A 72,089-nucleotide genomic window follows, 5' to 3' on the forward strand; every position below is an offset into this window, starting at 1 on the left:
GCTGTCTATATTATCATTTCCTCTCCTTCTACTTAACAGCTAGCTTTTTTTGGTTTTGTTTTTAATGAACACCGTGGGTAGAGACAGGTCAGACAAAATCCTGCAGTAGAAAAAGTGGCAGATATTTTTACCACGAAAGCACAAAACACAGTTCTATATATTTTATTAATCTTGTCTCACTAAATGAGGAACTATCAAAAGCCTTCAGGCATACACAATTCTGAACAAGAAAGCTTTCCATAAGGAAAGTCCTTCCTGTGTGTTTCATCACACAAGTTATCAAAACAGGATGTAGTACAGAGAGCACACGTGCATCCTTACTTCAATTGTTATAGCATTGGCCCTTCCTAGTTGAATTATTCTTTGGTGTGAAGTTATATTTGGTTTTTTTTTTTTTTTAAAGCAAGTATACTCTGCTCATAACTCTACGAAGCATGCAAAGGTAACTGGGCACAAAAGTGAATAACTGAGGAAACAGTGCAGAGTCAGATATTAAAGAACATGGTAAACTGCTAAGCCTTTTACATAAAGATTATTGTCTACTTGAAAAGGCAAGGTGGCCAGACCAGCCCCACGATACAAATTAACACAGTCTTCTATGCACCTGATGGCTGGATTATGCCAAAAATCTGGAGAACAAGGTTGAAGACACCTTATCTCCTATCTCATTTGATACTACACTTCATGAATGGATAAGAGCAATTCTGGAGTTCTGAGATTCAGAAACAAATAAGGAGGTCCTCCTCTTCCCTCTGCTCCACCCTGCACAAAGACAGACATAGAAAGCAAACACTCATTTTAAATCAGTGTTTATTTACATGAGAGAAGGTTTACACAAGGTGAAAAGTTGTTTCAACAGAAACCCAACAATCAGTACTTTTGCCTGTCTTCAAAAAAGGGCAGACTTCAGGATTTGATGATGCAGCTTCAGAACACTTTGACAATCACTTGGGAAAAAAGTGCCAGGAATCAACTAAAACAAACAAAAAAATACCCATCAAGAATGACATTAGTTCTATACAAGTAGCCAGACACAAACACTTGAAAAAGCAACATTCTGCTCTTTCAGCTATCTCCCCTCCCATAAGAATACTTCTGGGTGAGCTCTATCTCCAGCCTATGTAAAGCACAGCCTCAAAATAATATCTGTTCACTCTAACAGTTTGCTGAAACGTTCCTGCAACAAGTTACAACATTGATGTGACCATCCCTGGAAAACTTTAAAGATCAGGTAGATTATGTTCAGTTGTCTGTCAGAGGTCTGAGATGTAATGCTTCAGTAAATAAATGCTATTTATTGGCATGCCATATAAGGGCAAATGGAATGCAACTTGCTTTCCCATGACATGGACTACACAGATGTTACTTTGCAAACAATCTGGAACTCGACTCATGACTAACTTTCTCTTAGTGTTTCTGTAACTCCCTCTGTCTCAAAAAGCACGTACATCTTCTCTATAGAGATTTTTCTACTGGCATGAACTTTTTTTTTTTTAAAGTAGTTAAAAATGAAAACATAGGATGCATTCTTATTTCTTGATGAAAAACACATGTTCTGTTAACACGAAAAACAGTCATAACAGTGAAAAAGAGAATTTTGTCTTTAGAACTTACACTTGAAAATTAAGCATGGTTATGTCACTTTTAGGCAAGAGGGCTGTTTATTTCATTAGTTAGCTACTGTGAGGAATGACAAAAACTAAGGCAAAGCAACCTTTCTCCTTTAAAAAGGATAATTGTCATACATTTGCCTTCCACGACCAGTAACAGCAAAATTCAGTCTTCTCATCTTTTTACATGGACTACATTTTTACTTACGCTCCAAAGTAATCTTCTCCCACAAACCATCCAAGAATTTCTGCCCGTGTTCTATTTAACAGGGGACAGGCATTACAGTCTGACAGAATATAACTATTATTGTTCTCATGTACACAGACCCACCTTTTTTTCAATACAAGAGTTTTTATGTCAATTTTTAAAGCAAACGATTAAAGAAATTGCATGGCATTTGGGGAAAAACGTACCTTCTGGGGAAGTAGAATCTCCATTCACAGGCACTGGTGCCTAAAAAGAAAATGCAAAAACAAAAAAACAAAACAAAAAAACAAACAAACAAACAAAACCCATCATATCAGTGTTTAGTTAAAGTTTCACAGGTAGCACCCAAAAAAGCTATTTTACTGCTGAAGTCAAGAGATATTAATAAAACCAGAACTCTCTGTTGCGCTGTGCCTTACAGACTTTACCTTCCCCCCTCTGCAACTACTGCACAAATTTCTTGGTTGCTCATAAATGACAAAACAAACACACTAATAATGAGTGATAGATTAACATCTTACCTAATGTAAAGGGGATTTTCCTACTGTATTGTCTTTGAGGATAACAAGGTTTGCTGTTTACATAATAAAGAATAAAAATGCCTTTCCAATTACATTACTGTACATTTCAGTATAAAGGTTTGCATGTGAATATATACACACACAATTCAGATTACATATATGCAAACATTTTTAAAAAATGTGTAATTAAAATCTCTTACACCACATTTTGACAAAGTAGGATTCATTTCTGTGGAAGTGACAAATCATTTTAAAACACAGGTCTAAGTCCAGGTCCATTTCAAAGCTGGTTACACCACTATTCAGTCACAGTATTACACAGCATGTCTTCTCCTATTACTTCAATGACAAAATTAAAGCCAGTTTTAACACCAGCTGGAAGCAACCTCCCTCACTATGAGGATGCTAGTTACTTGCATAGCAACAATCCTCCACTGCCCTTCTGTCTGCTCCTCACAAACAGACAAGTTTTCCAACTGACATAACTGCTGGGAAAGCAGCAGAGAGCAATCTCAGCACAAGGAATCCTGCCACGCTCACTCACACACACAAATCTAATGCAAAAAACATGGATGTTGGCCTCTGCCATGACACAAGCCCACCCCAACTACGCTTACCCAAGAAGATAACCCCAGGAGTAATCACTTAGGTGAACCATGCAAAAAAGAAACAACCTCAAAGGCAGCTGTTTGAAGCTTCAGGAGAACAAAGCTGCACAGTGACCACTCATGTCTGCCACACCAAGAGGTGGGACTTCCTGCCACGACTTAACGGCACATGAAGACATTAATGAAAACTTTGCAGTACCCTGCAGGCAGGCAAACTGACCCACAAGCTGCACAGCTTGGCTTGGCACAGTGCAGCACTCTGACTGAGCTGCAATGATGTGAAATTCCCCGTGAGTCTGCCTGCCTCCGAGCAGGCACAGGGCTCAATCCACTGAAGAGCAGGTGAAGAGCCTGTGAGTAGGGAAGGGAAAATCCACTTTACCCAGGAAAATTACCTGCACGGGGGTAATGACTGGTGCATGACTGGTCTGAAAGGATGTGCCAGTATGACAAATGTAATCCAGGACTTCAAGTCACAAAATAGTTTGGGTTGGAAGGGACCTTTAACAGTCATCTAGGCCAACCCCCCTGCAATTAGCAGGGACATCTTCAACTAGATCAGGTTGCTCAAAGCCCCAACAAACCTGACCTTGAATGTTTCCAGGCACGGGGCATCTACCACCTCTTTGGGCAACCTGTTCCAGTGTTTCACCACCCTCACTGTAAAAAATGCCTTCCTTCTATTAGTCTAAATCTATTCTGTTTAGTTTCAAACCATTACCCCTCGTCCTATCCCAACAGGCCCTATTAAAAGGTCCATTCCTAGCTTTCTTATAAGCTCCTTTTAAGTACCGAAAGGCTGCAATAAGGTCTTCCGGAGCCTTCTCTTCTCCAGGCTGAACCGCCTCAACTTTCTCAGCCTGTCTTCACAGAAGAGGTGTTCCATCCCCCTTGATCATTTTTGTGGCCCTCCTCTGGACCCACTCCAACAGGTCCATGTCTTTCCTGTGCTGAGGACCCCAGAGCTGGACACTGTACTCCAGGTGGAGTCTCACAAGAGTGGAGTAGAGGGGCAGAATCACCTGCCTCAGACCTGCTGGCCATGCTTCCTTTGATGCAGCCCAGGATGCTGGCTGCAAGCACACATTGCTGGGTCACGTCCAGCTTTTTATCCACCAATACCCCCAAGTCTCCTTCTTCTCAGGGCTGCTCTCAATTCCCTTCATTCCCCAGCCTGTATTGATACTGGAGGTTGCCTCGACCCAGCTGTAGGACCTTGCATTTGGCCTTGCTGAACCTTATGAGGGTCATATGGGCCCACTTCTCAAGCTTGTCCAGGTCCCTCTGGATGGCATCCTGCTCCTCGGGCGTGTCAACCACACCACTCAGCTTGCTGTCATCTCCAAACTTGCTGAGGGTGCACTCAATCCCACTATGTCATTGATGAAGATATTAAACAGTACCGGTCCCGGCACGGACCCCTGAGAGAGACCACTCGTCACTGACCTCCATCTGGACACTGAGCTGTTGACCATCCAGCCAATTCCTCATCCAAACAGTTTATCCAATCCATATCTCTCCAATTTAGAGACCCTATCAAAGGCCTTACAGCAGTCCAGACATTCATAGCTCTTTCCTTGTCCACTGATGTAGTCACTCCATCATAGAAGGCGACTAGGTTGGTGAGGCAAGACTTGCTCTTGGTGAAGCCATGCCGGCTGTCTCGAATTACCTTGCTGTCCTCCATGTGACTTAGCATAGCTTCTAGGAGGATCTGTTCCATGATCTTCCCAGGCACAGAGGTGAGGCTCACAGGTCAGTAGTTCCCAGGGTCCTCCTTTCAAGCCTTTTTAAAAATGGGTGTAATGTTTCCCTTTTTCTAGTCACTAGGGAATTCACCTGACTGCCATGACTTTTCAAATATCATGGACATCGGCTTGGCAACTACATCAGCCAATTCCCTCAGGACTCTGGGATGCATCTCAACAGGTCCCATAGACTTTTATGCATGTTCAGATTCCTCAGGTGGTCATGAACTTGATCTTCTCCTACAGTGGGAGGGACTTTGCTCCCCCAGGCCCTGCCTTGAGGTCCATCCACTTGGGAGTTATGGGAAGAGAGGCTGCCAGTGAAGACTGAGTTAAAGTTGTTGAGTACCTCAGTCCTCTCCTCAGCCGTTGTTACCAGTTTGCAAGTCATGTTCATTGGGGGCTTCTTTGACCTTCCTTTTCTGGCTGACATGTGTATAGAAGCTCTTATTATTCTTCGTGTCCCTTGCCAAGTTCAGCTCCAGCCATGCCTTAGCCTTCCTGACCCCACCCCTATACAACTGGGCAACGTCCTCATATTCTTCTGAGGATACCTGTCCCTGCTTCCAGTTTCTGTGCATTTCCTTTTTGCCCTTTATTGGTCTTGACTCATCCATGCTGGTCCCTTGCCATCCATTCCTTATTTCTTACACATGGGGATCGAGAGTTCTTGCGCTCCATGGAAAGCATCTTCCAAGCCTTAACACCAGACAATCCCCTCTCTTTCCAGTAAAACCAAAGCTTTATCTCCTAAGGCAGGGAGAACCAGTGGTCACCATGTATAAACAGGTGCCTGCCACTTCTGGGATAATCGCTCAGAAAGTTTGAGAGACCAGGAACAGATCGAAACCTCATCCCACTAAACCAGAAATCTCTTCACTACACTACTCTTTCATTTGGAACACTGTTTAAAAAAATCCAAATAAATCAATAAGAAAACAAACGAACGAATGAAAAAACCCCAACAACAACCTTTCTCCCTCCCCCCCAAAAACCCACAAACAACCCACACCCCCTCAAAAAAAACCCAACCCACAAACCAAACAAAAAACCCCACCATCCCTGGAAGTGTTTAAGACCAGGTTGGATGAGGCTTTGGGCAACGTGGTCTACTGGAGGGTGTCCCTGCCTGCAGCAGGGGGGTTGGAACTAGATGATCTTTAAGGTCCCTTCCAACCCAAACCATTCTATGAATCTTTTGTTTCTCAACTGGCCACTGAACAGAAAATTCTGCTTCTACTATGTCCCAAATGGAAATGTCCTCACAGAAAACATGTAGGGAGAAAGGCAGTTAACAGACTTTCCTGCTTCGATCTGAATTATTTGAAACACATTAGTACTTGTCCAGATTCAAATTTTGTTGGAGATTTTTTAAAATTATCAGGAAAAGCCAGATGTTTTCTCCTAAAAGACATTGTTCTGCATTTTATCAAAAGAGACCTCATCTAGCAAAGCTTTCCTAGTTCGCTTTCCACTATTATAAGGGAAGAATTATGTGATAAGTCTGAGAAACACTGCTCTACTAACTATATATAGATTATCTTGGAGATTTTCCAACTTGCAAAGTCCTCAGCAGCTTCTTCACAGAGCAAGTGAGCAAGCAGTTCTTGGGATTAATGTTAAACAAAGATTTGGCTGTCCTGGTCAGTTTTACAGATGGCAACACTTAAATGCCTGAAATAAACAGTACATCTTAGCATTAACACATTCAACTACAAAACTCTATTCCTCCTGGGTTTAGTTTTCAACATATACTAACACTGGAGCTGAAAAAGATGAAATAATCTTCAGAGGCTAGAGAACACCAGAAATTTTCACCACCTAGTGTTAAAAATCAACTAGGTTTGTAGTTGCAGGGGGCAGGTGTAATTTTGGCTGATTCAAATGTTCAGTTTGTGTTCCCATATGCACAGATTATCTTCTATCTCTTTGGGATTGACTGGACATGGCAACTGCCACCAACACTGATGACAGCACACATGCCTACCGTCTAGAAACTAAGTGGAGTGGAAATTCCCCAACACAGAGAAGCCATTCTAGTCCCACATCTGTAAAAGAACGAAGGGTCAAATAATAGTGCAATAAATCCTACTGAAATCAACAGGACTGTCTGGGAACTACCCAGTCAAAATCTGTATGAAATTCTGTTTAGTGCACAATTTGTTAAGCATTTGGTAAGGATTTGCTTGTTTTCCTTTTGGTTCTTAGTTATAGTTCTTTCGCTCACCATACAAATTGGTTCATAACAATACTGAGTGTTGCCTTTTGGGTCTTTTGTTCGATTGGTTGGGGTTTTGTGGGCTTTTGGGTTTTTTTTGGTTTGGGTTGGTTTTTTTTTTTTTTTTTTGAGAAATCAGCATACCTGATTTAAGGCAATTATCACTCACTCAAAAAATTCTGTAATTGGAGTCTGACCCAGGAAACAGAATTGCAGGGAACCAGCTCTCACTGCACAAGTAGCTCTGAAATTTTGCAGTAGCTGAAATATGTTTCTCACTGTACTTGCATACGAAATCTCTACCTCAGCTTTCATTCTTTAGTTTTTATCCAGAAGTTAATAGATGGACATAAATTGGAAGAAAATGTATCTGCTTTTAGTTTAAAAAAACAAACAAAAAAACCCAACAAAAACCCCAGACAGACACAGGCAGCTTTCATTTAAAATTACCACAGCCATTAAAATTCTGCAGCCACCACTCACGTACTTTCACTTCAGTTTGAAAGAGATGAATGCCAGACAACCAAAGTGGGCAGTGTAGTGTACTAGACAAAAAGATACCTGCTTAAAATGTACAAGTCAACCTCCCTGCTTACATTTAGAGCTTAACTGTCCACCATTCATATTTCACGAACTTTTTTTTTTAGTTATCATAGATTGGAAATTACATGCAGTATGAACAGTATTTAAAAGAGTATTGCATCTTGTCCCTGTCTGAAAAGTACCAAGAGACAGTAGCCTAGAAATACACAATTAAAATATTTAGACTGAACTGAAACAGAATGACAACTTCACAAAACCAGTATCACCTAAAAAAAAAAAAATAATTTGAGGCACAAAACAGCCAAGGTGATAATATTTGATAAGAAGGCAAGCGCTCATAATAAAAAAAAACCAAAAAAACAAAAAAACCTGAAGTTTTATACAAGGTACCTATTTTATGAACCGGTTTTACTAACACCCCCCCAAAAAACAGGAAAAATTTTGAGTTGTTATTAAGAGACAAAATAACGGTTACTGCTGTTTTAAACAGATAATTATTTACTCTACATGCTTTAAAGTACAAACAGCATAGAATGTAAAAGGAAATATTCCTTTGCAGGTTTGTCACCATCCAAGTAAGTTTGAACTTGAAATTTCAGTTGCATTTAAACATTCACTAAAAGTTATTGTAAATTTGAAAGTAGAGAGGAGGTAAATATTTGCTTATAGCTGTGACTGACATGTCTAAAAACATTTGAATTCCAAAATGATTTTTTCTTTCATTTAAAGCTTACGGTCCCATTAATCAACATTCACAGGTGCAACCATAAAGGTACTTTTAAAGGAGTGCTGAAAGCAAGAGTCCTGAATAGGAAAAACACTTAGGTTTGACACTTCTTTATGACTTAAACCGACTTTTCTTTGCAACTGACAGTCTTATTTACTTGTGACAAAACACCACCAAGGACAACATGTGCTTACTAGAAATGCTGTTGGAATGTTAACTGCACAGTGGATGGTTTCTCCTTGGACACCTGAACTTGCATCATTACTATATCTGTTGGGGCAAAACACTGGCTGCCCAGGCAGCCATGCACATGTGTAAAATACCTGCCATGCTCACATGGTCATGAACATAGGCTCAATCACTGCATATGTTAAAAAAAAAAAGTAATACTTGGGGGTACTTTTCTCCATGTAATTTCTGGTAACTTTGCTTAATTTCTAGCATCCAAACTAGCATATTTTAAAATGGAAGAAATTCTCCTCTACTACCATTTGCACATGAAAGCATCAGACCTGCAGGACATTTTTCTCGCCTGAACAGGAAACCTGCATGTTTTAATTTTATGTTAATTTTCAGAATATGACAAGCATTCTTTAAGAAACATTCAAAAAAGCATCCCCCTCTCTTACAGCAATGCATTTAATTATGCAAGTAGACAAACAAAGGATCCCTTTAGTGATTAGGGACTACAGTCAGCTAGTCAATGAGTTCTAACACTGGGTGGTAACTCATGGCAACAGGGGAGACAGAGAAGACAGCAGGCTAGATACAAATAGCAGTCCATCTTGCTATTCAGGATCAGAAGAAACAGCACTGCAGAGGGAGAAGAAAAAAAACCAACAACAAAACAAAAAAACCCCACCAGAACAGTAATGAACCTGCCAGAAAGCACAATTGGACCACTGCAATGAAAGGTTTATATTATAATGCTTGCATTTCCCCCACAACCTTTGTGCTCTTTCTTTTACTTTATGCCTTAAATTTTTGTTTAAGGACCATTTCAGTTTAGCTACTTTATTTCAGTTTTGGCACTCTGAATCTTCTTTTCCTATTAATCACTTTAAAAACAAAGGTGGAAAAAAAAAAGTATTAACCTTACCGACTGCACAATCCATCGGGCATCCTCCTCACTGCAACAGAAGGGGCTGCCACTCACCAGAACATTTGTGCTGAAAAATAAAATTAAAAATATGTTTTATCAATCAGTGGAAAAGGACACACACAATTAAGCACATATGGAAAAAAAATCTTCACAGAAGATGTATCTGTAAGAAACGAGGAAGTAAAAAACACAAAGTAACCAATATGCTGGAAGGGAATGAGGGTGTGGAGGAGTTTCTTTGTTTCTTTGGGTTTGAGGGGGTTTTTAGGCTACACGTTCTATACTAATGAAAGCAGTGCTCACAGTGCTTCTGGCAGCTAACCTTGGTACAGTTCAGAGGATCACAGTTAAGAAACTAAATCCCCGCCAAAAGTCAGCAGAGATCAACTGGCACTTCCTGAGGGAGTTGAAGAACACCTAGATGGCGAGCACAGATGGTGTGAATATCCCCCACTCCATCTCTGGTGCCTTGAAGGATGGCTAGATTCTGTGGCAGGCCCCACTTGGTTTGCAGTAACCTGCCTAACGAGGAGGAAAAAACAGGTCAAAATTCTGCTCCTACATAAGGCAGCAGATACCTGTACTGCTTCTAGACAGCAGATAAACTCTGGGATCAGATACTTTGCAGAAACATTTCCCCATGAACACATACCCTTTCACTCCAAAAGTGAGTTTGGCCATGAGTTTCAAGGTGCTACACGGTAAACAGCAAGAAGTTCAATTCCTCAAAGTAAGACTACAATTTAAATTATTTTTTAATTCCTCAACATGAAGCTCAAAGTGCGTCTGAAATGATTAAGGCCAAAATTTGAATATTATCCTACAGTACTCCTGCCATGCTAAAGTAGAACTACCAGCCTGTCCAACTGCTGAGGTGTTCAATCAGCTCTGAGAAAGTCACGTTTTCCCAATAAAGTAGAAGATAGTGACTATCTGAGCACAGCTTCCCTCACAGCCTTTGCCGCCTGGTTTAGCTAATGGCAATCCACAGCCCTTGGAAAGCACCAGACGAAGATACCTGCCTGCTCTTCCGGGACAGAAGTGCCAATGCAAACCAGACCAGACAGTTTAAGAAAGTCCATTTTAATTTAGATGAGGCCAAAGGCTGGTAAAGAACAATAATTTGGTTCTCTCATTCCAGAGAACAACTAAAAAATACGGCATGCTAAGCTGCAAAAAATTCTTGCAACACAGCAATGCAGCACTGAAGGACAGGGTAAACAATGACAAGAAGATTTGCACAGGATACCAAGATTCTCCCAAAATGACTCCAAACAAACACTCTGGGGCCATTTCTTGAAAGTTGAAGTAATTTATGTCACTTTTATATAATCAATATATTTTTGGAACCACTTACCGGTAGCTCATCACTATACAAGGTGCAATTAGTCAATCACAGTCTATTATCAATTAATTATCAATCAAAACCATGAGTATACCTGTCATCTCAAAGTAAAAAAAAAAAAAAAAAAAATCTAAGCAGCTCATGCACAGCTGCCACATGTTGAACACCAGCAGTACAAGCGCAATACAAAGAGGAAAAGATGTGACTGGATACTTACCACTTAATAGTACCTCCATCAGCTTTTTTATGAAGCAAAGCTTTCCAGTATTCATGGGTGGATTTAATAATTTCAACAGCAAAATCCTAGTTCACATCAAGGAAAAGTTTTATGATTTAAAATGTTATTAAACAGAAAAAAATCCACAGAACTAGTTTACTAAAACATACTGTTTCAATGTGTTATTTTAAGGGGCCTCCTTCAAGGCCTCATTAAATTTCTGTAAAATATAACACCCTTTTTATGAAAAGAAACAAACTTCACTCTCTGTCATATACGCTGGCAACACATTCAGGACTTTCCCCTCAGTCCACAGCCAGAAAACATGAAGGCTGCACAAAAATAATTAAATCAGCACTAGATGCTAAGCAGACACCTACAGCTGTAGATAACTGTACCAGGTCCTAAATGGGACAAAGTGTGTGAGCTAGGACTCCTCTGTTACACGTGCACATCAGGGTCAGAGTTAAGGTTTCCCCTTTAGTAGAAAAATCTGCATTTACTTCATTAATTGCTCGATCATATACTTAAGTATTTGCAACAATGTAACATGTCAGCTGCTTAACGGTTTTTGTTTGTTTAAAACAAAAGTAATATTGGCAGTGGGGATGAAAACACTTAAAAAAAAAAAAAAAAGGGTAAAACAAGCCCTCAAGTGTCCAGATGATGATATCTAGACTGGCTTGCAAAAAGCTGCCAGCAGAACATTCACATTTCCTAACAAAGAGTGACTTGGCAAAATGCCACTGGAACATTGTGAACTTCACCAGAGCTGCTGGAGCACAGCCATGAACGCCTTGCCACATCCTGGGTCTCTAGAAATGCTTGAGAATTATTCAACTGCTCCAAACCAGCTATCTCAGGGCATTTAGTGCCTCAAGCCTGAACTCCAATGGCCTGACAGGGATATATTGTCGCTACAGAGCGACACTCTGCTTTACAGAGCAGGAAAATCTCTTAAGGGCAGCTCCTGAGAGAACAGGGGAGAGCTCAGGTTATCAAACCTTACAACTCGACATCTGAGTGACTTAAAAGACAGTTTTAGTGCAGAGGGGAGAGTCAGGGCATCTCTTTAACCAGAGAAAACATGTATAGTTGCCTGTGCTGGTTAGAAGGAGTTTTAAAACTTTGATAGCATACTGCAAGGCTGAACTAGCTGACACACGGACATCATTCATTAGGAACCTGTGATTCTTTGCCAAAAATAGACTACAGAGAGTGTGCGATACATGATTTGCAAAGTACTTTTACTCAAATCACATCCAATTTCCTCTGGAAAAATCCAGGTATTTTCTACAGTGAGGTCTATTCCCAGATCCACTCTCCTTTCAAACACTAGTCGTTTTTACTGTACTGGTGTTTTAAAGCATCATTAATTTTTTCTAAAAAAGGGAAAAATATTTTTTCAGCCTTCAAGCCAAAACCAGCTCAAATGTTTTTATGCAGAATTACCAGGGAAAAGTATACCTTGAGCAAATACCAAATATGAAAAACTCTGCAACCCATTGCCTGTCTTAAACTGCGTAGCCTTTAAAAACTGTCAGGAAAATTTAACAATCAGGACTGAAAAAAAAACCTGAAAAGACAATCTGTTCATTGCTCTGACAAGGAGAATGAAAATGCTGGGGAAAAACCTACAGACACACAAATGCATATGTAAATCTCGTCAGGATTAGAACTGAATATTTTTTGCAGTCTTCCTTTAATAATCTATGCATTTTCCCTGAATAAAATGGAAGGCAGCAAACATTATTTATTCCTAGCCTAATAAACTGTATTCAAAGATCCCTTGTATAAAAATTCTTTCTGTTAAACCTCCTACTTTATAATTCCAAAAACTCTAGGATGTATTAAAGAGGCCACATGACACAATGATGTATCTTTAATAGTAGATTATCTTCACCTTGTCTTTAAATTCTCCATTAAAAGCGAACTGATTTTCCGGTTTACCATCGGGGACTTTATATAATCGGAACCAGTCAACTGTAGCCTCAAGGTAACCTGGTTTGTGCTTCTTGACATCATCAATATCTGTAGGTTTACAAAAAAAAACCCAAAAAACCTGGTCATTTTTACTCACAGTTTTTGTAACATTCATTTTTTTAAAGTCTCATAAAGGCTCTGCAAGCAATTTGATCTCACTGAGCACTTTCGAAGTCATTGGGGAACTTCACTTTATTACGTTAGCTGCCCATCGTTGATATCTTATGATTTCACAACCACACTAAACAGGTAAACCAGTTGCCTCCTGCCCTTCATTAATTAAGGCCCAAAGGAACAATGCACAAAAGGACCATACTTGTCACAGGAGAGGAAGAAAATTCCTTATTTATAGGCTTTCATCTCAGAAGCTACCTCTTGCAATACTTAGATTATTCAGTGAGGTAATTTTTTCCCCAGCAACTGCAGAGACTACAGGCATTTTTTGATAATGAAAGAATAGCTAGTAAAAACAATTTCAACACATGGATTTTTAAACCAGCACCTCAAAACAAAATGCAGGCCTGACTTCTCAAAGTTATATTAAAGGCATCCCTTTGCTCATATTACTTCCAAATTCAGCCCATTAGCTACAAGACAGATACGTGCCAGGAGCACTAAACACTACTGCTAACTCTGTGATATCTGCATACTCACAGCGATAAGCCAATTCTACCTTTACCTCTATAATCCTACCATGCAAGGATGGAACAGGACACAAAGAGGAATGCATGCCATTTGCAGGACACCCTTGGGAGGCAGAGATGAACATTGCCCCAGTGAGTATGGAGGGATTAAACAGTCACACAGTAATTCTGCTTGAGGGCTATACCACTGTAGCAAAGACACAGTTCATGATCTTAAACGTTTACTTCTGCTGCACATATCAAATTTTACCAGGTTGTCCTGTGAGACTACCATCGCTCCTGTCCCTTACACTGAGGTGTTCCTAACAGCCCCTTGGCAAATTAACTCTCTGGCAATGTGTGTACATGGAAAAGCCTCAATACAATTTTAACTGATTTTGATACAATAAAAGGATTTTGTCCTTTCCGGAAGCCAAGTACTCTTTGTAGCTGGTGTAATCCTTTCTCCTTCCATCTAGTTCCCTCCTACAGTCACTTCTGATGGAAATGGGAGCTGACTTTTTATTGCTGTGCTTTGTATGGAGTCTCCCAGCAATTTCATAACCTCACTCTGCCCAGGTCACCTTCCATGGCGTTACTCTCCTTTTCCAGTGTTTTGCAAGTCACTTGCCCATTTCTCCCTTCCTCATTGCCTCTTGCTCTCTCCATACTGCTTGGCTACTTCATTCTCTTCTCCCATAGATATGCCTCACTCACTGACATAGCTTGGTTGGCAGTGATTCCTGACGGATACTCTTCTGTCTATCCAGTCCTATACGACAGATTTTCAGAGTTGCTTAGTCCACAGAATTGACAACTAGTCATGTGCTTTCCATCTTCAAGTGCCTAAATGTCTTTGTTCAGGTTCACAGACTATATTTTAAAAAGACATTCAAGTATTTCTTAAGAGAACAGTAAGAGAAGGGAAAAAGTCTTGTGCTACAGACCATTCGATTCTCTGTAGACCACCAAGAGACACGACATGTGGACTGAACTGTGAGACCAAACCTATGTGAGAATATATGGTGAGTATTCATAGGCATCTAATAGACGCCGCTCCCAAATTCCACTGGATCACACGCTACTTGAAGAATAAAACATAAAACTTTGAAGAACCCCATGTAAATTTTTGCTTCTGCACGCACTTAATAGGGCTACGTGTTTATGGACTCGGAGTAAGACACATTTTGAACTTGGCTGCTGGCCACCTGCCTGTAGAAGATTAGGGAGTTTCATTGGCAGAATCCCAGAAAAAAGCAAGGGCACATAAGGCTGCGCTAGAGGCAGGTCTTCTAGCTGGAATACATGTTTAAGAGTACAAGAAGCCTTTCACTGGGGTGGGTGAGTGAGACCAACCAAGAAGGAATAGTTTAGAAACGGGTGAGGTCTTGGGTGGAGGCAGGATGCTTCATTTGGGCAGTAGTAAAACTGCAGCTCCAATTCAAATCAGGGCTCCAGTGTATTATCCTGTTCTCACCAAGCAAGGGAACATCTCTCCTCCCATCTTGAGCCCTTGTCATCTCCTCCTCTTGTGAGGTTTGAACTCACAATTGCTAGTACTTGTTGGAAAGACTGTATCTACTCAAGTCTGTGAAGAAAACCAGGCTGTTACAGCAATTTCCTTGGCTCCCAGCCGCAGATGAACTCCAGGTCTCCATCTCCAGACATTACTTAAACTCAAGCATACTTTCTCAGATGGATGCTCCTTTTTTTCTGGTTCCTCTTCCAGCAAACTTCTCTCCTAACTCTGCTTCTCCATTCTTCCTACTTGGTTATTTGCCTCCTATTGCCATAAAAACTGACACTTGGGCCCTTCCCCATCTGTTGTTCCTTACTTACAGGCTTTGTTTATTTTTCTTTAAAAGACTCAAATATTAGAATAGGATTTGGGGCAGGCTTTCATTACCTCCTTAAGATAGGGATGACCATCTTCACTGATAGAATCATCTCTCTGAATTTCACACTCTCTCTACTGGAAAATACCCTGCCTAGGTAAAATGACTACACAGAATCAGGCTACAGCATTATATGGCTCCTGAAGTACTGGCTGCTGTATACTCTGGTTTTGAGGACTTAACAAGGGGGACAGTGTTCGCTCTTATTTCCTTGGTTCCTTGCAAGTTATTCTCCTTCATCCCCATGCTTCACTTCACTATTATTTATTATGAAGGACAGCTACTGGGCACCAAATGAAGCTTAAATGGTTGAAGAAAAAAAAAACCACCACCAAAACATCTGTATTATAGTGGGAGCTGGTGGCAAGCAGCAGGAAAAGTGCAACAGTGCAACCAAAAAATAAATCGATCCTGTTGCTGTGGAGTCAGCACACAGGACAAAATATAAGGAAAACAGCAGCTCTCGCATCACTCAACAGCCACCTCTTCAGCTCTTTAGAAGGTGCCATAGAAAAGCCTGAAAGACAGCTTGTCCTCCACTTTGACATTCAAACAGCATCGCTGGGATATCGGGGAGAAGGAAAAAAATAGAAAACAGAAGAGTAACAAAGAAGCAAAGAAAGGTAAAAGATCAAGATAAGCAGTACAGTGACTTACTGCACTAATATCTACAGAAGCTAACTGCATATTATGATTAAAAAAAAATTACTTAGATGTCTTTTCCATAGCAGACACTGTTCGACACTTTTTTCTGACCCTGACTGCTTACCTTCCCTTAGAGCTATGTACTCACACTGATGTCAAAAGGGGCTGAGCAAGTATGGGAGTAGCAAGCACGTACCTGTCCTAACATGGTTTCACCTCTGTAAGCAAGCCCTGCTCAGACTGACAGAGCAGAAAGGTCAGGCTCCTGCCAGTACATTATCAACACATACCCACTGGGCTCTACGTGGTAATTTATACTGCCTACATACAACCACAGGGCCTGTTTTTCTAGGCACCAAAGTTAATAGGCACCAAGGGTTAAAAAGAGATGGCTAATCACATTAGGGGTTGCTGTTTAGTCTCAATAAGGAAAACCTCTAGAGGCTGGCACAAACAACTGCTGCTAGCTCTGTCAAGGGAGTGAGCCAATGCAAGCGCAGATCCCAATTCTATCTGGCTTTACAAAAGAGAGCAACAAAAGCATTTCTACAAAACTACCATTTTTAGTACAACAGATGCTGCTTCTTGCGAGCAAACCTAAAACAACATGCTTGCAGCAAGCTTTCTAAACAAGGTCTGTGGGAAGAGAGGACATATGTTTTTAATAACATCTTATAAACATTTACAGGAAGCAGCAGCTACATTCCATATAAAGGCATTTGGTGTGTTTTGTGCAGCATGGTGTGAGGGGGTAGGAGAGGAGCCTCAGTACAGATAATTAATTTCTTTATATTGAATGCTTACACAAATCCACAACAAAGGTTTTCAGGGCCTCTGCTGCTGCTCTGCATACAAATACACTCACATGCAAGGGTCTATAACAATATATGGTACAAAGTATGCAATATGCTTTGTTTTTGCCATTTAGGGTTTGATCACTTCACTCAAAAAGCAAATCTTGAGTTGCACACTGGAAAAGCATGGCAACATAGCACAGTTAACTATACCAGTGCCAGCAAATGGTAGCACAACAAAGCCAGTAGAAATCACCAACTGCTGTTGAATATATCCAGGTGTCTTTCCAGTGAGCAACAGCAAAAAACCAGCTGTGAAGAATCCAGGCCAGTAAATCACCTCCAAAATGTCATGCAGCATACATGATTTGTCCAATTTGCTCAGGGAAGGTAAGACGACCTTTTGAGAGTCAGACTTCTCATAAGCTGCTTCAAACACACTTCCTGCTTCAACTGCCAGTGATTTTCAAAACCTCTTGTCCAATATGAAGGTGCCATATACATTTAGACCACAGCTCGAAAATATCACTCATCCTTTCTGAGCCCAACCTTGTCAAAGCATATAAGATATGTGTGTGAGTTCCAATATATTAAATTAAATCCAAATTTGAGATAAGCAGACAAGCAGCCTTTCTGCTCCAAGAACGTGCTTCTCCTGGCCAGTATTTTACAAAAACAAACAAACAAAAAGCAACAAAGCAGCCAGGCCTATTACACCACCAAGATGTAGTGTTTCAGTGTACAGAGAGCTTTCAGGCCCTCTCCCAGACTTGCTTGGTCTGAAGTTGCTTTGCTGGTCCACTAATGGCCATCTGCCTAGCAACTGCCTCAGCAAAAAGACAACACTGGTTTTCAGGTAGCCAAAAAGACAGATCTTATTGAAATAGATAAGTCTGAAGATGTCCAGTTTTAGTCTGAAAGAAACTTTCTCATACTGATACCTGCATCTGACATACTGCTTGTATTTGGAGTGAGATTGTCCCCATGCCCACCAGTATTAAGTGCTATAATTTCAAACAGATTACCTTCCAAAGTCAGTCCAAAAAGAGACTAAGCCCCTGCTATTCCCACTGATGACAGAGTTCCCACTTGAATAGGTGCTAAGCATTGCTTATCATCCCTGGGTATTGTCGCTATAAACTAGAGTTTCTCATTGCTCTGTGTGAATGAGTTCTAGGCAGGGTTTCCAATTTAAACCAGTATTTATCAATAAATGCCTGCAGGACACAGTACAGTGGAGTGCTATGAATAAACAATGAGAACTGCTCAGAAGTTGGGACTGCTCAGTTTTAAGTTCTGTGAAGTCTCAGAAAAATCAATTGCACTTATGAGAACGATCACAATCCCACAAGGAGAATATACAGAGTACCTGGGGTGTGCTTAAAGCAGCAAGAGGAGTTAACGCACTGCGCGGGCTCAGGATGGGGTTTGCAAGTAATCACCACTCTGGTGTCTCGGAATTATCTTTTTCCAAATGTTCACTGGGGGCTGTGCACATACTGAGCTGAAAGCAAATGTGATGATTCTCAGTCCAATTCGAAATGTTTAGCAAATGATACAAAAATGACTGGACAGACTTAGAAGGCAACACTTAGCCTCATCTTTCCCTAGGAGGCCACCACCATAACACAGCAGCACGTCACTTATTGAGGCAGATACCAGTTTTATCTGTAGCAGCTATCCCTTTATGCTGAAATAATTAACATCTTTGGGAAAGGGGAAAAACAAGTATAGAAGGACATATTGTGCTGCCTACACCAACAGATTTGTTTGTTTTCAGACTGAAGAAGGATTGCTGTTAAACACTGCAAGCTAGTCATGTTTTGTGAAAGCAGATGGGTGTGGGTGTTTTTTTTTTTTACTTTTTTTTTTTACTTTTTCTTTCCTTTTGTAAATCCTGGACTGCAACTCCAATCCCAAAGGGAAATCATATTAAACTGGATAAATATTTCTGCACTTCTCTGAACCTCAGAAGGACAATTCTCTTTTTGAAGTTTTGCAACTATTCTCTGATAAGAAAGGATGCACACAGGAGTCAACTACAGGCAAGGGTTTGCATTTTTTTTTCTTTTTTTTTTTTTAAGACTAAAACTTTTATTCCGCTCCCAAACTAAAGCTGTAACAGCTGACACAAATCAGTCATTACCTGAAAAAAACAAAAGCAAAACAGAGGGCTTTCAAATAGAGTTACTTAACTCAGTGGCATAAACTCTCCCAGTTTTACCCCTACTTAGTGGACTCCTTTTAAATTCTCTCACCCACTTTTCTGATTAAACTCTCTCAGAAATTGTTAAGGAAAAAAAGGTAATAGTTAAACAGAACTGTGTATAGAAATAAAGTGCTAATTACTTGTTTTTTAATGACTGACACTTATATCACATTTCACTGCACATTACAGAGGTTTAAATTGATACTGACATTAACAGTAAACTATTACTATTTCCTTAAGCTGAACTTCTTAATCTCTAACTGTCAAAGTAGTTAGAGTCTCATAAGCACTACGTAGTAAATTCATCTGCCCAATGATTTTAATCAGCATCAACCCAAGAGTTTCCTTTTCCTCATTTCCTCTTCTCCCCATCTTTCCCCACAAGCCAAATATTCTCCATGTGAAAGCAACCTGCAAGAAAACTGAGAATGAAGGACTAGTCCAGTGATATACTTACTTTACACTCAGAAACCAGGAAAAAGCCTCAATGGCCAAGAAACATAATGCCTTAAAAAGCTACTGGATAGCCCTATTCCTACAGAAAGGCCACTCTGTGCCTTGGCACTCCCTACCAACAAAGAGCAGGCTCTGATCGTACATGCCTGATGGTATTTATGGTTTTTGATCTCACAACAATCCCCAACTTTTAGGCAAACCTCCTCACTTAATTCTCATGTTTCCCAGTAACATTGCATTTGAGGAAGTGAACCTCCATTTTATAGCACTTTACCTGTGCTGCAAAAACCCAACTCCCTGCAGGTTTAACAGATGTGTGTCATCATCTTAACAAAGAGTCTGCAAGCAGAATTATACCTCACGTGCTATTCACATAGACACATTTTAGTACTTGAATTCCATTTGGATGCCAGAACCATGGTCACAAGGAAGACAAGTCTGGACAGGGTATTTCCTCCTGTACAGCTAGTCATCATCAAGGCTGGTATTAGGATGAGCTGTTTACTTTGCAAATTTTCAAGCTAAAAGGTGAAATCTAATCGTTCATACTAGGCAATAAACCCTGGAAATAACTCAGTTACAAGTGACAAAACATTGGAAATGTACAGCCCTTTTCAGAATGCAACACAATGCCTGCAAATATAAAAGGAACAAACACTTTCAACAAGGAAAATAACAGTGGGCTACATAATCTGAGTGGGTAAATACGCACTATTACACAGGAGATAAGCCTGTAATTTTAAGAGGTCACTTTCTAAGGCAGTTGCGTTTCAGAAGCCCAAAGACTTTCTGCATGACAGATCCTCTTGAAAATCCAAGTGAACCTTTTCAAAAGCTTATTGTGAAAGCATGTATGCCCTCTTTGAAGGAAGCACCTGATTTAAACAAACCAACAGACAAAAGTCTTCCCTTTCCGCTGTCTCCCTCTTCTTGTCCTGAGTGGCCTAAACTCAGGTACCATTCTACCGTGTGAGCTGCTGACATAACTTGCATTACGAAAGATTAAAATACTTGCCATGGATTTTCTGAGCTTCTGGGTCATCCACACTGATAGCAATTATCTTCCAATCTGTCTCTCCTTCATCAACAAGAGCTAAAACACCCAAGACCTTCACCTGAACAATCTCACCAGAGGAACGAATCTGAAACAGAACACAATCTCACAAAGATTTGGAAAACACTATGCAGAATTTCTCTTTTACCTTACAGACAACATAGTTTTACTACATTTTTGACCAGCATCTAACAGAATTGCAAGACGGATCTGTAAACCCAGTACGCATCTACTTAACATTACTAGCCTTTCCCCCACCATTGCTATTCTTCAACCCTCAATTCTCCAGTCAGCATTTAAGTAGACAACGTTAGCTAGAAAATGTCTCCTTCTCTTCTACCCTACTTCCCCCACACCTTCTTGATCTTCACCCCAAACTGCAAGTCAACAATATCTCATATTCATTTTTTAACTCCTTCCTGCCTCTTGAATCTCTATTTTCTCAACTCTTGGTCTTTATCTCTTGCTGTTCCTTTCTCTAGACTCCAATATACACATACAAACACACACCCCTTCCCCAGAAATAACAGCACAAGTCTTTTTTGCATTTTCTTGGAAACCTTCTCCCTACCAGATAATATTCCCTTTATAACTCTTTCTGGATCCCTTGAAGTTCAGCTTCAGGTTCCTTTCCTCAAATAAAGCCATCTGTGCTGAGGTCACCAAATAAATTTCTCTTTACGTAAAACATCCAAAGAGATCCCTCTTCCAAACTCATTTGTTTCATAACCCCATCTTTGATACCATGGTGGACCGCTCCATTCTTTGCTGCCTCCAGATACGTAGAATTTTCTTTCAGTGAGCCTAACCTTTCCCCTATACCTACTAATAGTGTTTGCTGTACCTCTTTTCCACCCACCCACTCCATTTCTCATAACGCTGCAGGTTCCTGTCTTCTCCTCTAGAGAAGAGGGATCTACTTCTGTTTGCACCCATGAGAAAACTCAAACCCACCTCCTTTGTGGGTCTGATCTTGTAATTTTATGGGCATGATGCTGCTACACTTCCTCATCTTTCTGAAACCTATTCCTAACTCCAGTACTACTAACAGGAGAAAAAGAAAGAAAACTTTTCCTTCCCCAGAAATCTTAACGCCCTCCTCCTTCACCCAAAACTCACTGGCCAGCCACTGAAGTTCAGGGTGGTGGTCTCTTATTTTCCCTTTTATCCAGTACACAGACTTTACCAAATCTTTTTTGTCTTCTTTTTAAAAATCCACCATTTCCTTACCTAGTCCCTCTATTCATACTTTTGTCATCCCCTGAGACTATCACTATCTTTACTTGTTTTCCATCTGCCCTTCTCTTCCAAAAGTTGTTACCAAATTAAATTAACCTTGATAAATTAAATTAATCCTGATAAAGACAAACCTTTGAACCTATTTCACAAACATCAATAGGATCATTATCCCCACAGCATCCTGTAATGCTATCTGTATGGTTTGGATCTTCCCAGGTCTGTCAAAGGAAAAAGAATTACCAGTTACCAACTGATCTGCTATTAAAATTCATCTAACCACTAAATTATTAAGATTAGTAAACATACCAATAAAAACATCGGCTTTCTGAGAACAGTCTTGCTCAATGGGAAAAGAAAAAACAAACAAAAAAAACACCCAATGGACTGACATTGAGTAACTCATATTCAGGACAAGTAACGTGAGGATTACTGAGGACATAGAAACAAAAGTATTAACTACATCTGTGACTCAACAGACACAATCAAATTGCAGTGATGAAGGCAGAGGACCCTAAATATGTATTTTGCTGGTTACCAGTGGTTGTGGGATTAAGCTATAACATCCTACAATCACATTCTTCTTATACTTTTTAAATACCATGTCACTAACATAAGTTGCTTTCAAAAACATCCAGGCTTTGAGCTAACCAAGCTCCTAGGTATGGATTTGTCAGCACCCAATTAGCTTTTTAAAGTTTCAGATTTAGGTATGCAACATTTCTGAGTATTTTGAGATGTGTACACTCCCAAGAACTGCCAGTAGCTTAAGACCAAAGAAACTTCTCCAGGAGGGAAGTTCAAATCCCTGCTCTGAGCTCTGTACAAGCAAGGAATCATAGCCAAGTTATACTTACTTAATTACGAAACCAGTACTTGTTTTGTCTCTTACTGGCTAGTAACGAGTAACTCATTTTAAAGTTGAGAACTTTTCCTGGTAAGAATTTGGAGTGTTATGAAGTTTTGTTGAAAAGGCATTAGAAAACTTTTTTCCAAGGAGCTATATTGTTAACTCCTGCTGTCCACAGTCAAACCTCCACCTCAAACTTGTTCTTGAGAACTTGACTGACACTAAAAAGCAAAACTGTGAAGGCAAACGCTCAGGTGTCCAGGTAACAGAAACATTACAAAAAAACCTGCTGAACTGGAGTCAAGAGAGAATTTCAACTTAAAACTTATTTTTCCAATACTCTTTCAAAGTGCTTTTTGTTAAAGGCTGCGTTACACCGGTACTATTCTCCTGCCCAGCTGCACCCCTCCACCTGTAGGTTAGAAGGAAAGCCCGCTAGGAATGGTATTGTTCTCAGGACAGTACAGCAACTCCTGCAATAATTATCGATAGTCTTATTGTCATTTTTTTCTTCTCTGTTCCACAGCATAAACCAGCAGCCACAAATATATATCTTTAAGCCATATACTAGGGCTGAACTGGTAACTGCTGATCCTGATGAAAAGTCCTCTTGTGATAATAGAGACACTGAATCAGATTTTGTTTGTTACACCTGCTAGTAGCAATCTGGAGTATCATCTAGACATCAACAATTGGAAGTATAATGATCCAACTGGTATTTCAAAGTTATTACAGGAAATAAAAATGACAATTATCTTCAGCCCTCTCTGACTCACAAGGTAACAAGGGGAGCTGAATATTTGTCCTGGGGAAAGTGTCATCAGTCCAAGATAATGCACTTTGTGCAGGAAAATAGTCAAATGTTTAATTTTGGTTTTGTACTAAGGCACACACAAATTTCAAAACATTAAATGGAATTGCTGGTTCCAAGCTATACCTACTTGGAAACTTTGTCTACTGAGACTGCTGACTGGATAACAACTTCATTGCTATACTCCAGCACCTGCCTGGTATCTCCTCTTCAGGGATCAAATACGTAAGATTTTTCATAGTAAACTTTCATTGCTTACGCAGCTAAGTGTAAAGAAAATAAATTACTCTTTCTTTCTAGCTCCATCATTAGTACTGTTCTTCAGTATTAATTTAACTCCAATGTGTTATTCACAGAAATGAAAAAAAAGTTTAAAGCCCTTCATTGTGGTCAAAATTTCAGCCATTAGTTGGGCTTTTTCAAGGCTTAAAGTCTTGAATGTGTCATGATCGCTGAAGTCTCACAGTTCAGGGAAAGTTAACTAAGGCAGTTGAGGTTTAATCTAAAAAAGAACAGCCCTTGTGTTGCTCTTTGTTAAAGAGATTAAGAAATCCCAATTAAAATTTATGCTGCAATACATGAAAATCCTAAATTAGTTTTTTAAAAAATGTCATTTAAGCAGAAAAAGGCTACTTGACAAAGTATTCTTGAATGGCAGACCATGACAGTTCAATTCTGTCACTACAGTACAGAGACGCAGATTAAGGATTCGAGATTTCTTGATGATTTAACTTCTTCCTGAAACACAGCGCATATTTACACCCACACTCAAATTCTGATCAAAATTTATGGACACAATAAAGCTCAACATAAAAAAATCATAATTTACAAATGTATCAAAGAGAAACATCCCTCTTGCAACTGATTTGCATTCAGGCAGTACCCAAGATTTACAAGGCAATTTACACAGAAGACAGAAAACTTTCACCATTATAACAAAAATGTTACCTGTGGGAGGGCACCATAATTCCATATATAACCCTTGTGAGGAAAGATATTTGCCACATATCGAAGCTTGCCTTTCTTTATATCTTGTTTAATGGGATTCAACGGCTCCTCAGTGGCAATCTAAGCAGATCGTGAAAAAGAGAGAGAAAGAGAGAATGGTAAAATGGAAAGCAATTCATTCTGCACCCAACCAGTTAGAGAGCTCCATCTGGGAGCATGTGTTTGTGGTTTGAGAAGTATTAAAAGTACGATGGCCTCACTCTAAATCTCAAGGGTCATGTTCAAAAAGCAGCTTATTAAGGTTTTAAATAACGTTCTGAAGTATGCAAGAAAAAAAAAATGAATGTAGAAGAGAAAGTCATAAATTTATAAGGAGACTGTCATGTTCAAACACAAATACTGAAAAGAACTTAAGTTAGAAGCTCTTGCACTTTATAGTACAAGTTCAACAGACATACCAATGGTGGCACAAGTTCTTTGGACAACAGGGGCTTTGACAGCAAGAGGGGAAATGTTTCATCATCTTCTCACCCCCTGTTCATTGCTCTCCCATTACATACATCCCTTCCCTCCATCACTTCTCAGCATACAAACGCTTTTTAGTAAAGACAAGTTCTGCACAGTCACCAAATGCCAACTTCACGCAGATTTGGAACAAGTTAAAAGCTAGCATTAGAAGGAGGCATACTTATTCCCAAAGAAGCACTCACAGAAAGACTGAAGTAATTAAAGCTGAACAGTTTATTATTGTCATCATCCTCACCAAAACCTCAAATACAAACCCACTGCCATATAAGTTACCTACTGCACATCAGCTAAGCCACTGTAACCATTCTTTTGACACTCCACACCACAACCCAATCCCTGTTAGCTTGGCTCTTGCTGACAAACACTCATCTGAATGGCGTCACATTTGTTACAGGCTACGAGCACACACTGGTTTAGGTTGTACATAGCTTACATGCTTAAGCACACAGCCCTTAGTCCATTATTATCTTACAACATCCTTGTCATTTACCTAAAGCACCACCACCAAAGCCATCCCAAAGGAATTCCACCTTGAACCACAGCAAACTGTCAATAGCATGCACTTACTCCACAAGTAAACCCTCCTCAAGAGCTGACACCAAGGTTCACACATTTCTGGTTTTACACTTGATTCTACCTGCATCTGGTCATAACTTAACAGTGAAGACCTCGAATATGATGCCTTGGAACTCTGACAGAAGTGGAGCTCAGCAATGCTTTTTCTTGATGTAAATTGGGACAAAGAGGAGTAACTGACAAGAGCAGACAGAAGTCTCATGAAAAGCACCTTCAGTAAAATCAAGGGAAGAACAACAGAAATACAACCAACTGATGAGCAGGAGATCCAGTGCTGGGGATGTAACAGTGGGAAACATTCATCCTAAGGCAAGGTTTAATTTCCTGCAGTCTCCATTCCATGTGAGGGAATCTCAGCACGGAGGTGCAGAGAAGACCTGGTATTAGCACCTTACCACAGTCTGGACTGAAGGACTGCCAGGACACAATGGCAAGGCAAGACAACTGCCTTAACAATTAATGCAGGAAATGTCAAGTATATTAAAAGCTATAGATTAGAGAGCTACATCTGGTCTCTATCAAACCAGAAAAGTCTAAACCCACTGATTTCTGAACCTACAGAGGACAGCAGCCTTTTCTGCCCTTGACATAACATGCCAAGAGAAGGGGAGGGAGAGCAACCTGAGCTTTACACAAAGACTTCAAACAGCATTGTCAAAAGGAAACTCTGCAAAAGAGAACTCAGCTTCCACAATAAATCATCTTAAAATACGAGGTAAATATCCAAGGTAACCCTGCTTGCAGAACAACAACTGTTGTGGTAAACACAGTTCAAATGATTTTCCAGCATCAGGAAAAGGAGAAAACAAAATTCTGAAGTAACAGGCTGGGGAGGTTCTTTGGTGCTATTTTTAATAATCAAAATAGTTAACACCTCAACCACAAACTTCCTTAACAGCTGGGAAACATCCCTAAAATTAATACAAATGTTCAGGAAGATAGGACATATCCTGGTGAGATCCCTGTTGTTTCACAAACAATACAGACAAAGCATTACTCAGTTTCTATATTGTAACTGCAGAGGAACGACCCACTAAGCTCTACTTTTAAAATACTTCCCTGCAATAGATACTTTCAATCAGTGAGGTCCCCAAGTATTTTTTTGTCACAAGGAAATCTTTTTCATTTGCAACCCCATTTGTCAGGATCTGGTCTAGCACACTATAGAACAGAAATGAGAGGAACTAAATCCTCTGAGCTTAATGCTCTGTGAGCAAGCAAGAGTAAGACTAAATGCTGGACAATGTCCTGCAACCCAGTACTCTAGGACTCTGTTGCAGGTATGCCACACTCTGCAGGTCAAAGGGCTGTCAAGAAGCATTGCTCAGCTGTGGAAGGGAAACAAAATTAGAACCTCAATACTTTTTATAATCATAAGGAAAGTGTCTGTATGCACAACTTCAAATTATTTTTTTTTTAACAAAGAAGATTTTATGTGTAAAGAGCAACCCACATGTTGATTAAACTGACTATTGGAAGCCACTGTGTTGTCATAACTTTCATGAATACCTATATATCAAGGTATTTTTCGTAATTACCTCCATTTTTGCATTTGTCCAACGAGGCACTTCTACAACCATATTAAACAGGACCTAAAACAAAAAACAATGGCAGAACTGAAAATAAAATCCACTTGACAATTTAGTATTTTACAGTAAAACAAATTCTCTCCTCTGTATTCAGCAGCAACATACATGATATCTCTCTGTTCCAGCTGCTTTTATGTTACGTACAATTCATTTAGTTCTGCACAATGATATTCAACCTCCTTGGTTCATCCTTTCCCCACCCCTTTGAGAATACGAACAACTACAAGTAGTGGAAATCCACATGATGTTTTTTACTCCCATATCAATATTGCTCTTCACAAAATGTTCAGAAAGTCCATGGAATGGTTTGCCACAAGGCAGCGGTTCAGTCTACCTGTCAGAGGATTGGATGTTTCTATGGGCCAGCAAGCACTGGAAAAGAGCAATGTTTTGGTTTTTTCCCCTGAGGATTTATTTCCTCCTCTTTTGCCTTGTTGCAAATGCAACAACCACTGACATTTCTGATTCTCAGTCAAATCTGGTTGAAGTGAGCACAAGTGATCCAGGAAGTTCCTGGAATGTATGATAACTTTCTCCTCCAAGTGATAGAGGAGCCCACGAGGAGAGGTGCCATGCTGGACCTTATTCTCGCCAATAAGGAGGGCCTGGTAGGGGATGTCAAGCTCAAGGGCAGCCTTGGCTGCAGTGACCACGAAATGGTGGAATTCAGGATCCTCAGGGCAGTGAGAAGGGCACACAGCAAGCTCACTACCCTGGGCTTCACGAGAGCAGACTTTGGCCTCTTCAGGGATCTGCTTGGTAGAATACCATGGGACAAAGCCCTGCAAGGAAGAGGGGCCCAAGACAGCTGGCTAATATTCAAGGGTCACCTTCTCCCAGCCCAGGAGCGATGCATCCCAACAAAGAGGAAGTCAAGCAAAACCACCAAGAGGCCCCCATGGATGAACAAGGAGCTCCTGGGCAAAGTCAAACAAAAAAAGGAAACCTACAGAGGGTGGAAGCAAGGGCAGGTAGCCTGGGAGGAATACAGAGAAACTGTCCGAGCAGCCAGGGATCAGGTTAGGAAAGCCAAAGCCCTGATAGAAATTAGCCTGGCCAGGGATGTCAAGGACAACAAGAAAAGCTTCTATAGGTATGTTAGTGATAAAAGGAGGACAAGGGAAAATGTGGGTCCCCTCCAGAATGAAATGGGTGACCTGGTTACCCAGGATATGGAGAAGGCTGAGGTGCTCAATGATGTCTTTGCCTCAGTCTTCACTGGCAAATGCTTGAGCCACACTGCCCAGCTCACAGAAGGCAGGGACTGGGAGAATGCAGAACCGCCCGCTGCAGGAGAAGCTCAGGTTCGAGAATATCTAAGGAACCTGAAGGTGCACAAGTCCATGGGACCTGATGAGATGCATCCGCGGGTCTTGAGGGAAGTGGTGGATGAAGTGGCCAGGCCACTCTCCATCATATTTGAGAAGTCCTGGCAGTCCGGCGAAGATCCCGCCGACTGGAAAATGGGAAATATAACCCCCATTTTTAAGAAGGGGAAAAAGGAAGACCCAGGGAACTACAGGCTGGTCAGTCTCACCTCAGTGCCTGGCAAGATTATGGAGCAGGCCCTCCTGGAGACTATGCTCAGGCACATGGAAGATAAGGAGGTGATTGGTGACAGACAACACAGCTTCACTAAGGGCAAATCGTGCCTGACAAATTTGGTGGCCTTCTATGATGGGGTTACAGCACTGGTGGACAAGGGAAGGGCAACCGATGTCATCTACGTGGACTTGTGCAAGGCATTTGACACGGTCCCGCACGACATCCTTGTCTCTAAATTGGAGAGACATGGATTCGATGGATGGACCACTCGCTGGATAAGGAATTGGCTGGATGGTCGCACTCAAAGGGTTGTGGTCAATGGCTCAATGTCCAAGTGGAGAATGGTCATGAGTGGCGTCCCTCAGGGGTCGGCACTGGCACTGTTCAACATCTTTGTCAGTGACATGGACAGTGGGATTGAGTGCACCCTCAGCAACTTTGCCGATGACACCAAGCTGTGTGGTGTGGTCGACACGCCGAAGGGAAGGGATGCCATCCAGAGGGACCTTGACAGGCTTGAAAGGTGGGCCTGTGCAAACCGCATGAAGTTCAACAAGGCCAAGTGCAAGGTCCTGCACGTGGGTCAGCACGCAACTACAGGCTGGGTGGAGGATGGATTGAGAGCAACCCTGAGGAGAAGGACTTGGGGGTATTGACTGATGAGAAGCTCAACATGAGACGGCAGTGTGCACTTGCAGCCCAGAAAGCCAACCATGTCCTGGGCTGCATCAAAGGAGGTGTGACCAGCAGGTCGAGGGAGGCGATCCTGCCCCTCTACTCCGCTCTTGTGAGACCCCACCTGGAGTACTGCGTCCAGCTCTGGGGGCCCCAGTACAGGAGAGACATGGAGCTGTTGGAGAGAGTCCAGAGGAGGGACACGAAGCTGATCAGAGGGCTGGAGCACCTCTCCTATGAGGACAGGCTGAGAGAGTTGGGGTTGTTCAGCCTGGAGAAGAGAAGGCTCCGGGGAGATCTAATTGCAGCTTACCAGTACCTGAAGGGGCCTACAGGAAAGATGGTGAGGGACTGTTTATCAGGGAGTGGAGTGACAGGACAAGGGGTAATGGGTTTAAGCTGAAGGAGGGTCGATTTAGATTAGATGTTAGAAAGAAATTCTTTACTGTGAGGGTGGTGAGGCACTGGAACAGGTTGCCCAGAGAGGTTGTGGAGGCCCCATCCCTGGAAGTGTTCAAGGCCAGGTTGGATGAGGCTTTGGGCAACGTGGTCTAGTGGAGGGTGTCCCTGCCCGCAGCAGAGGGGTTGGAACTAGATGATCTTTAAGGTCCCTTCCAACCCAAACCATTCTATGATTCTATGAATCCCAAAGTGATGGCAGAGGAAGGACATGGACACAGACACCTCATGTTTGTGTTAGCCTAATAGAAGCAAAATGAAAGTTGTTTTAGGAAGGGGTTGTGGAGGGAATAAACCTAAAACATGTAAACTTTCATGCTTTTAGAAGAAAAATAAGTAATCTACACTGTTCTTACTGAGGAGGTTTGAAGTGATATTTTCCAAAGAGAAAAACTCTAAGTGCCATAATGTTTATTCTTCTGAAGCTGTCAAAGTTAAGCACTACTAAGGAGTAGAGTATTAATTGAAATGGGTAACTAGACCAAACCACCCAGCAATGTCTACAACCTATTTTCTCCTAGATTACTAAAATAAGCACAAAATATCACATTGCCTGGGACATCTCTTCATAGCCAAAGAAAACGTGCATCGGTATGAAAAATCATAACAGTTCAGGAAGGACAAAATATGTTTTGCAGAAATTTGTAGGGAAAAAAATATAAAGTTAAACCAACCAAAGACTTGCATTGACTCTTTAACTACACTGCAATTAAGGCTCCAGCAAACTGTTATATATTTGTATTTTTGCTCATTGTATCTTGCAGCTGTAACAAACAAATACCATTACCAGGGTCAGTGTCACAGTCTGATTAAAGTAATTCCAATGGTTCTATTATCTTCTCCTCCCAAACAAACCTGGAATGTGGAAAGCAAGAAAGCAAAGGGAAATCCCAACTGTCATTCAGCATTCCTCCCATGAGGTCACAAGCTATACACAATCCTGACAGCAAATTCCCAGTAAATTTAAATTAAATTTGCCATCCATAAGTACTGTGCCCATACTGCAATCAGTGGCATGTCATGTGGAATCACTTTTTCCAATCAGGTCATAGCCAAATAAAACAAAACCAACAACAACAAAAGGGAGACAGGTGCTTCAGATCAGTTTCATTAAGTAAACCTTATGTACATAAGAATGGTTGAAACAGAGAAGTAATCAGAAAGAGAGCTCAAAGATGTCAACACTAAGGAAGCAGACAGAAGAAAGCAACATACATGCAGAAGCAGGTAAGGGAAGGGTTGGAAGGGAGCCACATCAAGTCTGCACATCCATCTAGGAAATGCTTAGAAAAAAGACACGCACAGCATGAAAGCCAGCGCTGACAAGTAACTCTTAGGGAACTGCCAAGCAGGTCAAAGAATTGTTTTGACTGGTAGCTATGGGCAGGAAACTTACAAACTACTCCTGGAATTATACACAATGTCTTCCCCTCCACCACAATCCTTTATTTTTGTTGTTTAGGTGCCACTGTATGTTTTCCTGACCACGTCTAACACAATGGCTTCAGCAGCCTGTAAATCTTGGTTTTAAGCTTTAATTTAATTTGAGTTACTCCAGGTCTTAAACAAAACAACTCTCAGGGCTGGACAACAACTGGACTGAAACGAATACAATGCTGCTCTCAAAAACAAACAAACAAAAAAATCACTTGGATTTAACTCAGCTCTAAGACCAGGCCTTCATAATTTGTGGTATCAGTCCAATGTGAACTGTCACGAGTCTTAAATGTGACAGCCTGACAGATTAATTTGTATGCAAAAAAATCCTCAAAAGTACTCTCTCTAATCCTAAACTGCCACAAGCACTTACAAGAGATTAATAACTTCATGCAGTGCTTACATTTAAAAATAAAAAGTTTTATTTATAGGGCAATCACATTTTCACCGTGATGAGACAGGATTCACTGGTGTGGAAAGGAGAGCACATACTAGATAGTTTGACAGATAGAAAGAGATAAGAAGTATACTCCTCTGGGTTTTTTCCTCCTCTTTCCTATCTTGTTTCCCTCCTTGCCTAAATATCACCCAGGAATTTTTCCATCACTCTTATTTTCCCACCTATTCCTTCTGACCACTTGAATGTTCCTCCCCAACCCTTGCTGCAAAATCATCCTTGCCTCAGCTGCAAACAGAAATGCAAGTGTCAGACACCACCTTTATTCACAGATTACCATCTGCATATGCCATTCAGTGGTTAGTTTTGGATGGTGAATGCATCTGGTAATTGATATTTTTATCTTTATTTTCAATCAGTAAATAAAAAAATTCCACCTCAGCAAACCCCCAAATGAGCACTTCTACCTCCTCAAGCAATAGTGAGACTATTTCAACGGCCTATTTGATACACTTTCCAGTGACAGAAAAAGAAAAAAGATACCTCATGAAAGAAGAACTATTGCTTTGGAAAGTTTACAATTTAACTGCCTTAATAGGACAGCAGTCAACTGGTCTGCCTATGAGATCGCTGCTTGCTGCAGTCCAGATTTAATCCAACTCTGCAAGCACCTAAAGTAGAAGGGACTCCACAACAGCAGACAGTACAACAGGCCAGATGGAGTAGTTTGTACAGACTAGCCTCACGCCAACTCTGCTAGCTGACAGTTTCTTCAGAAAGAGAGCCTCCTTAAGCATGCAAGAAAAGAGGTAGAAACGGTTTCCTAGATTCAGAAAAAGGGACAGAACCCATCTGCTAGGAGAAGTGACCTGACAGAGCCCAGAGGGACTTTCAACCCAGGATATTACATAGCTTCTTTGACTTTGGGTTAATGTGAACATAAGATAGACATTTGTACTTATGCTCCATTATACCTTGGAGAGGTGATGGCAAAAATAAAAAAAAATTCATTTGCTAAACACAGAAGAGTCAAAAGTGCATTTCCTAATTCCTAAAACTGATTATGAAAATCAGCAGAAAATGACATCAGAAGGAACAAATAGTATGTCGAAATGATAGCCTTTATTTCCTAAGAACATTACATGGGAACTCACGTAGGATGTAAAGTGTTTGCTTTATCAGGGTGTTTTCTTTAACACTGCTTGGCAACTTACTGCACTCCATGTCAGTTGAACATCATTTTTAATGTGTCATGATATCATTTTTGCTGAGACAAGCTAAAATGTCTCTCTCACACAGATAACAGTTCTTGGTTTAGTGAAATAAGAAAACCACAGAAAGATAAAAAGATATACAAATATACTTCAACATATTCATACAGCAAGTGTTGAGAAAAAGCAAGGAAAATACAGACTGTTGTACCTGGGTAAACTGTGAGTCAGCATTCTCTCCACTGAGACCAATGACCAAAAATAACCCCTAGCTCTGGCTGTACAGATTCATATAGAAGATAATAAACTCTGATCAAAATGAGTTATTACAAACCTGAACATCACAGGAAGAAAAAAAAAATAAGCACATTTCTGACACTATTTCTACAACTTGCCTTTCTGGACTCCCATACACTCTTCTCAGAAAGATTTTTTCCTTACCTAACTTTCCCTTTCTTGTTCAACTATTTCCTTTCCCCCGCTTCCCAAGTTCCTTAGCTGGTGCATTTGAGTGGAGGGTTTTGAACAGGTATGATTTTGCCCAAAGGTTGCAACAGTTAATGCTCAACTCTGAAGGGTCAGCTAATTTGAAGCAGAAGTGGAGCAACCTATGCAGAACGAGGAAAGTGGTAAAACAAGAGACATAAAGAGAGGAACAGAAACTCAGTATAATTTCATAAAATGACAAACATCACCAGTTTGTAAGGTCTGATTGCCATTCATCATCACCCTTGCATGACAGAGAGAAAGATATGCTAAAGCTTACAATTACTTTAGTCGTTTCTGTAGTACAGTGCTCAAAAAAAAACCCCATCTGAAAGCATCAGAGGCAGCATTTGGGGACCACTAACCCTTCCTCACTGAGGAGCTCTGAGCTCACAAGACAGAAAGAAGAAAAAGGAGCTACCATTTCCATTTCTTTTCTGTCTGCTCATTTGCAATCTTGCAGGGATTCTCATCAGCCATCAACTGAACATGGCAGCATGCACCTGAGGACTAATGAGAATGAAAAAGATGAGCTGCAGTCCAGCAGCAGTGTGAACAAAGGATTACGTTTAAAAGGAAAAAAGAAAAAAAAAGGGGGGGAAGGAAAATAAGGACCGTCATGAAATACAACCAGAAATAAATGGAGAGGGGCTTGCTTATGAAATGGGTACCCATGTTATAAGCATTCCCAGTATAAGACTTGCTACAAGGTATTTGCAAATTAAAACAACAAACCAGATGCCAGCAACATCTGGAGACCAAATATACTGTATCTAAATGAGAAGTCAATGGAACTTTTCCAATATAAATTAACATGCCATATAGCAAAAAAGGAATGCAGCGCCCAGCATAAATGCAAAGTGCCTGCAGCCTCTTCATAGTGTACTTCCCTCAGGTTATAGTGAAAAGGGAATCGCGAACACTGTGCAAGTTTTTCTCACTGGTATCCCAAAAGTGGTGTCAGACATATTCTCTGATAAACTAGTTACTAGACATATTCACCTGCAAAACTACTCAGTGTACAACCATCACATGAATTAACATGAAACGCTGACTTTCTTAAGTTTAAGGAACCATTTATTTGAAGTTAAGCTTGACCAAGTCACTGATGCAACTTTCTTAGTAAACTAATTCTACTCCAGTAGATTTTAACTGGACCACTGAGTGAAGATCACTTCTATTGTCAGTATTTATTGATCTACAAGAACACAAAGCAAGGCTTACAGCTATCTGACACATCCATAGAAAAAGGCTGGGCAAGTTCAAGCATCAGGATGAGAGCTTCACTGATAATCTAAAATTTGGAACACACAAATCCCTGAACACGCTACATACACTACAGCCTAGATTACACATACCAAAAAAAATGTGTAACGTGACCAAAGGTTTCAGAGGCTGTAGTTAAAATGGAATACAAAGACAGTACAAAGTTTGCGCCTGTACTGCACAGGAAATGATGACAGCTCTTCCTTTCTTATGAAACATACTGACTATCATAAGACAACTCTGACACCAGTTTTGAACACTGTTCCAAGCATGAGGCCTTCTATCACCTATCCAGACTGCATGACCACTCTGATGACCCCTTGTATCTCACCTGACTAGTTCATTTATCAGAAGTTTTTGCCTGACAGAAGGAATTCAATCAAAGTCCACAAGGGCATTCCAGCACTGTGCAACACACAGAACACAACAAAACAAAAGCTTTCTTTGTATTTTTTTGTCCCAAATGCTCTTGTGGGTGTCTGCAAGTTAGAGGACTATAATCTCTACACACTTGGACAGATTCCTTACCAAGGCCAATATTTTAAATAAACCTTTGTATTCAAGAACATCTGGGTCCTCTGAATGAGATGACATGTGAATACCAAAAACATTCAATGACAAGCAGATTAGAAACCCTTTCACTACAGCAGGGAAGCAACATGTCGCATTTGTCTTGAAAAGAAAACAATGACCTCTTCAAACCTTCCTGCTAGACATGGAAGACCATATTCAACAATCAGCCTCTGACAGTTTTGACTGTAACCACAGTGGGAACATAGAATAAAATCATAGAATCATTAAGGTTGGAAAAGACCTCTAGGATCATCTAGGATCATCAACCCAACACCACCATGCCTACTAAACCATGTCCTGACTGAAGTGTCACGTCTACACGTTTTTTGAACACCTCCAAGGATGGTGACTCCACCATCTCTCTGGGGAGCCTGTTCCAATGCTTGACCACTCTTTCGGTGAAGAAATTTTTCCTAATATCCAATCTAAACCTCCACTGACACAACTTGAGGCCATTTCCTCTCATCCTATCGCTAGTTACTTGGGAGAAGAGACCAACACCCACCTCACTACAACCTCCTTTCAGGTAGCTGTAGAGAGCAATAAGGTCTCCCCTCAGCCTCCTCTTCTCCAAACTAAACAATTCCAGTTTCCTCAGCCGTTCCTCCTAAGACTTGTTCTCCAGACCCATCCACTCTTCCAGACAGAGATGCAAAACTTTTGATACCTTTCACAGAGATTTACTTGGGCAGGACTGGATTCCGAGTGCTTGCAATGCTTAAAACAAAGCAAACATTCAGATTGCAAGCTGATAATAATTGAGACTGAAGCCAAATCAGATTTCTTCCAGCACAGTTTCTCCCTCAAAATAACTCCTCTCTAGTCTTCAAACAGCCAAAAAACATCTGTGAAAGCAAAAAGATCAGTTGTCAACAGTGACTGCAAAGCTAAATTTAATTGAGATTTGGGAAGGTCTAAAATGTTGCAAAAAACAGCTGCACTACTGAGAACAGTTCATATAGAAACACCACAGCATTCCCCTCAGAACTACAAGCCAAGACTGCAAAACAGCTAACAGACTTGTACAATATGCATTCCCCTATCCCATGAATGTTGAAAGCTGAAACTCCTCAATTTTGAGACCTTTTCTGGCATCAGGAATGCCAAGAACAATTTAAAGTATAATAGATAGACTGAAGAGACTCATACAGAATTATTGTCATTTTCCATAGCTGAACTACCATCTGATGAACAGCAAGCACTTCAGCATAATTTAAACACACACAAAGATCCCTCTATTTTCTCTCTTCTCCCCAACTCCCAAAGATGATGATGAAAAAGGATTTTCTAAATTATTTGCATTCTTGCATTTCACCATCTAAGTACAGACCAACCATGTTTGGGAAGCCTATAGCCTGCACATTTGTTGCTTACTCGCATCAGAAGCCCACAAAGATTGGAATGTACATTTGCCATTGCTCATTTTCCACAGTTCTATTAAACCACAGTCCAGAGCGCTCTCATAGCAGGAGTTATGTGAAGCAGCTCTGCAGTCTACACTGGTTCAGGAAGCAAGAACTGCTCAGCCTCACCGGCATTTCCCCCCCACTGCTCCATGGGCTGATCCAGAGATCAGAAAAAGGGTACTAGAAACATGGTTTTCAACAAGCTATCACACTTCCCTCTACACAGGCAAATGCAGTTTTGAACAGCTTTAGACACCGCATAAAACAGGCTTTGCATCTTCTCTACTGGCAGGTATTGTCACAGGATTCATAAGCAGGTAAGAAACACAATGCTTGACTTCCAGGAAGAGCAGTTGTTAAGAATTCATGTTGCAAGACAATGATTTTTGAGAAAGGCCACTGGCACAAACTCTTTCTCCTCAACAATTTGTCTTTCAGGCATGATTCTACGTCTACTAAATAGTACTTAAATGGGCATCGGGCAACAAGAAATCTAAAAAGCATTACCTAGGCACTGTAGCTTCAAGGAATCAAGGGCAAAGGGAGAGGAAATACATAGTAGAGGACTGCGTGGGGGCTGGTGTACAGCAGAAAAACCAGTCTACCACATACTAGTTGCAAAACTGTGAGAACCCGGACAGTTAGGACAGTTCTTTCACATCAGATGGGTAGTTACAGTTTTGCAATATGACTGGCCAAAGAGACATTGAGAAGATAATAAAGATTGGGATACCCACAGACAGACACATCACAGCCTGAAAGCATAGTTTGTTTCATCTTTGTCTTTCATTTTCTTCCACTAATTTTTAGGTACTCCTATGCCAGGTAAAACACTGCAAAAAATGCTACATTTTTGAAAAGACACTTACATAAACAAATTTTGTTTCACAGAAAAAGCCTGAGCAGAACTTCCATATTTTTGGGGCTTCTGTTAGGCTTAATTTCAGTGCTAGTTAATGCTGAACCATTAGCAGATGTGATTTTTCTCTCCTTGGGCTTCTCAGATGACCATAGAAAACAACATATCCTCAGTTCTGAAAAGCAGATATTAAGTCTGATTTCTGCCCTAACGTTCTTAGGATTTCTGAAGTTTTGTATATATACCAAAGATTACTCACAGTTAGAGCATAATGAATATTTCATTAATGGAGGTTTTTTGCAAATGTTTCTGAATGCAATAGCAAAAAAGATAACCTATTTACGCTGCAATAGTCGTAACGAACCTTTCAAAGAGTGGTATAAAAGTGTTTGCCTTTGAGAACATCTTGATGAATAAAAGAATGCTGACATTTCTGGCCGATTCAAAGAGGAGAATATTAAATCCCTTTAAGCTTTCTCCTCTTAAAAAGACTTGCATTTGAAGATACGTCAACTATATTCAGTGAGAGCAAGTTCACTTTGCAGAATAGTAAAGTGATGTTGGAAAGGAAACAGAGGGAATAGTTAAAAAAAAAAAGCTTAGCAGTACCTCACTTCCAGTAGTCTTTGACCTCTTTGCAGGAATCTCTTTATCCTATAGAGAAAGAGTGAAGCACAGAAGTGTATAAAGAACATTAGAGAGCAATACTGTATTCACATAAATACAGACAACAGCAGTTTTCAATGCAACTGAAACATCCCTTTGTGAGCACAAAGGCCTAAACTATAAATTTCAAAAGTACACAGTCCTGTTTCATTGTGAAATTATAACCTTCCAGATGTTAACCAAGGAAGGTAAAAATGTACAAAGACACATCTACTTTCTCCTAGCTACTAAAAAAATGCAATGAGTGATTTAGGCCTTTCCTCAACTGATTAAAAACAGTGTCATCCTTCTGTTCAGTTGAAAAAGATAAAAAACAAACCAAACAAAACTAGTGTGGAAAATAAGGCTGGAGTTATCCATCATAAAATAAAGTCCATAAAGCTCAGACCAGGGGAGGGAAGGAATCTAATATACAACTCCTTACATCGTCCTCTCGCAAAGAAGGCAAAATTAACAGAGACCTTCCCAATGACTCCTTTTCTCTCTCCTCCGTCAGGTCCCTATGTCCTGTGGAATGTTCTTCCTTGCTCACTCACCAAAATGACAGCCTCTCCACACTGATCAGACATTGTTATGGTATAACTTAATCTACAAAATTCACAAACTATAATCCCCCCCTCCAAACCTTAAACTCTAGATGCAGGGACACCAAGGCCCCCAGGGAACATGTGATGAAAATACCCATTGCTTTTCCAGCAATAGTACCCACTGAACAAAGCATCTTGGTAATGACTCTCTGAAACAGACTTACCTCTTCCATTGACTAGCACACTTAGGGTCTGATCAAAAAGGTTTGATGCATATTTTTAATCTCTCATTTTAAATAATTAAAGAGATTGGTTCATTAGTTCAGAAGTCTCAATCTGAACCTGTTACAACTGCTGACCTTTCTCACCATTCATATCATCCATAGAGACCTAGCAACAAATCAAGAAAATGGCCCAAACGCTCCCAACCTGTTTGTGTAACAAGCATACCATAATAAGCAAACCTAAGTCTAAACCAAAGAGTGGCAGTTCCCACCAGTGACACATAAAACAGGCATTTCATTATTGCTATAATGAAACTCCAGGGAGTGTGGCTAACAAGACGTGAAAGTGCTCAGCTGCACCTCATGCCTTGTAATTCTCCAAAGGTGCGATTACTACTTCTCTCTTGGGCATTATTGTTGCCTTCTAATTACAATGCTCCTTTTGGGAATTAAAGAAATACACCCTAAGTTACATAAGCGTGTGCTGTACACCTCCTACTGCAAGGAAATGTATGCTTTGAATTGCAGATGTAGAAAAATACCACTTTAAAAAGGGAATAGTAGAAAAATAATTCAAGAGCATGTAAACACAAACTTTAAACATAGAGGAGAACAAGATACACTGAGAGTTCCCCCTACCCTCAATCACTTGGAGACTTAAAGAGACACCTGGGCTTGCCTACACAGTAATCATGTTTCACTGCAAGTTACTGAACTCAGCAGAGAAAATCTGGCAAGGGTTATCGTGCCTGTATTACATAGGGAATTAACCTGGGTTAAAATGGTCCTTGCTGGTGCTATACATTTGTCCATTAATTGCTTTAAAAAAACCCACACACTTTTAAAAATGCATTTTTATCTAAATACCAACAAAACTGTTATCATTTTGAAACTAATTGTGTTTCAAGGCATAAATACATACCTCTTTAGATCCAGCAAAGAGTGGAATGTCATGAAATGGGGAAATATATTTACCATCTGCATTCTCTGAAAAACAAACGAAGTAAGTAGCATTACAAATCTAAAGATACGCCATAAGATGTTGGTATTGCTAATTATTATGCATTACAGAAATGTATGATATGCCACAATTATGCATTAAACTTTTTCTGAAGTTTAATTTCAAGGACTAAAAAAAAAACCTACATGCAGGACAAGGAATTTGATTGTATGACAAGGACTCATTAGACGCAAAATTATTGCTTTAGTATTCAATACCACACTTCTCTTCTGACTACCTGGCAATACAAGCTATGCAAAGATGAGAAGATCCTTTCATTCTCTCTCCTTCTCCTTCCCGGCAATACACAACCATTAATGGAGAAAAAAATACCAAGGGAACCTCATTTCCATGAGCGATCAGTGAATTCATCTGGGTTTCTAGCAATGCTGCCCTTGTGACTTCACTTTATTTCTAGTAAACTGAGGTTCATGACCACAAAAAGAAAATCCCCCAATAGCAGGCCAAAGTCTGACCAAGAGAATAAGTGAGGGATTGGATAATTACTCAGGCCCTTGAAATGAAACACCACACCTCAAAACCAGCAGAAATTGACAGTAACTTGATGGAGGCCCAATCTGCACCTCAGCCTTGCTCCTACTGTAGAAAGGGACAAAATTCACTGGAGTGGGTGCTTCAGCTTTTCAAACTACTCAGAAACTTTTCAACATACTAAAAGCCCAAGTACTGCATCAAAACAGAAACATCAACAACAATATAAGGTGCTAACATGAATCTCAAGGAGTTTCTCCTCTGCTAGCACCCCTATTCACAGTAAAGGGAAAAGCAGACAAGGGACTTCCAGTTCGCTTTGGACTGTACTTTGACTACTCCAGCAAAGAGGAGTACATGGCAGTTGTTTTTGCAACTCCTGGAAGCTTCCCAGATGCTCCTCCCAAATGAAACAAAGTTTACTGGTAGGCTGCTTATTCCCACCAACTAAAGTAACTTTCTCTAGATGAGCTCCTGAGCTGGCAGCCCCTTGGGGAACTGAGCACAAGGGAGCCCTGGCAGGGTACTGCTGACAGGGTACACGACGCCTCCGCTTCTCTCACACCAGCGGACGTCAGAATTAACCGCTTGTAAGTCAATGGGCCAAAAATGTACAAAACCACTGCCAGAGAAACGGCATACAAATAGACAACATTGTTACTAAAATGCGTAATACTGAGATTGCACACCCCCGGCCCTCACCGGGTTTTGAGAAGCCTCCTGGAGTGCTGCCCATGCCCTCCTAGTGCCACTCAGTGCTGCTGGCCCCTCGGGGCTGCAGCCGCACGTTTTGGATGCCATCCTCTCCTCACCGTGACGTTTCTGGAGGGAGGGCTAGGCTGGTCACAGGGGACAGGCCATGTTCCCACTGGGCTGTCGCACGGCAGAGGTGAGGTGAGGCTCCCACGGCCAAGGCTGTGCTTGGGGTCCCAGAGCACCCCGTGGCCTTTGCACCCAGGCTGCCATAACACTGCCCCACGGCAGCGCTTCACCGCCGGCGCCCACAGCATCTCTTCACCCTCCAGGGGCCTTCGCGGGGCTGGGGAAGGGCACGGCTGTGCCGCGCACACCAGCCCCCAGGACTCAGCGAGCCCAGCATCCCCTCCAAAAGCGGATCTGCCAGGAAATCCCCTCGCTCTCCACACAAAACTGCCCCCCCTCCCCGCGCCTTGGAGTGGGAAGCAGGGGGGAGACTCGGGCGAAACCTCAGCCAGCCCGAGAGGCCTCAGCAGGAGCGGGGAGCCACCGCCACCTCTCCTCACCGTACACCCTCCCGAGGCGGGGTAGTAGAGGTTTATCGAGCCCGGGGGCTGCTACTTACTAAAGTAGAGGCGGTAATCGGGAGAGTTGGGCCGCCCCCGCTGTTCCGTGCCGTAGCGGGCCATGGCGCCGAGGCAGCGGCGGGGCGGCCACCCCCACCCCCGCGCCGCCAGCAGCCGCACCAGCCCCAGCGGCGCGCGCATGATGGCAGCGGCCACCTTCCCTCCCCTTCCTGCAGCAGCCGGGCCTGCGCCGCTCAGCTCAACTCCGCGCCGCGCCGGCCCCCTGCCCCGCCTGCCCCCGCCGGGAAACCTCGCACGGCGGTGAAGGGTGCTGCCGGTAGCCGAGGGCTGCTCCCTATCCCTTCCTGCCTCACCGGCCAAGAGGGAGAGCCGGCCGCGCTGCCACCTGAGGGAGGGCACGACCGTTAGCCCCCAGAGGCCCAAAAATGGCGGCGTCGCTTCGTGCAGGCCCTGTGTGCGGAGAAGGTTTTTCCTGAGGGGATGGCTACTGCCGGGCCTGGACACTGCTCCGTTTTCCCTGCGGGCCCCGGGAGGTGGCTGCTCAGGCCAGGGTCGGCACCTCAGGGGAAGAAGGAAGCTGCAGGGTGCCCACACAGGCCTATCCTCAAGGGAGGGCTCTGCCGAGGTGAAAATATTCCCAAAAAAACCCACTTCAGGTGTCAGGTGTCCCCCAGCAGGAACCAGGTGTGCCTAGATAGGTGGTACCCCAGCTGTACTCACACTGAAGGGCTTTCAGGCCACCAGCACTGCCAAACATGGAGACATCAAATTAGGGGTGATGGCAGCACGGATGTCATCCTTACCTTAGGCCCATGTCGGTGTGAGGACCCTTCCCTGCTGCTCCCTAGGGAGGGAACTGTTCATTTCTTGGCACATGCAGTTTTATGTCGCCCAAGCCAGTCTGTGTCTACGCCGCTTATAGGTGGGCTCTTTGCATGGGTTCCCAAAGGTAGATGCATTTTTATATTGAACCCTACTGACACTTAAATTAGATTCTCATCTGTATTCAGGTTGTGCTGGTTTTAAAGTTTATTACCCCTACATATGATCTGATTCCTTTGAATTCTCTTTTCATTGATCCTTGAGGAGGATGTAAAATGAATTTCATCCATCAATATGGGTGGTAGTTCTTGGAGTAGTGCTTTTTATTCATGGATCTTTCAAAAATTCCTGAAAAGAGGTAGATACCACTATTTACATTTTACTGATGGAGAAACTGAGGCAAAACAACTTTTGTTGCTGTCATCACTCTTAAATCCCAAGCCAATCATCTTGTGTATTCATCTCTAAAGGTGGTCAATATTAGCTTTGAATTTTAACTCTTATTTGAATCACTCTGAAAGATTTCTGCAAGGTAAATCCATGTTACTCTTATTATTTTATACGGTATTTTAAATGTTATTGGAAATGATTTATTTGCAGCAGAAAGGCTAAGTCAATCTCTTCCATCAGATTTAAACAGTATAGTATATAACATTCCTTTCTTTCTTTATCCCCTTAACTGTTTGGTAGATTGGGCTTCAAAAGCATCAGGATTGTCTGTTTGGTGTGTGCAGTAAGGACCCAGCATTATTCTACACCAGAGCGGGAGATTTTCCTGATGGTCTCGGTCACTGTTCCCCCGTGTACTACTCTGATGTGTTAGTTGCTACTCTGCATCTTTGAGGGAGCTGTATTCTAGTTTGTGGATTTTCTATGACAATAAATTCCCTGGGGGGAGGGGGGAGAGCTATGTTCTCCTCTGATTTGTGCCACTGCTTGCTATATTTGTCACAACAGACTTGCCTCCAGGAGAAAGGAGAGGCTCTTTTGCAGGCCTGTTACCCACCTCCGCAGAAGCTGCAAAATTGGTGTTTCACTGGAGGAATTGGCATCTGTCTTCACTGAGTTCACCAAACACGAGGTTTTCAGGGACAACCTCCTCAGCTGGACATGTGGGGGGTGAAATTCTTCGTGTATGGTCTCTGTTTGAAGTTCTTCATTTTTTAAGTTTGTCAGGGGGGCAAATCATCTGTTTTTCATGTGGAATAATAATAATAATAATAATGTAGATAATTTTTTCTATTATAAAAAAAATCTGTGCTTTGAGTTGGCCTGCTGCTGAAACAGGCAAGGTGAAAAACAAACATGTGCCGTAGCCTTCCACCTCTGCTTAGTTCTGGGGAATCTGGATTTCATTTATGGAGGGTCAGAGCCTTTGAAAATCACTTACTGAGCATGCACGCCATATTTTTACGCTTGCAAAGTTGGCAGTTGGGTGTAAGGTTATTCTAGAAGGAGTCCAATATATATTTATTTCCCTACACAAGCTAGGAAGTGAAATACAGTGCTGTGGCCAGGAGTCCCTGTAAGATGCACAAAGTATGAGCGCAGAGTTCTCCATTGCCTTGTGTTGTGACCATGGCCTTATCTAAAGCTTTCTCATCTGTAATGGGAAATCAGCTGTGAAACACTTGGAATTTATGAAATATAAACGAGTTTCTGTGCAGGCACTTTTTAGATGCATAAATAGATGTTGTCGTGTTACCTAGCAAGAGTAGATGATGCAGCAGAAAAGCACACAGAAGCCTTGTTAATGCTGCCAGGGCAGAGAACATGATGGTTTAGTACTCTGAGGTATCCAAAATTCTCTTAGTACTGTAGAAATGATGAAAATAATAAAACTCTAAATAGATTCGACTGTATTTCTGAGTATCATGCATTATATTACACAGAACACGGCAGCAGTATGCACAGTACTCCTCAAGCCAGTTTTGGGTAAGGCCAGCTTCCCGGTTAGAATGAATTTACCTAACATTCTTGAATCTTTGAAGCAAATGAATGTTTTGGTTCCAGTATGTACATTAAGCAAATTCTCCAGAATTACCAAGGCTTTTACTACCGAGGTACTATTTCACCTCTTTTTATTCCCAAACATTTTACATCCAGCTCCTTCCAGTATCATTCCAATCGGGCCAGCAAAAGACATGCACGGGACCGATCCCGTTTATTGACCTTGAAACAGCTCCCACTGAAAGACAATGAAAATATTGCTATTTATTTCAATGGAATTAAGGTCCTTAAGACTTCAGTAGGACTTACATGGTACTTAGGTTTTATGCTTGCCCTCTGCACAGGGGTGAATCTCATTCCAGCAGAATGCCACTGGAGTATAGCAAAAACTCCACAGCAGTATAATCACCTAAGCCTGAAGGACATCCTCACTTTAAAAGTTTGTACTCCACAGTGTACATTTACATTTATTTTATATTTATTTATGCACACACACACACATATAAAATGAATGTTTTGCACATATATATAAAATGAATGTTTTTCCCATGAAAATGATGTGCAAATTAAATGCAGAAAACATCTCTATTATAATTTAAAAAAACACAAACAAACCAGTTTCCCTTCCTCCTGAATGAAAATAATTTTTATCTTTTCCGCTAATAAGTCATTGAAGAATTTCATTAGTACCACTATGTGCTATTTCAGTGTGTTTGCTCTTCGCTGGTGATCACATCATTATCGTTAACTTTTGCCGTAATAATACAACTTGAATCTCCATGGCTTGTAAGACCCTTCATCTGAAGGAATCCATTCCTGCCAGCTTTCTATTTTGCTGCTACCTGTGTGCAAACAACCAGCAGCCGCGGACAGCCGTCCCAACATCCAGCCGCCTCGGTGGAACAGGTCACTGCCTGCACTTGCTTGCCAGCGCTCGCTCCTTCAGCCGGCACCATCCCACCAACGTGCTGATGGATCAGCTCATGTCAGTGCTCCCTAGTTCAGGTCAAGGCAAGCCAGGCTAGCTGGGGTGGTTTAGAGATGCTTTTCAACTGAAGCAAAGTAAGGAGCGTGAACCACTCCGTCTGCAGATCTTGGTGCTGACAGTCTGCAGCAGGAGGAGGGTGATGAGTCCTCGGAGTCAGTAACCTCTCCCATTGGCACAGCTGGGTTTGGGACAGGATGTCTACGCACAGCCTACTCACACAGCAAAAGGCTACGTCACCTAATTAAAAGGAATAAATTGTGTATTTCAGTAACTAGAATTAGGTTTATTAAGTTACCTTACTTTCCATCTGAATGTGAATACAGACAGAGGTTCCTATCCCAAAGAAACTAAGTACCTTGGGTCAGATTGTAAATTGCTTAGCAGTTTCATAACCTTTTCCTTTTACGGCTGGGTAGAAACAAGGGGATTTGATGAGGAGGTTGCATCACAGGGCCAGCTTCTTAAAGAAAAAGTTGGAAATGAGGTTACACTACTACGTCGCATCCCCACTTGTTTTTTGTAGTAGCGGTGAACTCACAAGAGTCAGTAACTCTTGCTTTAAAAAGACTGATCCTCTGTATTTATGCAAAATTCAGTTTTAGTCAGTCACTACTGTGTATAGGAAGATGTTAAGTTTACACCCTGGTTTTTTTCTCAATAAATTGTTTCTCTGAGCTCTTAGTTTTGTTTTTAACTATGCTTTTCATTAGGCTCCCCGTAATGTATGTTAGGATTCACTCACCAGATTCACTTCTCTGGACATCTGCCTAGAAGGTGATTCACCTATTAAGAGGCAAGGACACCGTGGCTGAATCAAGGTTTGTAGGATATTCCCATTTCTTCCCTCCTGGGCATCTGTACTGAGTTCATTTTAAGTGCCACAAACCAAGGATTTTCAGCCTACTATAACTCCCACCAAAACTTGTTTGCAAGTATGAACTAAAACTTAGGGGTTTTTTAAGACTCTTATCTTTGTTAGTCCAAAGCAACTTCCCTATCACAAAACAGAAATCACCAGATAGTCTTCCGTCCTGTTCATTCTTTCATTTGTTCTTTCACATACATGCACATACACAAAAAGAGAGAAAAGGTTCCAGTTCAGCTATAAAAATACTGTCTGGAAACATAAAGTTTTAGTGCAAAGTTGCAAATCTATAATCACTCAAAATAGGGACCTAGAAGGAAAATCTCACCTATTGCTCATGAGAAGTCTTTTTTAGGCTCCATTCCCCTCTTGATTTGTGAATTGCCAGATATAAGATTCTCAAAGAATCCCACAGAAAATATTTCATCTTTGGTAATTTCTACACACACACCCCCCTCCACACACCCCCATTTTACATGGAAACAACAATAATGAAGATTCATCTTCCTGTCCTTTTATCTGTGCCTCGCTCGCTGGCTTGTCTTTCCTCATTAGCTTTGATATTACAGTGCCATCTACTTGATCAACAGAGTCAGGTTATTTTCCTTAGAAAATACCTGTGTGGCTGTAACCCCAAAGATATCAAAGGGCTGCTCGGTTCTTTAGCAAGTTCCCCTCTCCTCCGCACCTCCTAGCCCTCTCAAAGCAGCGCTGCCCTTAGATGTGTGCTTTTGGGAGCCGGTGGGGCTCTGAGCCTGTTTGACAGACTGACACAAAGCCTCAGCTGGACAGTGACAGATCCACTGACAGTGCGAGGACAATTCAAGCCCTGCCGACCCTTGTCTCAGCATCCCCTCTTCTCTCTGGCAGGTATTTCGTTGGACAGCCGGGTCCCTCTCTGTAGGCAGAAAACGCGTCAGCCTTCTGTAGGTGTAAACTGGGGCAGAGGCTTTGCTCGGAGTAAGAAAGCATCGCAGCAGTCAGAGGAGATGGATTGCATAGCCTGATAGGTTGAGCCATCCCTTCTCCAAAATACCCACAGCCTAGCCTGAGCCCTGACAGGCATATGCTTTACTAATTTCTCCTGCAAATATTTAGACAAGAAACACTGTAGACAGGGCTAAAAGACATTATCGCTGTGCACCTACTTCTAAAGACCTGTTTCTCTACAGGAATCACCAGTCTGGCAAGATCAACAGTAGGAGTGAAGGTGACACTGCCACACTAAATAACTTTTCACCTACGAGACAGGCTTTTTTCTCTTTTTGTACTATTGAAAGGTGTTTGAAGTCTTTTTTTCTATGTATATTTCAAAGTAATTTTGATTCATTCATTGTGAAAAATCAATGTGTAGACTCCAGTTTTACCTTTCCTTAAGCCTTCCCTTTTTATTGCTTTTATCCTCACCCGTCACTCTGTTCTTGCCTTAGCAGTATAGCTGCAAACAGGTAGTGTGTGTGTACTAAAAACTTTCCAGTGCTCCAAGTCCTTGGTGGGCCTTACGTGTGATTGTGCTCATCAAAGCCTCAACTTTTTGTCCCTCAGAAGACATCTTTGCTATGACTTGCGCATACAGGCAGAGCAATAAGAGATACGGGCTTGCTTTTATACACACCTAGGCTTCCTTGTATGGAGCCGTAGAGATGTCTACGCTCTTTGTTGTCATACTCCACCTGTGAGGAGGGTAGGACAGGTTTCTGCAGTGGCACCATCGTACCTTTCTGCTTCTCCACTGCCTGTTGAGTGTAATCTCTTTACGTGGGCAAAATTTGCACTGGCTGGTGAAGTCACTCTGCAGCTGCGTATTGAGATACTCTTTTCACTTGGCGGCTGTGGTGGCCATTGCAGTGAACAAACTTGAAAATGGCAGTCCGGTGTCATCTCCACAGGACTCCAGCAGTGGTCTGTACCTCCGCTCAAAGGGAACAGGCACAGTAGTCAAACCCACGCCAGCATTTTTCGTATACACTCTGGGATACTAAGTTATAAAGAAATCTTCTGTAACAGCTGGGAGGTATTACAAGAAAACAAATAACTGTTTGCTTACTTAATGGCCATCAGTCTTGATGGCGCTCCCAGTTCATTTATAGCTCAGGATCGAGATAAAGGTTCGCATTGACCGTACAACAATAAGCTCTTATATGCGTCTAATACAGTTGCTTGGGAACACAATGCCAATATTTTCCATGTTGACACCAGCACCTGTTCTGTCTCTTAAGCAGGGTGGCTTCCGTGTAAATAATTCCTGTGTGAGTGCTCACATCAACTGGATTCCAGTTTGCTTAGGAGAATTAAATGAGCACAACATACAGCGGTTAAAGAGGTTTTCATGTTAATTGTAAAAAGAGCGTTTTGTCTGCGTAGATGCCAAATATTCCCTCTTGTCTTACAGATTAGTGGCTTTGATACTGCTTGACCATCAGTTGTTACTGGGGCCAGAAGGGAGCAGGAGCAACTTGGAAATTGAGAGAAGGTTGCTCATACTGTTGCGAGTGGCAGCTGAAGTCGAGTACTTCACGTGCAGTTCTGGCGGTGCTTTCTGTGGCATTTTGTTATAGTCCAGGTAAAGTACGGTACACAGTAAGGAGAGTTGGTAGGGGTTTCTCACTCAAATACGCATCTGATTGTTTTTACATACTCCTCCTACTGACTGCACTGGCACAGCAGCGTGTACTCTGTGAAGTACTAGTGTAAAACAATCATTGGATTTAACATGAAGATGGATTAACCAGGATCCCCCAGAGGGGATAGGGAAGCTACCGGTCCTGACTGTATCCCCCTCACTTGGAGTATTACAGAAGACATGCTATTTTCAGCCTTTTCCCTGCTGAGTGGCACAGAGGAGATATTTTGAGGTTGCATAAAGTACTCATCTATATTTCCAAACTGCGATGTAAGCTAGCTCTGGGCTCCTGGCTGCCTCGGAAATAGCGCTGCCAGCTGAAGCCAGGTAAACCATTGCAAGCACAAAGGCAGCAGCCAACCACAGCCGGCTTTCCCTGCAACTGTTCCCTTGCTGAATGAACGCATACCTTTTCACACCCTGTGACTGAGTTAAGGAGGAAGAGGAAGACAACTTTTGCATGTGGGTAGATTGCTGTCGTAATAAACACCTGAGCAAACTTTACTATATCCTATCTTGGCTGTAACTCTGCATATGTGGCAGAGAGCCTGCAAAGCCAAGAATTTTATAAAGTTTGCTCTTCCACCTCCACCCAGCCAAAATATATTCCCTAATACTCCCCCGATCAATCTTAATTTAAATAAATATAATGAAATCTCATATAAATGATGGGACCTGTGTCTTCTGAAAAGCACGACACAGTAAAATCCTGGTCAGGGGAAATACCTTCTCTGGGCAATGCTGGCTTAAGCAACCGTCAGCGCTACCCCCAGCTGCTCCCATGTGCCCCTGCATCATCCCCTGCCTCATGCTGCCACAACTGGGCCAGCGTAGCTGGGTGATGAACTAAACAGGAGCACAGATCCAGATGGAAAATGGCCCAGGGGAAAGGGGAGGACAGAGTTTTCAGCCAGATCAGTTCCTCCATCTTGTCTCAAATGCGGATGTTTACGCCCTGCAGCAATAGTGGGAACAAAATTATCCAGGGGAGGGGGGCAGTCAGGGTGGTGACTGTTTAAACCAGTTTTACCACCCTCGCTGAATGCCAAGCCATCGCTTCAAAAAATACCCCTCAGGAAGTTCCCAGTGTAAGGAAATGGGGTGGTTGATTTCCCTCAACTCCCACCTTAATGTGTTTATGTGTTGCTGGGGCTTTGGTGCTTGTAACAAGGGTGTCACCGGTTTGTCCTCACTGTCACAACTGCTCTGCTTTTCAAGGAACTTTTGTGGTCTAACTTGCAAAACAAAGAGTTTCTTAGGGATTATCAAAGAGGAGGAGAGACATAACACGAGTTGCCTACGTAATACATGACTTCTCTGTGCGAGCACAAAGTCTTCCCAGTATCCCCCTCAACACTTTATTCCTCTGCCAGGCTGTGTTTGGGCTGGACACTTTGTGCAGCGCTGGCATGGGGCTGCAATTTGACGTAGTAAATTGCTTAACAGTTTCTTAACCTTTTCCTTTCCCGGCTGGGTAGAAACGAGGGGCTTTGATCAGGAGGTTACATCACAGGACCAACTTCTTAAAGAAAAAGTTGGAAATGAGGTTACATGACTACGTCACATCCCCGCTTGTTGTTTTGGACTATGCAGTCCTTGGGGAACACAGTGTGGCAATGCTAAAGCAATACGCTCTGCCAGCGTATGTCAGAGGGACGTTAGTTGTGTCCCCCGGCAGATGCCATGGCAATGAGCGTGCGTGAGACTGACACCGATTAGGCTGCGCGGCGGGGCTCCCACCAGGCGTTTCCTTGGGCAGCCGGGGCCGCAGGGGTGGCCGTGACAGCAGCGGCAGTGATTGCTGCTGATGGATGTTGGGGCTCTTCCCAGGATAAGTCCGGTCCAAGCTTAGATGCCAGCAGCTCCTGCTGTTTTAACATGAGCTTGATTAGACCGGCGCTACGGAGGATCACTAGACGGTGCCTGCGTGCCAGAGGCTATTGCTGACAGACAGGATAATAAGATCTCTTCCAGGGGCCAATTCAGAGATATTATAAGCTGTGTTTTGCTGTTCGCTTCCTCGGCCATTGGAGCACGGTGATTTGTTACGACAGCCTCTGAGGGTCCTTGGCAGGCTTTTGTGTCACCTCTGTGCGAAGTGTAAAGCAGGACACAGCCTAGTTTGAGACACACAGCAGCTCCATGCTGCTTCCCACCTCCTGGAGGGGTTTTCATCTCCCTCCCAGCTCTTTTCGTCCTTGTCCTGGGGGATGCAGCTCCCTTCAAACCTGTAGATCAGGCGTTTCCAGCCCAAAGGCTACACCTCTCGGTGGGGTGGGGAGCCTGACAAATGCAATGCGATACGTTAGGAGCTGGGGTCCTGACCAGGCTGCCGGTTGGGCGCTAGTCCCGGGGAAGGAGAAGGAGAAAGGGTCAAGGGGGTGGCTGGCCTCCCCTTCCCATTTGTCTTGCTCTCTGCCTCCTGCTGCCCCGGCAGTACGGAGAGGAAGGCGTCCGATGAAAGCGTGGCCATGCCCTGCCGCACTCGGGCATCTCCCCGCTAGCCCACGGCAGGGGCAGCCCAGGCAAAGCTGGGGGGATGCGACTCTGCTTCGGGGTGCCGGCATCCAGCGCCCTGCGGCGGGTGAGGAGCCTACCCTGAACCCTGAAGCAGGGAAAGGAGCCGTGAATGGCTGCGGTTTAGGGCTGGCTCTGAAACCGCCCGGCCAGGCGTGCTTGCACATAAGGCAGGTGAATGCAAACACTGCCTGGGGCGTCAGCTTCCCGGGGGTGGAGCCGCTCCAGCACAGGTGGCAGGGCTGAGCCCGGGCCCCTGGGGAGCCCTGCTCCAAAACCAAGTCCAAAGCAGCCAGGCTTCACCCGGACAGCGAGTTCACCTCCCTAAAAATTAAGCTGTTGCATCCCACACGGCCACTGCCACCACAAGGCAAGGCTGGCCATGGCGAGCACGGACTGTCCAGGCAAGGAAGGCGTGGGAGGCAGGAGGAGGAATTTGGCCCTGCTGAGGAACAAGCTGTACATGGGGGAGAGGAGGAAGACGGAGCCTGTGGTGGAGAGCACCGGCGGGGACCATGGCACTTTGAGGAGGAGTCAGTCTGACAGGACAGAGTACAGCCAGAAATTGCAAGGTACCGGGAAAGCTTGCCTGGCGCTGCGCTGCCAGGGATACTCTGGGCTGGGGTGGTATCCTGATGCCCTCCAGGCTGCAGCCTCGAGGTAAAGAAGGGAATGGCAATCTTTGTCCCCACACACTCACGGCTGGAGTGAGCAATTGTCCCCCTCTCACCCTTGCCCCCTGCTTCCAGGGTGTAAAAGGTACTTGCAGGCTTTATATTGGATTAGAAGTTGCCCGTCCTCAGAGTGAAAATATAAAGTCAGTAGAAATTCCTATGAAATGTATTTACAGTCTGAAGAGAAAGAAATGGTTGTGTGCCAAGGCCTGATCTGGATCAAATTTTGGTGAGCTAGATGTGCCTGGATCTGATAATGATCATGGATCCCAGACTTGATGTGCTGACGATGTGCTACGATTGCATGCCTTTATGTTCTTTATTTTTCTTACTAGTGCTTGGATGTGAAGCACCTTACTCCAAGGTGAGGGAACTGGTTTTGTTGGCACAAAGTTTTTGAGTTCTTCATTCTTGGTAAGAAAACCCAACAGACCTGTTGGTGACATAAACAGTCTGTTGTGTATCACCAGGTCAGGACTCTCCGATCACCCTAGAATGGTGACTGCTTTGCAAAAAGATACAAATGGTAATAATTTGCACTTGCTTCCCATATGAATTGGAAGAAAAGCTCTGTGTTTAGTTGCCCCTCCCTGCTATAGTCCCCTGTTAATATGTTTTCTAACAGACAGTCTGCAGAACTGTGGTTGGTATTAGCACGGAGAAGGATGTGTAAGACAGGAGCAAACCCTGCAGAAGGGAATCCCCCGTGAGCGGGGCTGAGAAGCCAAGAGTCAGAAGCCGCAGGACCCCATCTCTGCTAGTGGCAGGCAATCGAGGCAAGCACGGGGACCAAGCTGTCTTTACAGCGCAATGCCTACGCCAGCGTTGCAGCACATTCGCGCAAAGCGAGGCGTGCGTGAGACATCTCTTGAGAGCCCTTCCAGTCCTCTGTGTGCTTTATGTGATTCCCTGAGTAGAAACCAGGCTGTTGCCCACCCCGCCAACCCATTTCTAGCAGCTCTGAAGTATACGCTCAAAGTGCAGCTCAGTGTGCTAGAAATATAGCTCCCCAAATAAAAGCCTGTAAACAAACAAACAAAAAAACAAAAACAAGTGAGCAAGCAGTCAGGCATAAAAACTCCCTAGAATTCTGTTTCTGCCCTTGGATTTCTCTTAAGTTGCTGTTTTGTACAGAATCTGAAATGTTTTCTATGAAGAGTGAGAAAGGGAGCCTACCACCCAGATCTCCAGGGTAATCAAGGTGGTTTGCTCTGTAAGTCTACAAACATGAGCACAATAGCATTGTCAAAGGTGCAAACCTCTGCAAGTGTTTTTCACTTTAAAATTAAGGATTCATTAAAACCACAAGAAAGCATTTTCGTTGTTAATTATTATACTAGACACATCTATTCAATACCTTATCTGGTGTGAATGGCCATGCAACACCTCCTGGCTTTACTCTTTTCAAAAAGGAAACAAGATGCAAAGTAACCATTATATTCTCAAAGAGCTTGGCAAGCAGTAGTGCATCTATTTCAACTCATCCTGTGAGATAACCAAATGCCTGCAGCCTGCATTTTAGCTAGGGGAAAAGGCGGCAATTGCTATCAAATGTTAGGTTCGTGATACAACCATGCCGTCATCCAGAACTCAGGTTGTACCTGCATTCTTGGATGAGTCCAGAAATACCTTGATCAAGCCATATATATTTTTTTCTTCCATACTTCTCCATCAACTGGACAGAAGCATCACTTTTCTAAAGAGGGAAGAATGGGGTTAAGGAAGATGCATTCACTAGCATTTGTGGTGGGTGCAGAAATAATATCAAGGGTCATTATAAGAGCTAAGACACATCTCCTGTGATATTTCTATGCAGTGCTGTGCTCTACATTCACTAGAAAATCCTGCGCATACTGCACATACATCCTTTCAGGAGGAATGAACTTGCTACTATCCTTAAGCAGTGGCACAACATGGTTATTTAGCAGTTCTGTTTTCAACTACGTTATCCGTAGCTGTTTAGCTGGTAGGAGTTGGTCTGTTTTCTACAGTGAAAATCCATCAGTAGCAGCTGTAAAAGTAATTATATTAATATCTGTGTATTGCATTACTGTCAGAATCAGTCTTTGAATTAACCTAAAGCTACCGTTCTGTGAGTACCTATGTATTTCAGGAAGAGGAGTTTGCTGGATGCAGTTATTGGCACAAAAATGTTTGCAAGATCAGGGCAGATTAAGATACAATATATCATGGGGATAGACGCGATCAACCAGAAAGGGCAGATCATGGAAAGGAAATTAAAACATAGTGCACTGTCTGTTAGGTTTTGGACAGATTGTTGGGTTTTGTTAATAATCATATACCAAACTTGTGCTTGGTGTGAAAAATGAGCTATAGGAAATGGTGGGTTTCGAGAAGGAATCAGAGATCACATTTGCAGTGTTCAGCCAGACAATACATGCTTTGAAAATACTCCTCGTCTTACAGATCTATTACATATGAGTTCCCTTATAACTTTAGCTGTGAATGGGTCAACTGCACTGTTAAATGATTTGCACACGCTTCAATTTGAAATACATCAGTGACATGCTTGTAACAGATACAGCGATTCAATTCACACAGCTACCACAAAGTATTGCCTCAGAGCTCACATCTGAACCCCAAATTTCACGTTTTGTCTGTGTCTGATGTAGTTACGAGAAATAACCACCACCAGAAATGATGCAGAAACCTGTGAAATTATACAAATTCCTGGAAAGTTGCTATCCCTTGGCATACAAAAGCCCAGTCAGAGGCAACTCATCCCCCTCCGCTCCATGATGAGCGGGGTACCTTCCTCCATCCCCTCCTGCTCCCTGCCTGCAGAGCACACCGCTTCTGCCTGCATGGGCTGCCCGTGCACACAGCTTCTCAGCACCTCCCGCCAGGAGCAAAGATCCTCCGCGCCTCTCCCCAGTTCCTTATTTGCTTTGCACTGTACTTACTCATTAACTTTCTATGGGCTACAATGCTGGTAATATCCTATTTCACCGCAAAATGTATTGATCTTTGGAGCGGCTGGTTTGCTGAAGTACGGTAAGGAGTAAAAGGCCAGATTTATTTCCTGAAGTGCGGGAGATGGCTTGATGAAAATACCCCCCCTGTACCCTGTGATGAGAAATCACATTCTAACAAATACTTTTATTTTCTCCTGTGCAAATTTAAGCTCACAGGATCTAATTCTGTTAACTTGCACTGCAATAAAGCTGGAGTAGTTCCTTGAACTTATTGCAGTGGCAGCCAGGCTGGGAAGCGAGCTCATCTTTTCAGAGCAGAATCCATTTTGTGCTGCTGTGTTTGCACAGCACTTAGCACGATCAAGTCCTGCCGTGTGGCTTAGGACTCTTAGGAGTTACTGCAGCATAACTAGTCACAGCAACCAGGGTAAACGAGTGAAGACTGGGACCCAAGGAGGTTTATGGATCCTTCTCTGAGCGTATTAGCAAACGTTTTATTAACTGGGAGACTTGGTGTTGTGGGTCACACAGCTCACAGTTCGTACAGCTAATCCGTGCCAAATCTTGCGGCGTATGTGTCCCAGGGGAAGTGGTTCAGATGCACCCCTTCCTCGGTTCTTACTTTATTAACATATTAGCTCAATGCCACAGGAGTGGTATATTTATACGGGTATATGACATGCTAGAAAGGTTTATTTGTAAGTTTTGGCGCTAACAATAAGGGCATTCTTCTGTCACCTGATGATAAGCTTTCTTCCCTTCCACTGTGGTCACATGGGATCTCTCTGTAGTCCTGTCAGCACACATATAATTAAAGCAGTCTGCTGTCAAGGAATTGAAGAAAGAACTTGCGTGTTGAATGTAAATATTTTCTGTACCTTATGGAACAGAAAAATGATCAAAGATTGAATGACCTAATTGCAAGGAAGTCTCTGATGCAGATTTTATGAGCAAACCTGTTGCCCGGGAAGACTGGTGCAAGGTCATTCTGGTCCTGCGGTGTTCTCCTCCTGTGTTCAGAAAAGGGGCTTTTTGCCTGTGTGACTCGCAGCCCTTGTGCAACAGACCTGCTCCTGAACAATGCTGCTGTTATGTGCAGCTGTGAGTAAAAGAAAAAAAGGCATTTTCCATAACCCTCTCCCAATTCTTTTGTAGTTCAATGCCCAACTTGGAGTTCAGTGGATCTAATTTGCACCATGTTTGCACCATATTGTTGCACTGTAATAACTCTGGTGCAAAAGTATAATGACACCCCTGTGAAGTGGTCCTTCTCAAGGGGAGGGGGATCGGGAGTAAAACTCCTTGTGTGTTAGCTCATGCGACGCGCTTCTCCTGTACGCAGCAGGACACTCCATCCTTTCCCACTGCTGGTCCCGTTCCAGGCTCCCTCACTTCCAAGGATCCCAGTGGAAGCAGGGGTGTAAGGGACAGGGCTGGGGCTGCGGTGCGAGGGGAGTTGCGAGCAGAGAGAGGAAAGCTGCTGCAGCAGCAGCCTCTGAACTTGGCTGCCTGTGTTTCATTCCCAAATCCAGCTGATAAAAGCCAGTGTACATTCCCATGTGTAATAGCTAGGTTATCTGAGGGTACAGGCTATCTGAGGACTTGCTTTCACAGAGGAGTAATTTTATCCAGGGTGGTGTGAGATTCAGGTTTCACATGTGAAAACACAGTAATGCTGTAATTTGTTTGTTATACCTTGATAACTTATGCCTTCACTGCTCCCTTGTGCCAGGCAAAATCCTCGTATCTGCACAGTGTGAGTGCAGAACTTGTGTTCCTTTGGCGTCCTCCAAATGCTGCCTCAGTAATGAAAAGGCCTGTTACCCACTCCGTGCACCGACATCATTGTACTCGTTGCTATATCCTGTGCCGGTACCTTCACTTCCAGATGGAAAGCATTGGATGGGGAGAAACTGGGTCTCATCCCCAAGGGCAAACGTAATATCCAACCTGAGCATCTTGCCTGGAAGGATGGATAGAGCAGACCTCTCGGAGCTGCTCACTCTCTAGGTGGGAAAGCCAGGGAAATTTGCATGCATAGATCTTGCAAACCTGCTATGGCTGCTCCTCTAGTTGCTTGCTGTGGATCCCCCAATTCCTCCCTTGTGCCGAGAAGAGAGCTGCTGCATTTGCACATTGCAAGCTCTATTCCTCCATGCTCTCATTGCATTGCTGCATGTCTCCATCTGCGGGATATTTTTAGACTTCACACTTGCAAGAAATTGTTTGTGTAGGACGTGTGGTTGCTTTGTCCATGTCATCACATAGTGAACCTTTTGTTTCGTGCAACTAGAGCCATATACTTCAAGACATAGCTGGAAAACCAAAGTCATCACCTTCCTCTCCAAAGCAAAGTCCTCCAGAAAGGTGCTCCTGCAGATAACTGGCATCGCAAAGAACAATTGCAAACATTACCTTCTACTTTACATTTTTATGCCTACTAAAAGTACCAATTCCTGTTTTGTAAACTGGTCTTAAGACACAACTGTCTAATAAACCATTCAACACACAGTTCCTTCTTTTTTTCTAAACCTGGCAACTCCAAGGATGAGCGAGCCATATCCTTTACTGTAACAGTTAATCCTCAGCAATGTCTCTTCCTGCTAATCCTCCCTCTCCCACCGTTCTGGGGCTGGTACATGTTACCAGGTAGAAACGAGTATGCTTATATTTCAGATATGCATTTGCTGTTTGTGCATTCATTAAACTTTCACTTACTCCACAAGGATTTCAGCAAGCTACTACTGTTCTCAAACTGGTCAAAAGCAATCTGCTGAACATGAAATCACAGGTTTTGGCTGTAATCATCACTTCAGGAACTTGCTGTTGCATTCTATAGAGACAGACATGCCTGAAATGAAAAAGTGAACGTATTGAGTGAAAATGGAAAATTATATTACTTTTAACAAAAGGATACATTTATTAAAAAACATGTTTTCTATAAGGAAACAGCATCTACCTGATATTTCTCACGGTTATTTCTTCCTGTTGAGAATAGTTCTTCTTTCCTGGCATTATTATCTATCATGCAATAAGGATAATAGATGAGCCCTGACATAATTCAGGAATCAAATTTGATCAGGGCAATCTAATGACATAAACTGAAAGAACAGCCTCTCGAGGGATTGCGACTTCAAGCCTGAAGTGGGATACAGTGGCTTTATTTTGCTCATATAATGCCCTCCCTTGCCACCAGTATAAAAGATTAGAAAGTTCTTTTGCACAGCATCTTGTGTTTACCTTCAAATTCCATCTGATATCGTAATGGTGCTGCATCTGAGACAAAATGACACTTCTGAGATCTTCCAGGACGTCTGGTTCTCTCTGTGCTTTCTCAGGAGTCACCCTGCACTCTCACATACAGTCACAGGCACGCAAACATTGTCACACCCGGTCTCAAGAAAAATGCTGATTTTGGTGCAGAACTGGAACGGAAATGGATTGTTCATGTGGTTCCTTGTGAATTTATAAGTGTGGTTACATACTGTAAGTTTTTAGAGGAAAAAGTACCTGCTGATTTAGCACGTAAGGAGCAGGCAAGGCGGTCTCATTCTGCAACCCTAGCAGAAAATTGCTCAGAGGGAGCTGTGGAGCGATGCTGGTACGAATTTTGCTCTCCTTCTCACTAAAGTAAGGGCAGAGTCTGTTTTGTCTAGCACGAAGCATCTTTGGTGGATGAGCTCTGCACCAGTGCGAGCTCCTGTGCAGTCCCTGCACTCACACCAGTGTGGACTCACTAGGGCAAGACTCAGCTTAAAATTCTTTTGATAGCCCAAGCCTTGAGGAGGGGGAGACATCTTCATCATGTTTCCATTTTATTGTCTGTGTACAAACTTGAGGACAAAATGTTCATACCTGTGTTATACATAGATTTCAAGGCTAAAAACTTGAAGGTAAAAAGTACATCTAAATACAAAAAAGTCTGAAAAAACAGCCACTCCTCCATGGTTTGTTTGGGTTCCTTGTCCTTACTGTTTAAAACTATCAGTACGGAGGCGGAGGTGCAGTCCCAAAAGCAGCTATTTAAAACAATAACTGTGGTCACATCAGTCTCACTAGGAAACCTGAGGGGAGAAGGATTAATAACAAAACTGTCCTTTCTGACTACCAGTGGCTGGCATAATTGTAGAAGGGGTTGGGGATGACGATACATTGGATTTACAACATTTTACAGCTCTCAGCAGAAGAATGCTCAGAGCCCTCTCTCCTGAAAGCTGCTTGGTCTTCCCACAAGTCCAGCTCCAGGTTATCATCTACAGCATTGGCTGGTGTTGGACTGGTGAGCTGCATGCTGTTCAATGCTCACCTGAGTGCTCATGACCTCACCCTTGACAATCAATTCAAACAACTGCAATATATTCAGTATTGGCTATCAATGAGCAAAGCATCAGATACTGCTTGCTATTGCCTCATTATATAGTACGCTCCCTACAAGAAGTTGACACGAAGGTGTAGCAGTCTGATCCTCAGCAGAGATTCCCATCCTTTGCCACTGAGCAATAAAAGCTCGTGCTGTCAAAGCACGACCTGGGTAATGCAGAGATGAGTACGGTAATGATATGTCCATCTTTGTTGGTGCTCTGCACCATCTTGTGGCTAGCAGAAAAACACCAGAATAGCCTCTGAAATCTTTCACTTTGTGTGTTTGTGTGTGTGTGTGTGTTTTCCCTAATGAAAAATACAGATTGTCAGTGTACACAGATAAAATTTGGTGCCCTTTGTACAGCTAACATGGATGTCTGCAGGCTGGCTTACGAACCAGCAAAAGGGAAGGCCATCATTACAGATAAGTAGGTTGTGTGCAAGCCCTCTAGCATACATAAATTACCTATCTGTAGAAGACTCGCTTGCATTTCCATGTATGTGGAACAAATGAGATATTCTAGGTCTTAAGTATGGGAAAATAGTTAAGAATGTCCTGATCCCAGGGATCTCTGTTGTTCCATGAATTGTTTGTTATTGATCATTAAAGGTTTTCCCATATTGTCCTGTAATTCCTTTGCCGCTTTCAAAGAAATTTTTTTAAACAGAATTACAGGTTTCATCGTCATCGTTAGTAACATTGTCTTCATTTGAAAGTTTGCCTTCCAGTACCTATGGCCCTCAGCCTCCCATGAATAGACTCAACATTACACCGTATAGAGCAAAGGTTATTCCAGTGAAGCTTATTTATGGTAAACACAGCCTTTTTCTTCCACAGGAACACATTTTCTCCTGTCCTCCAAATCACAATAGATGTCAGACCGAGACTGTGTTTTTAAAGGAGTAGAAGGGCATCAGGTATCCTTGAATTTCAGTGTGACAAGGATCACTCTCCCGTGCTCCATGGAAAATTTCTGCCCACATATATAACATCAAAGCTGGGGGAGCCGGTGATGGGTTATTCCCTTACTGCCAAATAGAAGGTTTCCTTCACCAAACCTGTATCCACTTTTAGAGGAGGGAGATGGGATGACACTCGGTCTGATCTGGGATTGCCATTTCTTATGCTTCTCTTCCTGTTCCCTGTAGCGATTTGGGAGTTTCCAACAGGCACCGGTTACGTTCCCCCACGGTCACTCAGGGCAAGCCAGGTGAACACATGGGATTACAATGCTCCTCACAAATCTCCCTCTTTTAAACAGAAAAAATGGCCCCACAGGTGGGGTCCTCAACCCCTGCCACTTCGCTGCGGGAGGATGAAGAACAAGTTAGCAGACGCATGATGGCCAAGAGGGTGAAAATCATTGCGGAACTCATGCAGACGGAGAAAGACTATATCAGTGACCTGGATCTCTGCATCAAGGAAGTGATTCAGCCCCTGAGAAACAAGCAGGTGAGCGCCGGGGGCAGAGGACAAAGCAGTGATGTCAAGGTCTCATCTCACGTTCTCCTTGCAGATAATCTTAATGCAAGCACACGTGTCAGTCCAAGAGTGGCATGGTGCCAGGAGCAGGTCCAGAGCCAGCTTTCCGGAAAGACATGTGCCAGCATTCTAGCGAGGAGACCGGGAAGTCAGATATGCTCCTGACACTTGTGCTGCCCTTGCACAAAGCCTGCATCAAGCTACTTGCCCAGAGGGCAGCTTGGGCGCTGTATCTCTGTTCGTGGACTGCAGTAGCAACTTCTATCTCTCCATACTGCTCTGTAATCATAACCCCTGGTACATGCCCCGGCAGACCTTTACTGGCGCCTCCAAAAGCAGTAAAACCTCATAAACCCAAGTATTTTCCATGATAACAACCTGGAATGGCATAAACCTCCCCATCAAGGTTAAATTCAGTCATAAAGATAACTTAATCCAGCCTTTTAGACAAGAGAGAGACACTTGTGGTGGAGAAATACCATGCCTGACAGCCCAGTGAGCACTTCAGAAATTTGGATTCTATACAGAAAAGGTAAATTTAAGAAGGAAGGCTCATAAACTATCTTTCAGGCAAAAGATCTTATTAGGCCAATGATACCCATTTTCTTTTTCAGCTGAGACTTCAAAGAGCACCATTTCCTCAACAGTATTTCAATTTGTAGAAAAATTGTGGAGCCGCAAGCTGGGAATAGAAGAGGTTGTCCAGAGAAAGATTTGTATTTGTGGGGCCTGCAACATAGCATTCACAGAGGCTGCACAAATGATATCTGCTGCTAATACAGGAGAAAGTAATTTTACACAGACCTTAAACTAAATATTCTGTATGTAGGGTTCCCTATGAAATTGGTGACAAAATACAGGTGCAGCGGCCAAAGTGTCTTTAGATGACATTGGCACTGCCTCTTTGGGTAATGCTGTGGCCAGCTGAAGCCTGTGCTGTTTAAGCTCCTGCAGGACCTTTTTTCTTTCTAAAAACTCTGTCAGAGCTTGTTCCAACCCATTTTCAGAAGAGCTGGCATCTCCTGGCATAACTTTAAGGAGTTCTTGACTTCTTCCTCCTCACTCATTCATCCACTTAGAAATAGTATCCACTTGACTCCCTCCCCAGCCTGGCCGGCACCGAGCAAGAGTATTCCCTGGTTGAACTCGCTGAGATTTTTGACAAGTGTGTTGTATTCCTTTGCTCTTTTTCAGCCAACTGAAAACATATATTTTGATTCTGTCCTTTGTCACTGTATTAATGTGTGTAAGTGTCCATGCACAGCGTAGTTCCAAATATGTGTAGGCATTGTGCTGGAGTGGAGGTCAGAAGTCCTGTGCTAGATGTATACAGGAAAAGTAATTTAGAGATTATAACTGTCTTTATTTAATAACCTCTGCATTTTTGAAAGGCTTTCAAGAATGTTGTATGGTTTTAAGGCTAGTTCTTGGATAAACTACCGTATTGAAAGTTTGTAATGTGTTTAGAGAAGGATAGCATTTAGAAAATCGACCTAGCAATGAATGTTTCATATTTCCAAATGGATAAAACATGTTTTAGCCCATATAATACTTATAAAGAAATTAACTGCATTAGTACTGAAAGTATATTTCTGATTCCGTTACAATAGCGTGCAATTTGATCCTCCTGGCATCTGGTAAGCTGCTATGTAAGTCAGCAATTCTGTTTCTAATGGAGAGATATGTTCAGAGGGTATCAATATGGATGTCGAAATCAGTCTTGCCTTTGTTCTCAATATGAGCGCATTATCACTGGCTATCTCCAATTGTCCCTGAATATTAACTATTGCTCTGCTGTGCAAGGAAATAAGTAACTACTGCATGAAAAGTATGTGCCCTGGAAATTTTTTACTTGCTCTTAAATGAGTAGGGACATTAAATCAAAATTTCTGTTGGTGTGAATTCTTGCAGTTCACTGAAGTCCATGTTGTGTGCCCAGGCTCTGTAGGAAGCTCTTTAGGTTATATTAATACCCAAAATTGTAAATGTGTTTGTTTTAGTGGAAATTATATGATCTTGATTGTATTTTTGGATTTATAGAACAACTAACTTAAAATGGTACCACCATCAGGAAGTCTTTGAACCTGGTAGCTGGCACCAAAGCGCCAAGGTCTCAGTTTATGTAGTGGCCTCGTTAGCAACCTGTAATCAGGGAATCAAACCGACTGTCAACTATTCTTTTCCTCAGTGGGAAAGTAAACAAACATTTTAAAGCCAGCTCAGGATCTTTTCTTTATTCAGATGATAATATTTATTTCCTTCCTAGGTAAACACTTTCAGATTAGGAATAGTTCAAAATAAGGTTAAAAGCACTTGATAACATGCCCTTTGTTAACTGTGTTGACCATATACTAATCTGAAAACTGTATATGTGTCCTTGAAGTCACAAGGAGGATGTTTATATGAGGTTTTGCAGAAGTGGTGCTTCCTGGAGTATTGAACGCTCAGGGCACAGCAAGAGAAGGTCTGTAATACACAATGTCCTTCTTTATCCTTCATCAGTAGCCGCTTAATATTTGTATTCCATTAGATTGCTCGCTTTGACGTGGATGGCTTGTTTAGCAACATTGAATTGGTCCATCAAGTATCAGCCAAACTACTGTCATTGTTGGAAGAAGCCACGACAGATGTGGAACCACCCATGCAAATAATCGGTATGTTTACTGTCCTCTTGAGTTCTGCAAAGCTACATGAAAGAATAAACATAACACTTTCCTGTCCTCTACCCTCATCAGACTTAACTAGTACCACTCCCAGAGGCTAACGTGCTACGAGCTGTCCATAATGACACAGGAAAAATGACATGGGAAACCTGTCCAGTTGCTCTACTGTACTCGTATGATCACGATGCTCTTTTTCCATCCATCTGGATGTTGAGGGGAAGGAAGGAAGGAAGGAAGGAAGGAAGGAAGGAAGGAAGGAAGGGAGGGAGTAGTTTAGCATGAGTAAAAACTGCAGCACTGAGTTATGCCACATACTGATAATATCCTTTTCATCTAGTTTGATATTGCCTACCTTACTCTGCTCACGCTTACACCAACTCTTATATTGCATACTCATAATTGTACCATTCAAGAAGAGCATTAAAAATGATTGGAATAATAATATCACAACCACCCCTTGAACATTGTAAACATGTATCTACTGGCAATACAATTCATCTAAGAGGTGGTTAAGGCTTAACAGGGACACGGTCAGTAAAGGCAAGAAAGCTGTAATGGATATGCAGTTTGTGGGAACCTGTGCAGGAATGTCTGTAGGGATCATGGGTATTCTCAGCAAATGGATTGCCCCTGGATATGTCACAACAGTCACATGTTCTGCAGGTCAGGCTATGAATGTTAAGACTGTGATCTATTCACTTGACATTCTTGCACAGCTGGAGAGATTTAAGAAGTTACCGCTCATCAGCTCTCCCATAACTGCTTCTTCAGTGCACAGGCAGTTGGTGATCCACCTTAAGGGATCAGGTGAGAATTCTTAATTTGCTTTAGTGCAAAGTCAGCCACTTTAGTTTAAAAAACTTCCAGCCATGATTCAGAGGTCAACGAGGTTCTTTCTTCACTAAACTGACCCCATAGCACAGGTAACACGCTATAGAAAGGACCCCTCTTCTCATAAATAATAAGGTAAAAAATCAGTGGTTGCCATTTGACTAAGAAACATGACACTAAAGCATATGAGGCTTGGGAAAAGTATTAATCCTAGCACGTCTCAATCTGGTTTGCCAAGGCAACAGTTTAACGTAGTTTGATGTGACTGTGTTGTTTGGCGGTATTTCAATAAAAGTGCATCATGATGAGTCATCCCTTTAATAAGCAATGTTCTATTTGAGCAGGAAATGCCTTTCTCACAGCCAAGAGAATCATCCTTTTAGTTCCCTGCCACATCCAGAAGCAAAGACAAACAATTTCACCCATCTATTAGGGTGTATTTCTCTAGAATCAGACAAAGAACCATGAAAATGTATGGAACTGTGGATCACAGAGTCAACTAAATTATGGCAGAGAAAAAGATGGCAAGTAAGCTGTGAGATGTTCTTCCAAGGGCTGAGACAAAAGCAGGGAGAATAATTGCATCACTATAAGCAATAAGTTAGTAAGTTTGTCATCCTCTAAAAGTACAGCGAGGTGATAATTTTGTCTTCAGGATCTCCATAATCAGTGTAAAAGTTGTTAAATCCAGTCTACCGAAAAGGCAGGCTGAGAATCTGTTTAACATATTCTATCATGTTTATGGTATTTAAACATCTTGCATTGAAATATCTTACTTTGGAAGGCAACCCTGTCATTGTGAGGTTAGGAGAACTGCTAATTCATTGGTTTGAGACCAAAACAATGTGGTTGCTCGTATTCATGTCTTATTTTAGCCTATGTTCTCCATACCTTATGCTATGTCCCCATTGACAAGCAGTAATGTCCAATTGGAGCAGACTTGTAGAGCGAAACAGTTGGTGCTAAGGACCTGGTATCCATACTACGCATGTCAAGAGGTCTTACTTCAGATTGGCTGTGGCCTGTTCCTGTAGATTGAGAGATGCCCTTTATGGCTGGACTGCATAAGATGTAGCTTTGGAGTGTGTCTTCCAGTAATTACCATCCTCAAAGGGATCCAGTTTGTGTGTCTGTGATGGCTCCACCACACAGCCAAGGCATGGGAGATGAGGACTACTGAGAGATTGGCTTCAAAAGCCCTTCTCCTAAACTGAGCTAAAATGCTAATGTAGAAGGACCTTTTGAGGTGCTTGGTCTTCTGATGCTAAATGCTGCTGAGGTTAAATACCCCTTCTAGTTCTCTCCTCTATTTTTTCTCCTCTCTGTTCTGGATACTGTGTGCGGAGGGATGTGAAGACTTAGTAACCTTACCCTGGCTTTAGCTATTAGACCCCTTCTCCCTCCCTCCCTCCTGTTCACACAGGAAGCACCACTGAAAGCCACATGGAGAAACTGTTTCTGTCGCTCAAGCCTTCCTCCAAGGATCTTCTCTTAGAGACTGATGACCACCACGACTTAAGAGGCATCAGGATGATTTGCATCTGCCAGAGTGCACAAAAGACTCCGTATTTTTAAAGCCGAGCCCAAATACAATGTGGTTTTGGTCCATAAAGCAAGCTCTCACAGTGATATGCCCAAAGCTCATCTGATTTGGTCCATATGGCTCAGAACCAAGAAGGGCTTTAGACTTAAGAAATCTATCTGCTTTTAAAAGGCCCTATCTGTGAAATCAGCACATAATTTTTCTCATCATTGAGCATCAATGAAAGTATCTGTCATTGTGGCACAATACATCAGTGAACAAATCTTGCTCATAGATCTTATTCTGGAGAAAAGAATGATAATTTCCAGCCTCTAGTATATGCTGAAATGAGCTGTAAGTCTACAGCTTGCATTTTTGCTACTGAAAACATAACCTCACTTGAGGACTTGGCATAATATGGGCTGTGCTAAGCACTCGGAGCTCTGCTTAAAGTTAGTGAAAACTGTGAGAACTCAGCATCTCTGAGAATCAGGCGCCAAGGGAGCAGGATCAAGAGAAAGCTTGTTAAGGTTTCCCCTTACCCCGTTGGCTAATAAAGGCCTGTATAGAGAGTTCATGGGAAAGTCAGGATGCAGTGTGCGTTGGTAGCCATCAGCATTAGCATTAAGCATAAGACAGACAGCTAAAGAGCATTTAACCGTAGGATGCTGGTGCTTTTCTGACTGTGGCCTTAACAGTTAACTAAAATGAACTTGTGTGGTCTTAGCTCCATTACTGTTCCCTTATTCGCACCTTGAAACCAACGTGCATTAGACAGCCCAGTTAACCTTCGCTGCTAGGGGAAAAAAACCCAGAGCTGTGTTACTGTGGTAACTGAATCATTTTTCACTTTAAGACGGAGCAGTTCAATGCAATGTATTATGAAACAGCCCACTCCGGTCAGGATGAAACATGCAGGATGCCTGACAGCTTGGCGCTCGCTCTGTGAATGAACAGAGAGCTCCCAATTAATGGGGTGTTTGGCTTTTAACTTTAATAATCATTGCTGTAACTCAACAGGAATGTTTGTAAAACATTGGACTGGTTGCCACATAGATGTAATTTTCAGTAAATGCCCGAGACAGGAGTTTTCACCATTGCTGTTGTTTATTATGTGCATTTCCAAGGATGCTGATCAGGGTGCTGCTACGTAAGGGTGTAAGAACCGAATTAATATCTCAGCAGAAAAGATGAAGCATGCCTTCTCCGCTTGGATAATATTTCATACATACACAGAAACCAACACAGGAGTTTTAGGCTGAGAGAATTAGGCACCACAATTAAATGGGAAATGGGTGCAGGACTACTTTAGTGCCTCTAAAATTCCCAACTGTTCTTTGGGGGAAAATCGTGGTGTGGAGGACTGGAAATGAAAATGTTTTCCCCCTTCAGTTGCATATAAACCTAGACACTGTATAAAAATGGCTGTAATCCACGGTGGTTTTATTTAATTAGGGGAGGGGTGCAGGTTGTTCCTCTGTCATGTGAAGAAAAATCTCTCTTCTATGGCCATAACAATTGCCATTTCAGGATTTTGCAAAACAGATAAAAGTGAAATGGCTAATGGGAGATAGAGTCATTATTCCTGTTATAACCCATTCAAGTTCATATTCAGTTGAAAAAAAAAAGTCAAAAGGAAAATTAACAGGCTTACATTCATCCCTCCTGCCAGCGCACGACACAAAAATGGTCTCCCCTTAACAGTTAAGCTCTCCTGTGTGCTTTCCACTGAAGGGGCATTAAGCTGGGACAGTGAATTAGGGGGTTGTGCATGAAGGGGTGCGAGGCGTAGAGATTTCATGCCTTTTCCTGAGGGAATTTTTGTGCATTAACACTGATATAATGGTGCCTGGCTATGACAAAGATGAGCAGCTGAGAAATACATGTAATAAATAATGCACATAAACACGCAAGATCGTTTCTAAGGGAAGTAAAGTGGAAGCCAGCCTTTTTAGCTCACGGCTAATGTGGTGGAATAATAAAACTCCTTCTGAGATGCTGTTGTCTGGCTTGACATGCTTTGTTTTTCTCCTTAACAGGGGAAGTGTTCTTGCAGATTAAAGGCCCACTAGAAGACACATATAAAATCTACTGCTATCGCCACGATGATGCACACACCATGCTGGAATCCTATGAAAAGGATGAAGAACTGAAGCAGCATTTAAGACACTGTGTACAGTCCTTAAAGTAAGATCTTTTCAAATGATGATTTCCGTCCATAGTCAGTTGCCTGGCAGGGAACATTTTAAATGGATGTAGATGAAAGGTCCCCTGTAAATCTGGAGTTTTATGAGGCTTGCTGGGAGCTCTGGCTTATGCTGCTTTCATGAAAAGATGACAAGCCAGGGGCCATGATTAGATTTCTTTCTCTCTAAGATGGCCAAAAATAGCGCAAGAAAGGTTGCTCTTCCCTTAGCTTCAGTGCCCCATACTGGCAAAAAAAATGCTGCATCATATATATCATGGGCTATCGGAACACCTTGCCCAGCTCCTAGGGAACGTGCTGCCCTTGTCTTCAGCAATTCTATTGCTTGAATTGAAATAGCTTGTAACGGCGTTATTCACACTCACTGGTGATTCTGGGCCCCTGTTGCAAGGCCCCAGGGATCTGGAGTGTCTGTGTGGCGCTGGACCCCTCATGATGGGAGTGTTTGAGAGTGATCAGCATTGGAGCAAGCTGCCAGGTCCCACCAGTGGAAGGTCTTTTGTGCCATCACCTCCAATGCCAGTCCCTCAGGGAAATGTGTCAAGAACTGGGGATGCTGCAGAATAACGGATCCATCTTTCCTCCAGCGTGGCTTCCTCCTGCAGCCAGTTGCAGGAACCAGCTTATTTACTGCATGGAGAGTGCTTCTCTTCCCACTTATAAATCTCCCTGCCCCCTTACTTTCCCAAAACTGTCGCACGGAGCTGTCCGGAGGGAACACACCACAGTCTTTCAGATCAGAGGTCTACCTCCAACTCTGGGAAAGGCCCATGCTGCATGCTTGTAGGAGAGATGTAAGGCTATCACTAATAATGGCGTGTACATCACCAACAGATGTTTCAACCACACCCCAGTTAGTGATTGCTCTGCAGAGATGTGTTAAGACTTGGGAGATGGCAAGTATGTCCACGTGAAATCTGGAAAGAGTGGTGGAGGAAAATATTAACAACGTTAAAAGAGAAATGTTCACTCTGAAGGCAGGTTATATTGAAAACAAGGCTTATTTTGTGCAACATGTCCAGTTATTAAATACGTAACAAAGTCTATGTGCAGGGTACTTAGGCTTTAGCTACCCTGGAAGTTGAAAGAAATAGATTTTCATATAAATTCAGGCGTTCAGTCTAACGGATGGCCAAGTATCTCCCTTAAGGGGGTGTTTTAGTTGCTGATGCCTACAATATTCTTTTCCAGCTAATCAAGAGAAGCCGCTACTGTCATTCACTCATCCCTGCTGCTGAGGCAAGGGGACATGGAAGGAAATAAAGATAAAAGATAGCATCCACGTACATGCTAGGGTGGATGCTGCCACTTGAATTCTAGAGCCAGCAAGAGGAGCTCCCGTTCCAACATCACAGCTGCGATTTGCAAAGAGAAAAGATATTTTGTGCTGAGCTATTGTAGCCTTTGCTAGCAGGAAGTGACAAAGCCTTCCTCACAATGAAGCCTTGTTTTGTCGTCTTCTTTCCTGATTAGCCTTTAAACAGGAACCAACGAAAAAAAGCACTGGCTCACGTATGCTACGTTGTGGTTTTTCCCAGTGCCTAAAGATTGCAGCCAATTCAAATACTAAAACCTAAAAGTGCACACTCAAATGCAGAGCTGTGGTCACCTGAACCTGTTACTACTGATTGAAGAATACTTGCCCTAGGGAGAAAATTATACAGCATTTTTACCAAATAAATTATAGGCTGCTTTCCATTGTGAGACATAGTAAGTACGGGGACTGGTGATGATTATTCTTGAAAAATGTTTACTTCTTAAATAATTATATTTTTTTCCTTGGAAAGAATATTGTTTCATTTTATAAAAATTAAAATGGTCTAACATTACTAGGGGGTTCTGTTCCTCAGCCGAATAATATCTACTGTATGAGAAACAACTTCTACATCAGGAGCAACTTGAGAGTGGCAGTCTGCACATCTGTATAGACAAATGAGATTTAATTAGCCATGCTGAGATTCGTATTCCTCCTGTTGACTGACGAGGAGAAATTCCATCCCAAAATGTAGGTGTGTGCCTTGGAGACATGTGCAAATCCAAATTCTGTAGAGTCCCATGTTTCAGCAGTAATTATGCAAACTGGGGATGTTGTTTGCTAGCTTAGCCAAAGAAATGCAGCTGGTAAAAATGAAAGGATGCTGGCAACTACCTGCTCTGCTTTCAGCCTGAAGTAGCTTGGTCAACTATTACAGGGGCAGAGGGACGTCATAAGCACGAAAAATGCTGACAGTGCAGAAGCAATGAAAGCACCAGCTTCCAGATGCTCAGTTAGACACCAGTGGGCAAGCAGACGAGTGCAGGCAGTCAAAAAGCAGTGGCTGACAATGTGGTGTCAGGAAAGCCTAACGCAGCGATGGAGCAACATTTTGGTTCCCTTGCATTTGAGTGAATTCATGTCATAAGGAAAATATTCTATGCACATGTTTGCATGTTTCCAAACTACAATTATATGTCCCTACTGCTTTCAGTATATGTATCAACACCATCCTACTCTGAAGAGGTTTCAGTTGATGTGTAGCCTACAAAAAGCTCAACAGCTTCATTGATTCTGTATCCTAAAAGGCTGAAGTGTATTCTTTCTCGTTTAAAAATGCATGTCCATTTAAAGAGAGTAGATGGGAAGGTATGTAAAGTGTAAGAATGACATGTTTAATTTTACTTTTTGTATTAATGACTTGATGTTACTTACCATTGTTAGCACAGTGACCCAAACTTCCTTCTCTAACAGTGTTAGGACAAGGCTGGGTCTTAAAGCCAAAGCCAGGTTTCTGACAATCCTTTCTCATTTGGGGCTGTCCTTTCAAAAAGATATAGGGCCAGATTCACCAGTACCCTCTGGCTGTTCTGTGCAGTTCTGCTGACACACAGCAGCCATAAACCTAAGATAACTGGCCAGTTACGGCTGCTCTGTGTCACTGAAGTGTATCTGAGAATCTGGCCCTTGATCTGTATAAATCCTTTTAGGAGGAATCTAATATATGTTTTGTTTTCTTCTCTTTTGCAGAAAGATATATGAGGAAGAGTAAGTACTATGCCTTTCTTACAAGTAAAAGAATCTTTAAAATATCTTTAATTTATCTTTGGTATGCTTAAAACTGTACATGTGGAAATTTTAAGAACACAAGCCATTTGTGTCAGTATAACCCATAGATTTTTCTAGGACATATGTGATAAAGACTCTCAGTTTTACTTGCCCTAAGCCTGTCTAGTTTTCTAATTACCACTACAGTAGCTTTGCAGTATCTTTCAAAACTTGTGGTTTACGAAGCTACTTAATTTGGTTGCCAATTCATTCGGAGCCCTTTATTATCAGTATGCTGTCCTATAGATGTGCTTAGAGAGCTCTGAGGTCCACAAGAGTGGCTGTCAATAACATAGTGTCAGTCTTTGAAATCAAGACACTCTGAAATAATTTTGCCTAGGCCTCTGTAGGCCTGCTACAATACACGTTAGGTTCACAGGTAAAGCTATTTCTAACGTGAAGACCACTTCGGTAGCCCTATATGAGAAGTTCACCTTAGGATCTTCCCTCTGACAGTGGCTGGAAGAACATCAGAAAAGAACAAGGTCATTGCAACACTTTGCCAGAATACTCACCCAGCCACCAATAACTTGTGGTAAAAGGGACTTCTGTGCGAAATGTGACGTCTTTGAAAAGCCATAAAGGAGAGTTTATCACAGCTGCAGTTTCTGGACATCCAGCAGGTTGGAATCACTGAAATGCAGCATCTCCTGAAGTCACCTGCAGGAAGAGGTCAGAGGAGGGGTTAGCTGAACGGAAAAAAATGATTACAACCCCAGACAGAAATGTTAAGAGAGAAAAGAGGAGCAAGTGTGGTCTGTATTGGTAGGAGAGGAACACCTGTAAAATCAGAGAATTTGTTGGTCAGTCAGTCAATCGCATGTCATGAATAAGATCGGTGTAAAAATACACTTTGAAGGATTTGCATGTTGAAATTCTACATTTGGGGTTTTCAGGCTTTAATCTATGATAGGAAATAGTTTTTCTGCATTTTGTTTTGCTAACTCCTAACTTTTGTATACTCCTGTCTCCCAAGGAGTGGGGCTCCAAGAGGAACAAAATATCCAGAGTCCCA

General features: G+C 42.3%; 2 protein-coding genes across 3 annotated transcripts in view; one reads left to right on the forward strand and one right to left on the reverse strand.

Annotated features, from left to right (window-relative positions):
* Nucleotides 1–793: 793 nt before the first annotated feature.
* PPA2 (inorganic pyrophosphatase 2) lies at nucleotides 794–41,951 on the reverse strand. The gene is made up of 12 exons (XM_054824505.1): nucleotides 41,589–41,951; nucleotides 39,698–39,762; nucleotides 37,968–38,012; nucleotides 26,994–27,047; nucleotides 24,352–24,471; nucleotides 21,877–21,963; nucleotides 20,468–20,594; nucleotides 12,751–12,878; nucleotides 10,848–10,933; nucleotides 9,283–9,352; nucleotides 2,025–2,064; nucleotides 794–973 (listed from the first exon to the last, which is right to left on the reverse strand). The coding sequence occupies exons 1-12, from the start codon at nucleotides 41,728–41,730 to the stop codon at nucleotides 945–947; spliced, it is 993 nt and encodes a 330-aa protein (XP_054680480.1). The 5' UTR covers nucleotides 41,731–41,951; the 3' UTR covers nucleotides 794–944.
* A 9,592-nt stretch (nucleotides 41,952–51,543) lies between these two features.
* Nucleotides 51,544–72,089, forward strand: part of ARHGEF38 (Rho guanine nucleotide exchange factor 38) — a 39,106-nt gene continuing 18,560 nt past the window's right edge. For both annotated transcript variants that reach the window (XM_054825487.1, XM_054825488.1), the window contains exons 1-5: nucleotides 51,544–51,887; nucleotides 60,550–60,740; nucleotides 63,301–63,424; nucleotides 67,826–67,973; nucleotides 70,997–71,014. In XM_054825487.1, coding sequence (XP_054681462.1) covers nucleotides 51,698–51,887; nucleotides 60,550–60,740; nucleotides 63,301–63,424; nucleotides 67,826–67,973; nucleotides 70,997–71,014 — 671 coding nt within the window. In that variant the 5' untranslated portion in view covers nucleotides 51,544–51,697. The remainder of the gene's footprint in view (nucleotides 51,888–60,549; nucleotides 60,741–63,300; nucleotides 63,425–67,825; nucleotides 67,974–70,996; nucleotides 71,015–72,089) is intronic.

Source organism: Grus americana, chromosome 4 (genome assembly GCF_028858705.1).
Source record: "Grus americana isolate bGruAme1 chromosome 4, bGruAme1.mat, whole genome shotgun sequence".
NCBI classification, from domain to species: domain Eukaryota; kingdom Metazoa; phylum Chordata; class Aves; order Gruiformes; family Gruidae; genus Grus; species Grus americana.

Bases quoted from the DNA above. Each gene is read 5' to 3' on its own strand.
- PPA2 (XM_054824505.1), bottom strand. From the start codon at position 41,730: ATGCGCGCGCCGCTGGGGCTGGTGCGGCTGCTGGCGGCGCGGGGGTGG. The intron at 2,065-9,282 runs GTAAGGTTAATA...TTTTCTTTTTAG, and splicing joins CCCGATGGATTGTGCAGTCG to GCACCAGTGCCTGTGAATGG. The intron at 974-2,024 runs GTACGTTTTTCC...TGTTTGTTTTAG, and splicing joins AGATTCTACTTCCCCAGAAG to TTGATTCCTGGCACTTTTTT.